Raw genomic sequence first — 60,948 nt, forward strand, 5'->3', positions numbered from 1 at the left:
GTGAAACCACATCGAGCTGCTACTGTGGGCAGCATGAGTGGAGATTCAGTAACAGATGAGAGACATCAGGATGACAAAAGCAGCTAAAGCTGGCAACAGATTGGACATGGGGTTGAGGGCAGAGGACGATGTCAAAGATGACTGGGGTGGGATTGGTGGCACAAAGTCAGCGATGCTCCAAATCAGTCTCACAATGAACAAGGCAAAAGTGAGAAAGCAGATTGAGTGAATCCACAAATGCAAACCAATAGGGCATTTAGATGCTCATATGCTTCTGGAAGTGATGACTTGGAGGGAGGATACATGACTAGCTTTGGCCAACCAGCCTCAAATTACAGCAGACCCCACCTCTGCAGTTTCACCACTGTTATGAATTACTGTTGGAACCCTCACCAGATGTTCCTGGGGCAACCCTGTCAAGCAGGTGTGCACACGGCTGTCAGTTGAAAGATGAGAAAGCAGGAACAATGAGTAGCCTTTTACTGAAAAATTATAGCTTTGTTATAGGAACTACTATAAAGGACACATGGACAAAATCAAGGGGGAGGGTGGAAGCAGGGGAGGGAGGTAGGTTCAGCTGGGGAGGGGTGGAGAAAAAATGCAGACAACTGTAATTGAACAACAATAAAATAATTAAAAGAAAAAAGAAAAATTATAGCTTTGTTTTCATCAACTTAACTGATTGTGTTTGAGTTAAATTCCAGGCATTCAGGTCACTGAATTTCATGAAAACACATGAAACTAGTAAGTCATATCGTTTTTGAATAACAAATACATATGAAGTTAATATACAAAAATTACTTTTTAAATAGTTTTTATTTACCTTTTGTACCTATTTTGTAACTAGTATATATGTGCATGTGGTAAAAAAGAAATTCTAAAGGTATGAAAGGTTCCAATGGAAAGCAAATTCACCTATCCATTAGCCACCCCCATTTACCCTCTCTGGAGCTCACTACCAGTTTCCTGTGTGTTTTACTAAAGAACATATTGTCTTAAAAATGTAATCTACACTGATGTAGCTTGTTTGTATTCTTTTTACTAACATAAATGATATGATGCTACATGCACAGTTCTGCACCTCTGTTTTCCACTTGGACATTGCTCCAGATCAGTCGAGACATAGTTTTATGCTTTTCACCACTTGCATTACAAAAAAAAAAAAAAAAAAGCTTTTCTCAATTTTCTGCCATATGGATCATTTTACAGGTTGTAAAATAAAGTCCAAGAGATGAGATTTCATGAAAAGAAGATATGTGAGTTTTGACTTTTTACAGTTATTGCTAAATTGCTCTCTGGTTAACATTCCCATTAGCAATTTATGAAAGGGTTCAATTTCCCTCACCCTCACCAATGCATTCTGTTATCAACCATTTCCTTCTTTGCCAATGTGGTAGGTAAAAATGGTCTCTTCTTAGGAGTGAGGCTGATAATTTTCTCATACACTGAATAACAACTTGGGTTTCCTTATCTATAAATTGTATATCCTGATTGTTGATCTTTTGCTTAGTGAATTATAAACATTTTATATACTGATTATGAGTCAAGCTCTGTTCTAAGTATGTTACATAAATAAACTCTTTTGGTCCTCATAATACCACCATTAGGTAAGTCCTAGTATCCCCATTTTCTTAAAGGAGGAAAGAGAGGCTCTGAAAGGTTTAGTAATTTGCCAAATGTCACTCAACCACCAAGTGTCAGAGTTTTACTTGATCGCAGGCAGTCTGGCTCCAGAACCCAAGTGTTAGCTAACCATTATGCATACAGCTTCTCAGCACTGTACGCCTCCTCTTTATCTCATGTCCTCCGTGAACTATGTAGACCTAGGTGAGAGAGCACTAATGAATATTTAACCCAGTAGGGAGACTAAAAGAGGAAGAACAGGGCTACTTAGAAGAAAAGTAGTGCTCCCCTTTCTGCTCTGTCCAAAAGGAAGGTGAGAGATTGGTTATTTGATTTAGAGGAGATCAACCTGTTCCCAGTTCACAACCAGTGAGGCTGCAGGCCCAAGGTGATGGCCTGTGTCTTACAGACCCTGGGGAAAGCTGGTAACAGGAGCTTCATTTATTCAGATATTTTAACAGGGGTCTGGAGGCAACTGGAACCTCTGTCTTTTTTTTTTTTTTTTTTTTACATTTTATTTATTTATTGTTTTAGAAAGAGGGGAAGGGAGTGAGAAGGAGAGGGAAAGAAACATCAATGTGTGGTTGCCTCTCAAGCACCCCTTACTGGGGACCTGGCCTGCAACCCAGGCATGTACCCCGACTGGGAATCAAACCAGCGACCCCTTGGTTTGCAGGCCAGCACTCAGTCCACTGAGCCACACCAGCCAGGGGTGTCTTTTGTAGACCGTTTTCCTATAAGGTGCTCTCACTCTGGTCTTTCCTACTCCCCTATTCTCCCTAACAGACTGTCGCCTAGGCAGATTCATTAAAAAAAAAAAAAACAGAATTAAGAGCTTTTATTTCACTAGTATGTAGAATTTGAAGAAATCATTTGAATCCCAAGCAAGAGCAGCCTTTCACTTGCCCATCAAGATTTAGAAATCAAGGAAGTCCCTAAACAAGAGGTGACTCTGAGGGTCATTTGAATGCAGGCTGCCCTCCTAGACCTCTGCAGGATGCCAGCCTTTACCAACCTCCTACCCCAACACTTAAGGCCTCAAGTTCAAACCTCCAAAGAGGCAACTGTGAGCCAGCCCACTCTTCCCCTACCACCAGCAGGGGTGCCTCCTTAGTGGCTGAAGATAACTGCAGTGAAAAAAATAGACAAGAATCCCTGCTGCTGTGTACCTATGAGGGTCTAGCAATTTGATGGTTTGAGATACACCATCACTGCACCTCACCTATATTAGCTAACACTTCTGCTCAGGCACTTCCTTTGGGCATCTGGTCACCAGAGACATCTGGTTCTGAGAAGACCCCAAATCTTTAGAAAAGCACACACCTATTGTTTAGGAAGGACCCCTTCAAAGCCTGGCAAGAGAAATAGATGTTAAATTCACTCATGGTGTGGACTTCAACTGGCAAGCCGAGACCCCACTGGCCCTACAAGAAGAGGCAGAAGCATTTCTAACATGTCTTTGAGGATGCCTCTCTCCTCTCCATACATGCCGCCCTGTTACTCTCTTCCCAAAGGACGTGCAGCTGGTCCCCAGGATCTGAGGCTCGGAGGGCTGCCACCAGTCCTTAGAGGATGCCAGGACTCTGTCTGCAGCACGAACCAGGTCCAGGAAGTCCGAGGTGCTGCCTGGACTTGCTGTCTCTGAGTAGAGTGTTGCTTTTGTAATAAAAATGTTTTAAGGAAGAACAGACTACATGGTTTTCCTCTGCAACAGAGGTAGTATATAAGAAATCGACATGATTCCAGAGGCCCGAGAATTGTTTTCAGAAAAAGAGACTCCAAGGTTGGTTCTAGTTTTCATTTTGATTTTGGACTTCTAGCCTCCAGAACTGTGAAAAAATGAATTTCTGTTGTTCAAGCCAACAAATCTGTATTATTTTGTTATGGTGGCCCAAGCAATCCAAGAGCCAAGCTTAATCCATTTCATATATATTCTCAACATGAAAAATAACTAGCCCTTGGGTAAAAGCACCTGCGGCACCTTTTTGCACAAATAGTTCATCCTAGATTCACCTGGTAAGTGAGGTGGCCATTCGTATTTGCTAATTGGCTTTAAGCAAAGGAAAGATAAACTTCTGAGATCATCACAGATGAGGTACTTTTATAACATGGAGGGAGGCACCCGAAGTTGGGCTCTTCCCCTCCCACAGACAGATCTCTCCCTTGATGATTCCCTCTCAGAGACGGCTCACAAGATGGTTGGGGGGGCCCTTGTGCAACAGTGTGAATGTACTTAATGCCCCTGAACCATACACCGTAAAAATGATTGAAATGGTTAATTTTATGTTATATATATTTTACCACAATTTTAAAAAAAGAGAGACAAAGATGGTTCCCAGGTTTTTTGAGAAAAACATTCCTGAGTAGAAAAATTGGCAATGTACTTTTTAAACATTTACACATACATCTTAAGGGACAGGGAAAACATTTGTTTTCTAAAGAAAATGCTCTAACAAATGGGAAGGGGAGAGAAGTCTCTTCTCTGACTCTCAACAGGGTGGACTAAGACTTTTATCTTTATTTTATTTTTTATTTCAGCATATTAAAACTATAAACAAAAAAATAGTTCACCATTTTCTCCCACCTTCTAGATCAAACCTATTCTGGCAGTCATAAATCTATTCTCTGTACCTATGAGCTTAGTTGTATTTTATTTTATTATATTTTTAGATTCCACACATAAGAGAGATCATATGGCATGTATCTCTCTCTGTCTGATTTATTTCACTTAGTACAATGCCCTTGAGGTCTGCCTATGTTGTTGCAAATGGCAATATTTCATTCTTCTTATGGCTGAGTAATATTCCCCTGTGTACAGGGAGTGGCAAAAGTAGATTTACAGTTGCCCTCATGGAAAACAATGTAATAATTAATAAATAATAATACAAGAATAAACTCTATGTTTCATGTACTCACAACTGTAAACCTACTTTCCCCCCACCTTGTATATACCAGAATTTCTTTATCCATTTCCATCGATAAATATGTCCTTAGGGTTTTTTCATGTCTTGGCTCCTGTAAACAATGCTGCGATGAACATGGGAGTGCAAATGCTTCTTTGTGATCCTTTTTGCTGGGTTTTTTTTTTAAAGCAGATACCCAGAGATGGAATTGCTGGGCCATATGCTAGTTCTATTTAAAAATTTTTGAGAATGCTCCATACTGTTTTCTATAGTGGCTGCACCAATTTACATTTCTACCAACAGTGCACAAGGTTCCCTTTTCTCCACAACACTTGTTATTTTTAGTTTTTTTGATAATACCCATTTAACAAGCATGAGGAGATTTCTCACTGTGGTTTTCATTTGTATTTCCATAATAATTAATTATCTGGAACATCATTTTGTATACCTCTTGGCCAAATTTATGTCATCTTTAGGGAAAAAATGGGCTATTCAGATCTTCTGCCAGTTTTTAATTTAATTATTATTATTATTGTTATTGAGTTGTAAGATGTCTTTATATATTTTTGATATTGTCCCCTTATCGGATATATGATTTGCAAATATTTTCTCTCATTAAATTCCCTTTTCATTTTTTGATGGTTTCCTTTGCATTGCAGAAGCTTTTAAGCTTAATGTAGAAACCATTTTTATTGTTGTTTTTGTTGCTTTTGCTTTTGTTGTCAGATTCAAAAAATTATAGTGAAAGAGATTATCAGTTACGTCTTCTTCTAGGAGATTTATGATTTCAGGTCAATTTTGGTTTTGGTGTAAAATAGTGGCCCCGTTTTATTCTATTGCATGTGGCTGCTCAATTTTCCCAACATAATGTATTGAAGAGACTATCCTTTCTTTTATGTGTATCCTTGGCACCTGTCATAAATTACTTGATTATATATATGTGGGTTTAATTCTGGAGAGCCACTTATTTTTAATTTGTATTTGCCCTTATAACCTAAATCTTATTTTCTAATTTCATTGTTAAGGACACTGAGGCCCAAGGAGAGGAAAACACTTGTCACACAGCTGGTGAACGGCAAAGCTTGGATTTGAATATAGGTCTCTGACATCCAGTCCAATGTTCACTGCCAAGATCCCTCTGGAGACAACAAACTCCTTACACTGAATAAGTTAAAGCACCAAATATGAGGTTCAAACCCCAAGATCCGAATAAGCAGGATCTTGTCATGCAGTTCGCTGCCAGGATGCTGGATACATTAAGGAAGCGAAGTCCTTTGGCAGCGTCTGTGTAGCCAGAGTCAACATGACTCATCTCAGTTTGAGTCAAACACAAACTACCAAGGAGCCTCTCCAGGGTCCTCACTATCTGGTGTAAGGAGAGGGCCAGTGAGGAGGCAGGGAGTACTCAGCCATGCAAGTTCCTCTGCTGAAAGAAGTTCCTCTGCCTCCCTTTCCAATCTGTCTTGGCAGGGGCAGATGGTGTAAGCTCTGTACTCCCCATCTGCTTCTGGACCCAGGACAAGCCCTGTGAAGGCAGTACAGAGGAAGCCAAACTTGAAGATTAGAGGAGAAAATCCTGGTGTTTGTTCCCTTGTCCCCGTGTTGGGCCATCTTCAAGAGCCTGTATTCTATTGCTCTAGGTCTAGCAATAACAGTGGCCATGTGTCTATAGTGCTGAAAAATTTTCCAAAGAACTGTAAAAACATTTTTTTATTCTCTAAGTGAAAAAGGAAGGGTATTATATTACACACCACTTTCTCCTTCCACTAACACACACATACACACACAAACGTAACACTTCGCACTCCAGTCAAAATACACACATCTGTTCCTTAAAGCCCTTGCCTTATTTCTTTTTAATTTAAAAAACCCTCAGGACATTCAGGTCAATCAAGATGGCCACATAGTTCACACCTGAACCCCTCTCTCCCCACAGGTGCACTGAATATACTGCTACACGTGGAGTAATTCCCTCTGAAAGAAATCCAGGTACTAGCTGGGCAAATCGTACACCTTGAGCACATGAGAAACACCAACATTAAAACAGATAGGAAAGGCTGGGACTCTCACCATAGACTTCACCCCCAGCACAGTGCCATTCATTCAGGAGGAAACTCCCAACACCCAGCTTCTCCCTGAGGTGCTAAGGATTTGGACCTCACATTTGGTGCTCTAACTTAAAAGGCTGCCACCTGAGAGATGGGCCCCAAAGCACCTTCTGAAAGCCAATAGGGTTCATGTTCACAAGTCCCACAGAACTATAGCAAACAAAGCAGTTCTTAATGGGTGTACAAGCACTTGCTGCCTCTGTGTACCCCAGGTCTCAGTGCAGACAGAGCAGAAAATATGAGCCCACCTCCTAGTCCTTCAATGTCAAAATGTTTCTTGACATTGGCCTTGGCAATGATTTCTTCAATATAACACCAAATGTAAAGTTACAAACACAAACATAAACAAGGGGAACTACAACAAACTAAAAAGCCTCTGCACAGCAAAGGAAACAATCAACAAAAGTGAAAAGACAACCTATGGAATGAGCGAAAATATATGCAAATCATAGTACTAATAAAGGGTTAATATTGAAACTACATAAGACACTCCTACAACTCAGCAGAAAAACAGTCCAATTTAAAAATTAACAAAACAACTAAATACATATTTTTATAAAAGAGAAAATATATAAAGATCATAATATTAAGAGGTCAATTAAAACACAAGCCATAGAGATATGAAGCTTTCAACCTTTCTCAACAAGAGCCCCTTGACAAAGTTGAATCCCACAGAAAATATTTTGAATTATTTAAAATTTTTTCTTTAAGGATTGTACATAACTAGTATTATTTCTGGATGCAATGAAAAAAAGATAATTCATTACACACAATAGGTCTTTAAACAGTGGAGCATAACGCTTTCTTGAAATGAATGAGAAAGACTTGAATAGAAAGCTTGAAAAAGAGGGACTTCCAGCAAGATGGAGGTGTATGTAGATACACTGCCTCCTCGCACAACCAAAAAGAAGGACAACAACAAATTTAAAAACAAAAAACAAGAACTGACAGAAAATCGAACTGTCTGGAAGTCCGACAACCAAGGAGTTAAAGAAGGAACATTCATCCAGACGGGTAGGAGGGGTGGAGATGGGCAGGCAAGTGGAGAGGACACAGGAAGTCCAAGGTGGCGGATGGTAGACGGGGTGGTCCCACATTTGTGAGTGGATAAACCAGGAGGAACATCTGAGGAGTGAGACAGACTGCACAACCAGGGTTCCAGACAGGGAAATAAAGCCTCAAAACCTCTAGCTGAAAAAAACTGTGGGGATTCCGGAGGCAGCAGGAGAAACTTCCAGCCTCACAGGAGAGCTTGACAGAGAGACGCATGGGGTCCTATAACGTACACAAATGCACCCACCTGGGAATCAGCACCAGAGGGGCCCAATTTGCGTGTGGGTAGTGGAGGAAGTGACTGAAGGCTGGCCCACAGCTGAGCAAGTGGTATTGTTCCCTCTTGGACCCCTCCCCCACATACAGCACTACAACGCAGCAACGTGGGTTGCCCTGCCCTGGCGAATAACTAAGGCTCCACCCCTTACTACATAAGAGGCACATGGAGACAAAAAAAATATGATGAATGAAAGAACAGATAAAAGCTCCAGAAAAAATACAACTAAGTGATGAAGATGTAGCCAACCTATCAGATCCAGAGTTCAAATAACTGGTAATCAGGATGCTCACAGAAATGGTCGAGTATGGTTGCAAAATAGAGGAAAAAGTGAAGGCTATGAAAAGTGAAATAAAGGAAAATGTACAGGGAACCAACAGTGATGGGAAGGAACCAGGACTCATATCAATGATTTGGAGAAGGAAGAAATAAACATTCAACCAGAACAGAATGAAGAAATAAGAAGTCAGAAAAATGAGGAGAGGCTTAGGAACCTCCAGGACAACTTTAAATATTCCAACATCTAAATCATAGGGGTGCCAGAAGGAGAAGAGGAAGAGCAAGGCATTGAAAATTTATCTGCAAAAATAATGAAGGAAAACTTCCCCAGTCTGGCAAAGGAAATAGACTTCCAGGAAGTCCAGGAAGCTCAGAGAGTCCAAAAAAATTTGGGCCCAAGGAAGCACACACCAAGGCACATCCTTATTACATCACCCAAGATTAAAGATAAGGAGAGAATTTTAAAAGCAGCAAAAGAAAAGGAGATAGTTACCTACAAAGGAGTTCCCATAAGATTATCAGCTGATTTCTCAAAACAAACCTTACAGGCAGCAAGGGGCTGGAAAGAAGTATTAAAAGTCATGAAAAGCAAGAACCTACACGCAAGGTTACTCTATCAGGCAAAGCTATCATTTAGAATGGAAAGGTAAATAAAGTTCTTCCTAGATAAGGTCAAGTTAAAGGAGTTCATCATCACCAAGCCCTTATTATATAAAATGTTAAAGGGACTTACGTATGAAAAAGAAGATGATCAAAAATATGAACAGTAAAATGACAACAAACTACTATCAACAACCGGACCTTAAAAAAAAAAAAAAGCAAACAACTAAAACAGGAACAGAATCACAGAAATTGAGATTACATGGAGGATTATCAGTGAGGAGAGGGAGGGAGGAGAATGGGGGAAAAGTTATAGGGAATAAGAATAAACGGCAGGTAGAAAATAGACAGGGGAAGGTTAAGAATAGTATCAGAAATGTAGAAGCCGAAGAATTTGTATGTACAATCCCTGGGCATGAACTAAGGGGGGAGGGGAAATGTGGGTAGGAGCGGGTGTGCAGGGCAGAGGGGAATAAAGGGGTAAAATGGGACAATTGTAATAGTATATTCAATAAAATATATTTAAAAATAAAGAAAGCCAAAAAGAGAAAGGTCAAAAAGGAAACCTGAGCTTCTGGCTTGGGACATGAGTAGCTGGAAGTTCTATCTACTGAAAAAAAAAAAACATTGTTCCCTTCCCTGACCAGGTAGTTCAGTCAATTACAGCTTCTTCCTGATATGCTGAGGTTGCAGGTGTACTCCCCAGTCAGGGCACATACAATAATCAAGCAATGAATGCATAAGTAAGTGGAACAACAAATCTCTCTCTGTGTGTCCCTCTCCCTCTCTCTCCCCTTCTCCCTCCCTACTTCCCACCCTCTCACTCTCCCCCTCACTTTCTTCTCTCTCTCTCTCTCTTCCATCACCTCCCCCCTGTCTGAAAACAATAATTTTTTTGGAAAAAATAAAAGACTTTAATAGCCTGAGGAAGAGAAAAGAGTCAAGAAGGAAACCTGAGTTTGGATGAGCTGGAACTTCTATTCACTCAAAATACACAATACCTCACCCACATCCTATGGGTGTATCAAGTTCTGCCACATCTAGACTATTTCTTGTCCTTTCTGCTCCATCTGCTTGGATATCCCACAGCAGAATCATTCCTCATGTCCCAAAACCAAGTTCTCATTTTCCAGGCCCCTACATCCCCTTTCTACCCTCAGTTCATTGGACTTACCCCGGAGATGATGGAAAGTCAGTGTCTTGTAATCATCAGGTTCAAGGGCAGCATCTACACAGACGTATCTCTGCAGTCTCGCACAGTGCCGACCACAGGACACGGGCTCCACACACACTGAGTGATCATTAGGAAAGCATTTATGATGATGCTGACTAAACCATTTGGGACTGTTTTGAAGCAAGAAAATGACCTAAGATTTGTATTTTAAAGGATTGCTGTGACTGCAGTGTGCAAAATCTCCTACAGCAGGTTTTCTCAACCACAGCACTCGATATCTGAACTGCTTAATTCTTTGTCGTGGGGGTTGTCCTGAGCTTTGTAGGATGTTTTGCAGCATCCTTGGCCCCTAGCCAGTAAGTTCCAGTTGCACTCCCCTCCCCAACTATAACATCCAAAAATGTCACTCCGGGTATTGGCAATGTTCTCTGGAAAGCAAACTTGCCCCTGAATGAGAACCACAGTCCTGGAGGGAAAAGAAGATAGTGATCGGTCAGCCCATTCACTTAATGTCAGAGAAGGAAAAAAGGAAGTACATTGACTGGAAATGTCTACTATGCGCTGGGACATTACATATGGTATCAATTTTCAAGAGGGATATGGGATAAAGGGCCCCACTCCCACACCAGTTGCTCCTGAAATCCCTTCAGGGTTACCTGAGGTCAAGCTCCCTAATGATTAAACCCTGGAACAGACACTGTCACTTGCCCTGGCCCCATGTGAGTGCAGCGAAGTCTAATTCTCACGCCATGTCAAACAGGAGTGTTTGACTCTGCTCCATGGAAATTAATTTAAGTTATCCTAGGGAGGCCTCGATATCACTTTCCAGTCAGCTCCAGGAGGGTGGGTATACGGCAGAGGTCCTTTGACATAAGCTGGTCAGACCCCAGCAGTTGGGTGTCCTTCCTGTGTGCAGGCCCTGGGCCATCCTTGCAGAGGGAGACTCTGCCTGGGGACTATGAGACAGATGGGCTGAATAAACCCTGAATGCTGGAGCTGGTTGGCTTTCCTGGTGAGGTCCAGCTAAAAAGGCCCTGGCAGGCTCCTCCACACTTACTCAGCAGCCTGGGGACTTGGTTTGCTCTTCTCTGCTCCCACCAACACCTGCTGGTTGCTGCTGGTATTAATAACATCAACAGCAGGAGGCTTCACACCAGAATCCAGGCTGTCTGGATAATTACCTAGTGGCCAAGGACCAGTCAGTAAATTACTCTGTGACCTGGGAATTCAGCAGGTTGCCGCCATCACTCAGGCCTGCTCACTTTATTGCTCCCCCCTCCTGCTGCACTGACATTTATTTATCTCATTTACATTCGGAGCATTGATTTCATGCCTTTGTGTTTTCTGTCTTAGAGGTGAGAAGTAGCCCCTTTAGGGGGACTGCTTCTCAGGTCACTGGGATGGCTGCACTGAGGTGTGGAGGGGGAATATGGGAGATTTTGTTCTGTGCAATCACTTAGCGTGCGCCCAGCACATCAGCACCTGCTCCCTGTGACACTCCCCAGTGTGTTTCCATCTTCCTGTCTGAGCTGTGACACTCTAGTACACTGACTCTCCATGGAACCTTGCATATTGGAGAAAGGGAGGTCAGAGAAAAAGATCTCATCACTCCCACCTCACACACTGCCCTGGAGCTACACCAAAAGGGAATAGCACATGCAAGGGAATTTTCCCACTGCAGCGGTACCTGTCCTTGGGGCATTGCTGTAACTCTTCTTTTTATCTAGAGCACTTTTTTGCCCTTCCCTTCTCCACACTCTTACTCATCTTTCAGATCTTAACTGTCACTTCCCTCCACGCCCCGCAAAGCATTTGCTCACCCATGCAGAACATAGTTGGATTACTCATGTCCCTTCTGAGCTGCCATAGCACCCTATTCCTTATTACATGACTAATTCCAGTTAGTTGCAGTTACCTCTTTTCTTCCCTGTCCTGACTTTCAGATTGTGAACTGAGTGAGAACAAGAACAGGCCCTCATTTAAAGAAGCCAATGAAAATTAGTAAGTAGACATATGAAGTTATCCCCTAACTCCACCGTCCAGGCAAATCTGATTCCCAGGATCAGCTTAGCTAACTCAGTTACATATCTACACCCCTCTCCCTAAAGAGCTGTCACAAAGGTTCCCAGTGAGAAACTTACAGCTTCAGCTAAGGACTTTATTTTAATTCCCTGGAATTATTCAATATATCTCTGCCTCTTTTTCATTCACCAATTACCATAAGTGCACCTAAAAATAATCCTGTAACTCTCATTTAATGTTCACTTAACCACCATAATTCATGTAAAAATAAGATAAATATTCTTGGCTCAGATGATAAAACTAATTTATAACCTTGATTAAGACATTTATATCCATTCAGCCTTGATTTGCTCTTGCATTGAATGAGTTCATTATCTCTTAAGTACTTTCCATCCTGAAAGTTTTCTAACTCTAAAATTTGAAGTATATTTCGTGATTCTGCGAAATGAAGGTCGCAATAGTTCCCACTTGCTATAAACCCCTTTTTGACAGAAAATTATTTAAAGTAAATAATTTGCCTACTTTTTTCACCAAGGTGATGGTGAGAGATAATCTGGCCCCTTCTTACTCCTCCAACTGCCCCACTGCACCACTAAACACAAACTGCTCCCAGTTCCTCTCTGCACACTTTCTAGCCAATGTGCCTTTACCTGTGTTGTTGCATCTGCCTGTAACACCCTTCTCTGTACCCCTGGCAAACTTCTAATTCTTTCTTGAAACCCAGCTATGGTCAATTCCTCTGGGAAGTCTTCCTTGAGTTGAGATGCAGCACAGCACGATGACAAAGGGTTCAGACTCTAATGTCAGACAGATCTGGGACTCTAATTTGGCCCACCACTTACCAGCTGTGGTTCTGGGGAAAGGTGTCCTAATTGATTAGACCAAGCCTCAGCCTCCTCGCCTGTTAAAAGGGAGTGATAGCTCCTACCTCATAGGATTCTAACGAGTGAATGAGGTAATGTATGTAGAGAATATGATCCAGCTCCTGGCAAATAATAAGCACCGCACAAGGTTTAGCCATTAGTGTTTGTGTACCCAAGTTAGGACTAATCACTTCTCATACATGTTTATCAAGCTGAATTTTGCATGCAGTCTCCCTGACAAGATTGTGCCTCCTTAAAGATCAAAGACTTATTCATGCCTCTATCCCCAGAACTGGGCATGATGCTCTGCACAGAGTAAACAGCTAATAAATGTTTTGTTGAGTGAAACTGAATCACACATTTAGAAAACAACACTATTTTTTAAAAAACAATAATGAAAAGTAGTACTTTAAGGAAAGTAAGATAAATTAAAAAGTGTACAACATGTTATCAGATGTCCTAGACTGGCTGTGACAGTTTCACATTCATGTTCACATTTTCACTTTGGTTCTCGCAGTAAATGTATGTGCAGATGTTATTATCTGAAGTTCGCAAATGAGGGAACAGACTCAGAGGGACTTCATTTTGACCCAAAGTCACAGAACAAGTTGCAGAACCCAAATCAGTATCACTTCTCTCCCCTTTTAATGCCTCACATCCTCCCTTACTCCACATAAAAGGAATAACTAAGCAATTCTTACAACTCAGGTGTAAGATTTTAAGCTTCCACAAGTGATCCCTCACCCAGCACCCAATGAAACCACGCACTAGAATGGGGCCCTTCTCCAAGAAGCCATTCCCACTGGTGACCGCAGCCCCGGCTTCTCCACATGCTGTGGAGAAAGCACCCATGTGCTGTATGTTCTGCCCTCAGCATTCAGGGGAGACATCCGTTTCTGCAAGTGCTTGGGGCTCCTCCAGGTTTCCCTGTGCTTTTGTGCTGCTGAGAAGATGAAGCAAGGGTATCAAAAGCTGCAAACAGTCCCTATCTCTGGAGACAGGCATTTACTTGAAGGAAGAATGAACCAATGGCTCCCCAGAGCATTGTTCAGCCACATTAGAGAAAGGATTAAGCAGATACATTCAGCTATTCTAACAGATTTGCTGTAAGCCTTGAATATGCCTCTCGCACTCACTCAGATAATCACATTAGTTTTGTCATTAAAAGATCCCCTTTATGGAAAGTACCTAAACCGCTTAAACCACCCAGAGAGGTTGCATACATTATCAAACAGCATGACAAACAAAAGACTTTTCTGATCCACATCCCAGTTTTCCTCACTCCTTAAAAAGTTTAGGGAATTGAGGTAGAAACAGTTTGCAAATGGGCAGTGACAGCACAGCAATTCTCTCTCCTTTTCCTCAGCACCTGGAAATGGGAAGGCTGAAAAACTCCTTGAGCATCAGGGCCAGCAGAAAACAAAAGACAGAGATGACAGCAGGGCAAGGAGTGGGTAGAAAGTGGGCTTGCCTCTCTGCCACAGGAATTGCCTTTGGATCGAAGCAAGGGTAGAAAAGCTCAGGATCCGGGGTCAGACAACTGCCACTAGCTAGATCCATGGCTATGGCTGGAGCTGGAGGAGAGGTACTTTGTTTCTCTTGGCCTCATGGTCCTCCTTTATAATACGGAGGTATTATTATTATTATTATGTGTCTTGCATTGCTCCCAGGGTTGTTGAGGGGTTCAAGTGAGAAAAGGCAGACAGCAGAGTTCTGAGGTCTATTAAGTATGGTATAAGCATTAGAGAGGAGGTTTCCTTTGCCTCGTTTTATGACCCCTAAATGATAGCAGCTACATCTGTTTTTTTACAGTAACATGATTGGTGCCTAAACCTTGGTTCATAATAGATGAATTAATAATTTCTGGTCTTGTATGAATAGATGGTTCATAATTTTTGTTTTTATGAATAGTGCTTTTATTGCCTTTCTCACTAAGACCCATCCACCCTGCAAACTCTCATCCTTCAAGTTTCAGTTCAAACGCCACTTCTCCTTTAAAGCCTTCCTCAGACCTTCAGGAGGAATTCATCACTTCTACTTTCATGCTAATTATAGCATCCTGAATGGCACGCAGATTCTTAGCCCAATGTATTTAATCTGACATTCAGAATGTTTCTACTCATTAAAAATTACTTTCTGATTAAGAACTGAGCTTATTATTATTATTATTACAATGTACCTGCATAGAGTTACCATTCAATAAATATTTGAATGAATGATAAATGAACAATCCACAGAATTAGAAATATTTGGCCCAGGGAAGAGAAATTTCAAGAGTCAATTGAGAATCCACCTCCAAAACAAAGTTTATTCCATTTAGAGAAGAGAGTGTCTGTACTACACTGTTTAGACTGTACATTCTAAACACTGCACTATTGTGTTTTTTAGAGTATAAGACTATTGGATGATTTGAATTAATGATCAATTTTTCATCTCCTTTGCAAGCTAAAACTTGAAAAAAAGGCCTTAACCTATGATAGAGATTTAGGTTAGACACCAACAGTTTTGCTGTTTTGGCCACATAATATATTGTTGTGGGAGTTTGTCCTTTGTATTATGGGATGCTTAGTAGCATCTCTGTTGTGTACTCATTAGATGCCAGCAGCAACTCCCTGCTACCCAGAGTTGTGACAAATAATAACATCTCCCGACATTGCCAAATGTCCCCTACCGGGCAAAAGTGCTGCCAGCTGAAAACCACTGGCTTAGACTTAAAAGAGTAAACTCCTGACATCAGAAAAGGAGCCAAGGGATGATGGAAATCTTCCCATGAGTTTCTTAAATACAAAGTGGGTGTCTACTTTACTAGTTTACATTGTACCATCCATTCTGAGGCAGGTAGACTGCCCCAATGAACTGACATCAAGGTAACATATGAAATGTCTTCTGTCAACTCTAAGGGCAATTTCTGAAACAAGAATAATTCAATGACTTTTGGTGATGCGAGAAGGAAGCCATTTGTCAAATCACCTGGCTACTTCACTATAGCCACTTATTTAAGAGTTCTTCTGGTATACCTTCAGTGCCAGAGCACTCTGCAGGTCACCTGGGCAGAAAGTTTCAATGGAGTTTGATTTCATGGAGCTATTGGTTGCTGGTTTTCTGTAAATCTTTCTTTGGCTATTTACCTCAGATTTCCAGAATTATGAAGCAAAACAAAATAAATGGTTAAAAGCACTCCCCCAAAGCCACAGAGGAATTTTGGTAAGAGATGCAAACATCTTTGTAGTCAAATCACCTGACCCCATCTCTGCTCTGCAGCCACATAGCAGAACCAGGTGAGCTACAGTTGGTGCAATAGTTCACTCATGAGCCAAGTAGGATGACAGCGATTTCAGGTGTCTGAGCTTATTTTTTTCAAACTACTTCATTTATGTTAAAAACATCATTCTTTCCCTCTCTGTTCAACTATCTACTACAGCAAGTAAACTATCTCTCTGTCACAACTTCGGCTGAGAGTCTTCCTCCACACAGTCAAATTGATTTCTAGATTAAGACAGATCAGCAAATATATGGGAACTCATACAACTAAACATCAAAAAACAATGGAATTTAAAATCAGTCAGAGGACCTGAATAGACGTTCTTCCAGAGTGATGTTTTTTAACACAAATCTGTTCATGTCACTCCCCTGATTAAGGACGATCAATAAATTCTCATTCCTTACAATGACTCCTTACCATGGTCTACATGCATGAGTTTTTTCCTGTCACATCGCCAAATTTATCTTATGTCACTTTCTCTCTGGTCATCTGCTGTCCCATTACGGTGGCCTTCCTTCAGTTCCTTGAACATGCTACCCCCAGGGGTTTTGCACATGCTGTTTTTTCCCTTCCTCTTCCTAGTATAGCTCCCACTCATCATTTGATAACAGCTAAAATGTCACATCTAGAAAAAGGAGTCTTATTCCCACAGACTAACTCAGATTGTCTAACAAATGCCCTAAGAGCCCCCACTCTTCATAGCACCTAAAATTATACCAACTCATGTATAATTTGACATTCTGTATCTTTTTCCTAGAAGAATGTAAACCTTATTAAGACAGATACTGTGTTTGCTCTTAGGCATCGTACTTTCCAGGCTCCAGAACAATGACATATGCTTGTAGCTCTGAAAGAGGAGGAAAATTAGCCCTGGCTGGGTAGCTCAGTTGATTAGAGTGTTGTCCCAATATACCAAGGTTGCGGGTTCTAACTCTGATTGGGGCAACCAGTGAATGCATAAATAAGTGGAACAATAAAGTAATGTTTCTCTCTCTCTCTCTCTGTCTCTCTCTCTCTCTCTCTTTTCCTTTCTCTAGCTAAAGAAAAGTAGAAAAGTTGAATTCTCGATTACCATTTTGGAGAGTTACAATTCGTATTTACAGATTTAAAAAAATGCAACTATTTAACTTTGTTTAATCCATTATTTTCCAAAGTTGCTCAACTATAGAACTTTCTATTACATAAGTCTTTGGCATTTTGTCAGACACTTGTGATCCCAGAAATGCTGTGTGATAAATACATACTGAATTGCCTGAACTGCCCCACCTTTCACCCCAAGTAGTGAATCTCTGACACCATGTTTTTATGATAGTGTCTCCCCAGTAACCACCTGAAAGTTGTGGGCTTCTGAGGTGCAGCCTCTGAGATGTGAGGACACCATATTGGGAAGTAATCATGGGCCCTGAGCAAGCAAAGAGGAAACTGTCTGCAGACAGAATGAAGCAGCAATGGGAAGAGCAATGCTAGGCAGGGCTTCCAGACTCAAATGGGGTCAGGCAGGACACCAGGAGCGAGGTGAACTAAAAGGACATGCCCTGTCTGAAGAAATTGAAAATCAGAATTCCTTCATCTAGTGGTTTTCAAAGTGTGATTCCCCAGTATCACCTGAGAAATTGTTAGAGACGCAACTTCCCAAGATCCACCCTAAGATTTCTTTATTACAAACTCTGGGGTGGGGCTCAGCAATCAATGTTTTACAAGCCCTTAGGTAACTGTGATGCACATGCACACATCAGACTGCCAAACAAGCTATAAACATCTCAGAAACAAATCTCCCCCACAGGCTGACGACTGGTGACCTCTGTTCAGAGCGAGAGAGAGAGAAATAGCAGTCTTGACTTTGAATGACTTTCCAGACCCTGGTTCCATTGACTCATGACCCCTTGTTCCCCAAGTCCTGGGACTCACCCTGCAGTTTCATTAAGTTCCTTCTTTTGCTTAAGCTGGTTCAGTGAGGTTTATTTTCTTGAATCAAACAAAGATTAAGCTACACCAATAAAGAGAAAACAACAAACAAACCTGAATTAATGGCCCAGTTCTGTCAAAAATGAGCTGTGAGTGAGGCCTTACACAAGTTCCTTCTCTCTATTCCTATCAGTGCCATCCACCTACAAATGATGGGGTCGGCCTGGGTCTCCAGGGTGTCTTCACTCTCTAATATGCTAGACTAGACGCTGGCTCCTCTGGAAAATCTCTCGACTCTACAGAACCCTTAAGAAAGATCCTCAATTTTCCTTAGTTTTACCCATTGCCTCTAAGTAGTTAAAGTAAAAAAAACAGAAGATAAAAACCACCTCAATTCTCTTTGTCCCTCCTGGTCTTTCAAAAGCATCATCTATTAGAGAGATATTTTAAATAAGGTTTATTTGATGTTCTAATTATTTTTCATTTTAAAACTAAATTTTAGCATATTATGATTAGGCTAAATTTACTTAAGGTTGCTATCTATCATAAAATGTACATAAAGGAAAGCATAAGGCCAAATTACATTTGCAGAAAAATCATCCCTTTTGGCAGTTAGTCTCTTCACAAAATGAAATTCATCCAAATAATTCATATAAAATGAAGTGGAAAATTATTTTAATGCTTTTAAACATGTAAAATGTTTAAGGTAAATATCCCCAAATCAATATCCTAAATAGTAACAATATCCTCTATTAAGCCCATAAACCCAATTATATAACTTCTTAGTTGACGATGAATAAAAACTAGAAACTAGTATTGTTTTGACGCGAAAATTCCCACTTCAGCAGACTTTTCTCTGATGTTGACATGAAAATAGTGACCAAATGCTTTGATGGACAACTCATTACAATGAGAAATGAGAACCGGAGGCTTCTGAAACCAGACAAAGATTTTTCTGTGCCTCCCAGATGCCAGGGAAAATACAGGAAATATTTCAGTCTCTTACCCAAGAATTCACTTTATGTATGCATTTTTTAAAAAGTGCTCTCATAATGATTAAGGTCAAGGTACCGTTTTTAAAAAGCAGAAAGACAAGGTGAAAAAAATTTTTTGAGAGAAAATAAAAAAAAAAAAAACAAGGAGGAAGAAATCTTTCAACAGAATAGCATCTCTCTCTGTGCCCCTGAAAGGTTTGGATCCAACCCTGTTTGTTATCCTAGAAAAGCTCTTCTGAAGAAAGGTTTCAGTGTAAGAACTGCTTGAAAGAAGCCAACCCTTTGGAAAGAGCAACGGCTCAGTCATTTATTAATGTCAAATATGCTGCCCGCATGAATCAGCTTGCCTTTTGGAAGCCACACAGAAAAGGTCTCGTGCACCTGCCTCTTAATGTCCTGACACTTCTGGCTTTAATGGCAGCGGCATCAACCACCAGGAAATAAAATTTAAAAAAAAAAAAGTTGAACATAACTATAGTCTACTTTTTGAATAGTTGATTCATCAATTTTTAATGGCTTCTTAAGAAAGTATCATCAGTGATCACAGCATATAAAAGCCTGCTCTGATGTAAAAGGAAAAGCAAAACAGAGTCATTTTCCCAAACTGACAAAATGTAACCAAATTACCACAAAACTGACCTTAGAAACAAAGAAAAATGGAGCAAAAAAAGGCCAGATTCTAACTGGCAGTACCACAGTGGCAAATATCCCAGAACTAAGAAAAGCTGCCAAGTAGAAGAGAGAAAATTAAAGGGCTTTCCAAAACCAGCCAAGCCCAGTGCGCACAGGGATCCCAACAGTTGGAGTGAGCTGTAGGAGCAGCACACAGAGACAAGGTCCCGCCTTACTCTTTATTTACAGCACAGTTCCAACTCGTTAGATCAAGGACAAATGAAATGACTCCTTTTTCCTGGGTTGGCATCACACATCCTTTCTATCAGCTGCAATCACATCATCTTTCTGCTTTTCCTTTTGGGAGGACAAGGGTGGGAAGTGACAAATGGGCCAAAGAGACTTCAGTCTGAAAACCAAGAGAAATCCCTGCTTGCAGACAAACAAAGGAATGGACTCCCCCTCTGTGAAAGGCAGGAACCGTGCTGCAGTTATGAGGGCCCTGATGGGGAGGGAAAGCTGCCACAAAGAGATTCTTCCTGGAAGTGGTCAAAGGCGGCAAGGACCTGGGGTGTGGGATGGCTGCTGTCACCACCGTCACCCTCTTCTGTCTCAGCCTTTGCCCCAGCAAATCCAATGATGAACAAGGGAAAGTAATTTTGTGTAGAAAACCAAAGCGAATGGGAATGTGGGTGGAATGAACATAAAAGAAGAAACTGAAAATGATCAAAAATTGCTCAGCGTGTCTTTCTCAGACTGGCATAGAAATCTCTGATCCACTGCTTCATGTATTTAACTTCCAAAGAGCGGGCTAATAGCAGAGACTTGGGATCAAAGGCATTGTTGGCTCGAAGATCTAGGTGATGGGTGCCTTCCGGGATAGTGATGGCAACCAAGGTGTCTGTGATGTTCTTGGTTACTCCACCTCCTGACCAGGGGTCTAAGTCACCATTGCTAAGCGGGGGAAAGAAAAAAAATAGGATTGTTAGATTTTTGTATTTTTTATCCAGATAAGACAAGAGAGACCTATTTTATGCATAACATCTAAAATTACAAGCTTGTAACCTAGAGATTTGATCTGGGGACCTAATCTGTCACATAGGGAGGTTATTCACACCAGTACATTTTTCTGCAAACAAATACTAGAAACAGGACCAAAGAGTGAAGATGGTACCCCATGAATCAGTCCAGATTGTATCAAAAGTTGGAATTTAGAAACCTAAATTTCAATCCCAGCTTCATCAAAAGCCAGATGACCTTCCTCCTCTGAAAACCAGAGATAACAAGGCCGACGTCTCAGAGCCGTTACCTGGGTTACATCAGCGGTACATGTTGTATTCAATAAGCACAAGTGTCAGGCACGTAGCAGTCCCTCAGTAATGCCAGTGTCCTCCTTCCTAGGACCAGCTATCAAAGTAATAAAGAAAAGCCCTCATATTTTAAAATGCTAATTATCTCTTAGCTATTAAAAAAAACCTCTTCATTTTTTCACACAATACTTCCCTTGAAAATAGGGATATAGAACTAAAAAAAATTCCTCTGAATCGGAATCAGAAAATTTGGTCATTACTCAAAGATCCCCATTTTACAGGGGCTTTAAAGTTAAGGAAATGCTGTTAGGTTATTAGTCTTGGCTGGTACACACAACACTTTTCAGAATGATGTCGACAGGATCAGTCACTGAAGGAGGCTACTTAGCTTAGCTGAGTAAAAATCTATCACAACCACAGAAGACAGCATCCCTAAAAACATTCAGCAGCTTAGTTGAGATATAATTCACTGCAAAATTTCATTTAAAATGTACAATTCAATAGTTTTTAGTATATTCAGTGCTTTGCAACCATTACCACAATTTTAGAACATTTCATCATCCCAAAAAGATACCCATTCTCATTGGCATCCAATAATCCCCATTCGCCTCCCCAGAATTTTCTTACTCTCAGCCCTAGGCAACCACCAATCTACTTTTCATCTCCACAGACTAGCCTATTCTGGACATTATAAATGGAATTATACAATAGGTGATCCTTTGTGATTTGCTTTTTTCATTTCAGAATAATGTTTTCAGTTTTTATCCGTGTTGTCCTATGTTATCAGTATATTATTCCTTTTTATTGACAAATAATATTCCCTTGTATAAATATGTCACATTTTATTGTTTCCACTTTTTTCTATTCTGTACATCACTCCTATGAACATTCATACAAGTTTTGGCATGGATGAATGTTTTCATTTCTCTTGGGTATATACCTAAAAATGGAATTTCTCATATATATGGTGACTTAACCTTGTGAAGAAGTGCCAAACTACTTTCCAGAGTGACTGCACCATTTTACGTTTTGCACTAGCAACACATGATGGTTCCAATTTTTCTATATCCTCACCAACACTTACCTGTCTTTTGTTAATACTTTAAATTTAAATATAATTGGTATACAATATTATGTTAGTTATACTATTTTCAGGAGTACAATATGGCAACCCAACAATGTTATACCTTTTGATGTGATGACCCCACAGATTCTAGTAATCAGCTACCACCGTGCAAACATATCACAAGAGTATTCACTATATTCCCTTTCACTTTTTCACCCACCCACCCATGCCATGTGGGTATTAAATGATTCTTATTGTGGCTTTCATTTGCTTTTCCCAAATGACTTATGGTATTGAGCACTTTTTCATGTGCTACTGGACTGTATATCTTCTTTGAAAAAAATCTAGTCAGATCTGTGCCCATTTATAAACTATTTATTTTTCATTATGAACACCGTTATTAATTTTTTAAATATATTTTATTGCTTATGCTATTACAGTTGTCCCATTTACCCCTTTATTCCCCTCCATCCTGCACCAGCAGTACCCCCCACCTTAGTTCATGTCCAAGGATCGTACATGTAAGTTCTTTGGCTTCTCCATTTCCCATACTATTCTTAACCTCCCCCTATCTATTTTGTACCTACCATTTATGCTTCTTATTCCCTGTACCTTTTCCCCCATTCTCCCCTCTCTCCCTCTCCACTGATAACCCTCCATGTGATCTCCATTTCTCTGGTTCTGTTCCTGTTCTAGTTGTTTGCTTAGTTTGTTCTGGTTTTTTAGGTTCCATCGTTGGTAGTTGTGAGTTTGTTGTCACTTTACTGTTCATATTTTTGATCATCTTTTTCATATGTAAATCCCTTTAACAGTTCATATAATAAGGGCTTGGTGATGATGAATTCCTTTAACTTGACCTTATCTGGGAAGCACTTTATCTGCCCTTCCATTCTAAATGATAGCTTTGCTGGATAGAGTAATCTAGGTTGTAGGTCCTTGCTTTTCATGACTTTGAATACTTCTTTCCAGCCCCTTCTTGCCTGCAAGGTTTCTTTCGAGAAATCAGCTGATGGTCTTATGGGAACTCTTTTGTAGGTAACTATCTCCTTTGCTCTTGCTGCTTTTAAGATTCTTTCCTTATCTTTAATCTTGGGTAATGTAATTATGATGTGCCTTGATGTGTGCTTCCTTGGGTCCAACATTTTTGGGACTCTCTGAGCTTCCTGGACTTCTATGTCTATTTCCTTTGCCAGATTGGGGAAAGTTTCCTACATTATTTTTTCAAATAAATTTTCAACGTTTTGCTCCTCCTCTTCTTCTGGCACCCCTATGATTCAGATGTTGGAATGTTTAAAGTTGTCCTAAAGAGGTTCCTAAGCCTCTCATTTTTTTGAATTCTTATTTCTTCATTCTGTGTTGGTCAAATGTTTATTTCTTTCTTCTAGTCCAAACCATTGATTTGAGTCCCGGTTTCCTTTCCTTCACTATAGGTTCCCTGTATATTTTTTTTTATTTCATTTTGCATACCCTTCACTTTTTTCTCTATTTTGAGACAATACTCAACCATTTCTGTGAGTATCCTGATTACCAGTGTTTTGAACTGTGCATCTGATAAGTTGGCTATCTCTTCATCACTTAGTTGTATTTTTTCTAGAGCTTTGATCTGTTCTTTCAGTTGAGCCACATTTTTTTGTCTTGGCATACTTTTTACATTGTAAGGGGTGGAGCCTCAGGTGTTCACCAGGATGGGGCAACCCGTGTCATTTTGTTGTGGTGCTGTTGTGGGAGATGGGTCAGAGAGGGAACAATGCCTCTACCTTGGCCCTCATCCAGCTTTCAATCACTTCCCCCACTACCCACAATCAAATTGGGCCCTTCTGGTGCTGATTCCTGCGTGAGTGGGTTTGTGTACATTCTAGGACCCTGTGGGTCTCTAATGAACCCCACCTGTGAGGCTAGGAGTGTCTCTCACCACCATAACTGCCATAGGTTTTTATAGCCAGAGGTTTTGAGGCTTTATTTCCCCATTCTGGAACCCTGGGTTGCTCCCCAGTTGTTACTCCTGGTTTATCTGTGTGCAACTGTGGCACTGCCCACTCTGCCGGCTGCTACCTTGCCCATGCCAGTCCTCCAACCACAAACTTGCAGTACATCTTCTCTGCCCCAGCTGCCCATGTCCCCCACTCCTACCACTCTGTATGAATGTTTCTCCTTTAACTTCTTGGTTGTTGGACTTCTATACAGTTCACTTTTCTGGCAATTCTGGTTGGTTTTTGTTTTTAAATTTGTTGTTGTCCTTCTTTTGGTTGTACGAGGAGGCAAAATGTACCTACCTATGCCTCCATCTTGATCGTGACTCCCACATGATTATGGAGGCTGAGAAGTCCAAATCCATGAGAACCAATGGTATATTTCCAGGCCTCGTCAAAGACTGAAGACAGGAGAAGACTCATAGCCCAGCTCAAACACAGTAAGGCCAAAACTGGTTATCAATTAAGTCATTTGATCCATTTTGAGCTAATTTTTAGGTATGGTATGAAATGGGAATCCAGCTTCATTCTATTACATGTGAATATCTAGTTGTCCCAGCATCATTTCTTGAAAAACCTATTTAGATGTCTAAAAGTCAATTGACCATACATATATAAAGATTGACTTCTAGACTGTCAATTCTCTTTCATTGATCTATTTTCTACCTTTAAGGCAGTATCACACTGTGTTGATCATGGCAGCTTTATAACAAGTTTAAAACTAGACATACGAGTTCTTCAAACCTGTTCTTCCTTTTCAAGACTATTTTGGCTATTCTGGGTCCCTTGCATTTTTATATATTTTTTAATACGAACTTTCAATTTCTGTTAAAAAAAGCAGCTCCAATTTTGACTGGGATTACACTATATCTGTAGATTAGTTTGTGGCATATTGACATCTTAACAATATTAGTTCTTCCACAAGTACATGAAATATTTTCCATTTATTTAGATCTTTAATTTCTTACAGCAGTGTTTCATAATTTTCAGTGTATACGTGTCACACTACTTCTGTTAAGTGCATTCCTAAGTATTTCATTCTTGATGTTATTGTAGATGAAATTGTTTCCTTGTATTAACTCCACACATGCATAGACTGGTTCAAAGTTTACAGAGCCTTTCACATTTGACAATTATAACAATACTACAAGGTAGGTTTAATTACAACTGTTTTATAGAGGAGAAAACTAACACCCAAATCATTCACCTAGCAATGGCAAATCTGATAGACAAACTCAAGTCTTACAACTTCAGTTCAATGCTCAATTTTATACTACCTTACATTCCATGGGAACATGATTGCCATCGGAAATCTACAATACATATACCCTCTTGACCTGTGTGGTGCAGAGTAAAAAAAAAAATGAGCTTTGGCAAGGGACATAAAGGAAAGAATAAACAAATGGGACCTCATCAAAATAAAAAGCTTCTGCAAGGCTAAAGAAAATAGCACCAAATTACAAAGAGAACCAACAGTATGGGAAAACATATTTGCCAGTGATACTTCAGACAAGGGCCTGATCTCCAAAATATATAAAGAACTCACACGACTGCACTCCAGGAAGACAAACAACCCAATTAAAAAAATGGGCAAAGGACTTGAACAGACAATTCTCCAAGGAAGACATACAGAGGGCCCAGAGACATATGAAAAGATGCTCAACATCACTAGCCATCAGAGAGATGCAAATTAAAACCACAATGAGGTACCATCTCACACCAGTCAGAGTGGCCAGCATAAACAAATCCACAAACAAATGTTGGAGAGGATGTGGAGAAAAGGGAACCCTAGTGCACTGTTGGTGGGAATGCAGACTGGTGAGGCCACTGTGGAAAACAGTATGGAATTTCCTCAGAAAACTAAAACTGGAACTGCCCTTTGACCCAGCAATTCCGCTGCTGGGATTATACCTTAAGAACCCTGAAACACCAATCCAAAAGAACCTGTGCACCCCAATGTTCATAGCAGCACAATTTACAATAGCCAAGTACTGGAAGCAACCTAAGTGCCCATCAGCAAACGAGTGGATCCAAAAACTATGGTATATTTACACAATGGAATTCTACGCAGCAGAGAGAAAGAAGGAGCTTATACCCTTTGCAACAGCATGGATGAAACTGGAGAGCATTATGCTAAGTGAAATAAGCCAGGCGGTGAGGGACAAATACCATATGATCTCACCTTTAACTGGAACATAATCAACAAAAGAAAAAAGCAAACAAAATACAACCAGAGACATTGAGGGGGGGAACAGTCTAGCAGTGGCCAGGGGGGAGTGGGGTGGGGACAGTGGGAAGAGGGGATTGCAAGAACTATTATAAAGGACACATGGACAAAATCGGGGGGGGATGGTGGGGGTGGGGGAGGGAGGTGGGTTCAGCTGGGGTGGGGGGGAGGTAAGGGGAGAAAAGGCATACAACTGTAATTGAATAACAATAAAAAGTAAATTTTTTAAAAAAATGAGCTTTGGGATCAGACACACCTGGGTTCCAGGCCTACATCAGCCTCCTAATCTCATGGAAGCTTAGATTTCTCAAGGTAAAATAGGGACTAAAATACCTGGATTTAAGAACCTGGCCTGTGGCATGATAGGTATGAGATCACTTTCCCCTTATATGGCATCATTTGGAAAGTCTTCATCTACATATCACTTGAAACAACAGGACATTTTATGTTATGTTCTGACATTTGTTTAATGCACATTCCATTTTGCTGATATTGTTACAAAGCCTGACATAACAAATCTTCAATATTCTATTATCAGATATATGAAATTATTCCCATAGTTTGCATAATCATCAAGAAACCCTTATGTATAAGTACAATCCATACATAGGTGAGAATACAATAGACCTTAGCCAATCCCTAGCCAAGACCTTACCCCTAAACTTCAGAACCAAAATTCAACCATCTACTTCACATTTTTACATGGGAGTCTAATTAGACTTCTCAAATACCAGGTCCAGAACAGAGCTGTTGGTACTGCCCAAATCCCAACATGGCCTTCCCTCTATTTTCTCAATCTCTGTTAATGGCAACCCTGTCCTATTAGTTATTTAGGCCAAAATGTTTGGTGTCACTCTTTAACCTTCTGTTTCTTTATCACCCAATCTGTCAACAAATTTTGTCAGCTATATACTCAAGTATACCCAGAATTTAGACATTTTGCACCATACCCACTATCCCCACTCTGATCCAACTCACCATTATCTCTAGACTGAATAGCATTTTACTGACCTTCCTCCTCTACTCTTACCTCCCTACTGTCACTAGAAGAGCAATTTGATCCTATCAAAACCTGAATCACATTAAGTCATACCTCTGCTCAAAACACTCCAAATTTCCCCATCTCATTCAAATTAAAAACCAAAGGCCTCACTAGGACCTGCAAGTCTCTACATGATCTGGGCTCTCTACTAACTCTGATTTCAACTAACACTACTTTCTTCCTCATCAACTACTCCAGCCACACCGGCTTCCTTGCTGTACTTGCAGAAGAATATGCTTGGTCATTTACTTTCAAGGACTTGGCCCTTGCTTACTCCCCTGGGTGGAGTATTTTTATCCCATCAAGCTCATATCTGTCTAAGTCCTCCCTACAGATCATTTTCCAAAAGTCACCCCTTGGTGATGTCTTCCTTGGTCACTTTCTTCTAAAATTTCAACCCTGCCATTTCCCTATATACTTTAACATTTTATAGCCCTCTTCCCTAGTTATTTTTTTCTCCTTAGCACTTATGTCCTGATGTATTTACAGGTGCTATCTTGTTTATTATGTCTCTATCAAACTAGCACTCCCCAAGGGGAGGGACTTTTGTCTGCTTTGTTATGGTACCCTTAAAACCTGGCACATGGTGTAAGCCATACAAATATTTACTAAAAAATAAGAAAAGAATGTAAATCTCTAGTTGTCTTTGTCCTGATACCATATGCCCTACACAAAAGAGGTGTAAATACATATGTACAAGGTCAGGAACATGTAAATCACTTCAGTATTTTTTCTCAAGATTTTACTTATTTATTTTTAGAGAGAGGGGAAGGGAACAAGAAAAAGAGGGAGAGAAACATCAGTGCAAGAGATGTTGATCAGTTGCCTCTTGCATGTCCCCAAATGGGGACCTGTTCCGCAACCTAGGCATGTGCCCTGACTGGGAATCAAAACAACAACCATTTGGTTTTCAGGCTGGTACTCAATCCACTGAACAACACCAGCCAGGGCCATGTAAGTATTTTTGATATGAAAAAGTGGAATTCAAATAAATGATTAATATAAATATATAGAGACTGACCTTCAGTGGTGTGTAGTAGTGGCAAGAAAAATTAACTAAGTAGCAAATCTATGTTTTATAGCCTTACTAGCCACATAATTTTTGGTATGTAACCTGACCTCTCTGACCCTCAATTCCCACATGTCTAATGCCCCCAAATTTTAAGGGCAATGCCCTTCCATAAAGAGATATCATGGGTTTCAGTTAAATTATATATGTGAAAGGTATAAACTGTAAATGTGCAGTTTTATTATAATTATTAGCATATTTTGTAAGCCTGAGAGGTGTTAATGTAACCAAGAAGCATGGGGTCCAGCTGCATATCACCATACATATGCATAACACAAAGTTTTGTGGGAAAGGAAATAGATTTTTATTAACAGGGTTCCCAATTTGAAGGGGATGGGAACATTTCTGTTCTGAGCCGACCTCACCCACAAAGTACAGAAAACCAGCCGCCCCTAGGGAGCTTAAAGTCCAAATCCATAACCAGAGGTTCCCCATTATTGCTTACTTATGGCCCAACGTTGTTTTTCCCATGAGTCTCCATCTCTCCAGCTCCAGGCCCTCTCTTTCCCACTTGCCAGAGTTGCCATCACCTCACAGCAGCTCGCTCTCTCTCAGGGTCTTGGGTGTGCTGCCATTACACTCCAAACAGTCATGCAGGGAAAGCTCCATTTGTGGGGAACTTCCTATCTCATGCCTCCACATGCTGCTCTCCATCTCTGTGCTCTAAGGGTGAGAGAGTGGAAGCAGTTCAGGACCCTGTTTGCCATGCTGCACGGGGTTGTAGCATCCCAAGGGCTGGTACCCAGTGAGGCACGCATCCCAGCGAGGGACCCTGTTTCCCAGAGCTCACTTTCAACCTTGTGAGGCCTAAGCTTCAAGCAGTCCTGGTGCCAGCCATACCCCCCATTCAGGGAAAAGCAAAAGGAGCCCCCAAATCCAAAATGCCAAGTGGCCGAGAGGCCAAGAGCCAAGAGAGCGAGCTTCTGCCCACCTTCTGTTTAAAAGTCCTGTCCCAAAATCCCATGCATTCCAGAGGCCAGTGGGAGTGTCCAGCTTTTCAACCAATGAGTGGTAATGTCGGTGATGTTTGTCTTTGCCCCTCTTCCAGCCACCATGTTGCATAAGGATGCAGTCTCCCAGCAACACTTCTAGTGATTCTGCCTGAGGCAGTAGTCATCTTCTGCAGCTCCTCCCTGTTGGGAAGGCATGGGCTGCTTGGTTTCTGGGGCTGGGCATGCTGGCTCGTTTACAGTTACCTTTTTTTATAGTTTGCCTGGGGCAACCTCTTTTCTGTAGTGGCCCCTCCCTCTGCAGGGAGGGCAAGCAGCTTCTAACCTTCAATTCCAACTTGGGGTTTTCTCCCTGTCCCTTGCTTTCTCCTGGAGATATGGCCTGACCACTCTGTTACATTAATACTTCTGAGAGGTAAATGAATCATGAAAAAAAATGTAAAATCATTTCTCACAGAAACTGAATCAGAAAACTAATGCAATCATTTTTTTCTACACAAATGTACAAGTTAAATGAAAACAACATGCATTTAGGTACATTAAATATATGTATGCTTGAAATGCAAGCTTAAATTTCCACAATGAATTCTCACCACAGTTTTGTTTTTAAAAAAATCCAATTGCAACATAATAACATCATTGACTAAAAAGTCAATCCAAAAATTTACTTTGTTTGTTTTTATTAAAAACAAAAAGGAGCCCTGTCCAGGTAGCTCAGTTTTTTAGTGTTGCCCCAACACACCGATGTTGTGGTTTTGATCCCTGATCTGGGCACATACAAGAATCGAGCAATGAATGCTTGGTCAATCAATAAGAGAAAGAGCAACCAAAAAAAATCAAGGTTTCTCTCTCTTTCTCTCTCTCTAAAATCAATAAATGATTTTTTAAAAGAGGGAAAATTCACATGCAAAATAGGATCCTTAAATTTTAACTATCAGATATATTTCTAAAGTAAACTACACAAGGGGTTGGATTCTCTTAAATGAACAGATAGCCTTTATCACTATTCCCATTTGACAGGACCAGCCCAGATAGGAAATTCTCCTTTATTTATAAAATAAAAAAGCCATCCTAACAGCCACACAGCAAGTAAACTGCATTTGATTTAAAAGGTCATCTGAATCAGCCTAGTGACTTAGCAACAATGTTTGGAGTTGCTGAGAGACCTAAGATGCACATGGACTTGAATTTCTTGGTCTTAGACAAGTGAAACGTAAGCAAGTCACTGGAGAATTTTTTTTTAAAGTAATAATGACTTTCATGAGAGAATCTAGGTGCCTGGATAAAATTTCCACCAGTGAACTTCACTTAATTGCTGGCAACAATTTTTCTAAAAAATGATATTAAACTAATCAGCTTCTTAGGAATTGCCTTTCAGACTTATAGTAACTGAGAATGACCACTGAGTTAAGATAATACCTTATCATTTGGGGTTGGGGAAAAATTAATCCTTCCAACAAAACCACTATGAAAGTTTTTAAAATGCTGAAGTGGAACTACTAATAGCTACTGATTTTTCAATCCTAATTCATTCAACAAATGTTTATTGAGTGCCTACTCTGTGCCAGGCACTGACTGGCTATAGGGCATTCAGCAGTCAACAGACAGAATCTCTTTCCTCATAGTGCTCCCTTCCACAATAGTCTAACCACGCCCTGAAATGACTGTAGGGTGGTCTTTATTTCTAACTTACAAAACTAGGCAATCTGCCTGAGGCCACGCAGCTTACTCAGTGAGGAAGTAGAACAGCACCCTGGTCTCTCTGACTTCAAAGCCCAAGCTCTTAAGTGGCAAATCTCCAATTACGGACTGAACTTTCCGATCAGAAGAGCAGTCATGCATTTGTGGGAGGCAAGTACAGAGAGAAGCCTGAACATAAAGATATTTTCACATGGCTCCTTGGACATGTTCTCACTCATCAACCGGAAATGTTTTCTAGCTGGTAGCGACTAAGAATACAGAACAGAGACACCTGGGGCTGCTCCTTACTTTGGAAATGTGCTTTCTTCAGAAAAGCAGAATTGTGAATTTTTAAGTAACTTAAAAAAATTGACATTGAATTTTTCACTGAGCAACATTTTTTAAAAGTTTCTTTTTAAAAATTAGACTTGCCACTGCAGAAAGATAAACTAGCATCTTCACATAGTCCTGCCTGCCTTTAACCTTTCATGTGCCTCTGAAGCCTTCCTGAGCTTTGTATTTCATTCCTCATTTTTACCAACACATTTATTGTGCACTAATTCTGTGCCAGTCACTATAGCAGGTGCCAAAGGTACGGAGATGATTAAGACCGTCACCGCCATTAAGAAGCCCACAGTCTCATGGGGGTAGATAGAAACACAGACAGATAATTTCCACACAGAGTGCTGTGATAGTCACAGGCCCTAGGAGCTAAGGGAGTGAGGAAACCTAACCTCTCTGAGGGAGTCAGGGAGGGTTTCTTGGAGGACTCCTGTGTCTTAAGAAAAGGAGAAAAAGAGGAAGGAACAGGACATTCAGGGACAAATAAACAAGTACTTCAGGGACAACTAGTTCATGGGATTAACACTTTTAAGCATTACAGCAAGTTTATGGAGTGAGTAGTATAATTATTCTCACTTTTTTCAGGAGAGAAGATTGAGAATCAAAGAGAGCTTAAGTAATTTTATTTAAAGAAGCTCATTCTACCTTGTCACAGCTCTGTTAGAAAGTCCTTTCTCATACTGAACTAAAAACTTTTAACACTGAGCTATAATTTCCACCTACGGGGTTCAGTTCTATTCCCCAAACTTTTCTCACAAAATCGGCACTGCTCTCAGTGATGATGAAGAGGAGGAGGATTGTTATATTGATGACTTCATGAAAATAATATGAGGACAAATGGATAATTAAAATACATATCTTTGATGGTTGTATCCAATAAAACAAGTATAATGTATTTGACAAAATGCATATATTAAAATCTTCACACAAGGATTTAAAGACTCCACTTTAATCAAAAAACTATGGTACATTTACACAATGGAATAGTACACAGCAGAGAAAAATAAATGGTACATTTACACAATGGAATAGTACACAGCAGAGAAAAAGAAATGGTACATTTACACAATGGAATAGTACACAGCAGAGAGAAAGTAGGAGCTCCTACCCTTTGCAACAGCATGGATGGAACTGGAGAGCATTATGCTAAGTGATATAAGCCAGGCAATGAGGGACAAATACCATATGATCTCACCTTTAACTGGAACATAATCAACAAAAGAAAAAAGCAAACAAAATATAACCAGAGTCATTGAAGTTAAGAACAATCTAACAATAGCCAGAGGGGAGGGGGGAGGGAACAGTGGGGATAAGGGTTTTCAGGAACTACTATAAAAGACACATAGACAAAACCAAGGGGGAGGATGGAAGCAGGGGAGGGAGGTGGGTTTGGCTGGGGTGGGAGGGAGTGGTGGGGAGAAAATGCAGACAACTGTAGTTGAACAACAATAAAGTAATTTTTAAAAAAGAGAAATACCCAAGAACACATGGAAATCAAGAATCAAACACCGAATTTTTTAACTACTTATTTCCAACAGTTGATCAGCATTGTTTCCTGTATGTGGACACCAACAGTGGATTCAGCTCTTTCAAAACGCAGCACAAAACTACAGAGTAGACACATGGAATGCAGAGAAGAGCATTATGTTCAAGCACAGCATGGGAGATGAGGCAGGGAGACAATGCAAGCTGGGTAGGGGAACAGAGGGTGCTGACTTACAGCAACAAGTGGCCTCAAACTCTGGAAAAGAACAGTAGTGAGTGAGTGTGACTCACATGTTGGCATCAGATCCCCTCTCAGCACTAGAACACTGGGCCTCTGTCAGGCAAAGAAAAGAGGAGATCCCATGAATAGCATCTGAAAATAGCAGTTACTGTCGCTCCTTAAACAACACAAGTGTGGCTGGGGACCAGCACTGGTTGACAATGCTTGATGAACAGTTGAAAAATCCTACAATTGGTTATTGGTATCATTGTAATAATGTTTTGTTATTACAAATAAGCCCAAGATATGTATACTTGGGGCTAAATATTTGCATATATCTTTGTTTCTTGAGATAAATTCTTAGAGGAAGTACCAGTATAAAGGAAATAGCATTTTTAAAGGTTTTGCCACATTCTTATCAAATTGTCCTACAGAAAGGAAGTACCCACTTATAATTTTATCAATATACTAGATAAAAAGCCAGAAAAATATCACTTAAATTTTTTTTGCAAAATATTTGAAAAGTTACCAAAGGTATTTTATTATTTTAGGTGGTGCCAAAGTTCCTTTCCAACTCAGAGATTATAAATCCAAGCATAATCCTCTAGTATAAAAAACACAATCTCTACATATCACTATGCATTTTCTTAACAATTTTGGTAGCAAAGAGTGAAGTTTTCCAAAAACTACTGAAGTTATAATGGCAAAACCTTAGCATTGTCCCATATTTATTTAAAGACTGTAGTAATTCAGAAGGAGATGTTCACATACTTTCATGAAAGATCAGTAGGATGCACTAAAACGCTTCTGTAAATGTTAAGTTGAACCCTATGAAATTGCCATGCTTATGAGTCAAATGGTCAAATGTTGGCATATTTGGTTTAAGGTCATATAATACTTCAACCTAAGCCTGATAATTTGCAGACGTTACCCACTTTTGAGGGCAAGCGCTCAGTCTGTTGATTGTTTACTTGGGGGCCATGATCTAATTAGACAAGAAAAGACAACCACTTCCACCCAAAATACTCAACACAAAGATGGCCCCTGTACTATATTTTCTATTTATTTTGTGAGCACTAGCAAACAGCATCTTCTAATTCATTTCTACATGAGGCATTGCTTAAGGCCATAAATTCACTTATTTGGGGTCAGCTGGGACTCAGGCTGCTAGTACAACTATTAAATGACCCTTGGGGTCAGGTACTTTCCCTACAGTGGTGCAGGGAGAAACATATAAGGACAGTCCCCAAATTCATGGATGAATAAACAGTTTAGAGAGGTCTGGCTACAGACACATCACTTAAACACTGTGACTATAGGTTCTGAACCCAGAATTAGGCCACAGAGTCCTGGTATAACAATCTGTCCCCCTCATATCATGTAATAGAAATAATAGCTATTATTATTATATGACATAAATTCAGTGCCTAATTATATGTCATCCTATTAAGCCCTCATTAATGACACTAATAAGCATTACAATTACTATTATCCTCATTTCTCGATGAGGAAACTAAAACACATAGTGGTTGAGAGACTTCAAAGCCACACAGCCAGGAAGCAGCAGAGGTGGGATTCAAAGAGACTCCCTCTGAAGCTTCCATTTGTAATCACTGGGCTACACATACTCAACTTTGCATTTTTAGTGTATGAGACAGATAACAACACAAACATTACCTAAGTATACCTGTAATCTCATGCTTATTTATTTATTTATGTTGATTACGGGTGACATTTGATATCATATTATACGAGTTTCAGGTGTACAGCACAGTGGTTAGATATTTATATCATTTATAAAGTGATCCCCCAATAAGTCTAGTGCCCACCTGGCACCCTCCATAGCTGCTACAATATTATTGATTATATTCCCTATGCTGTACTTCACATCCCACGGGTATTTTCACACTTAATTTTTATACAAATTCCTTTTATTCTTAGATTGTCTTTATATTTTTCCAAGATTTTTTAGGTGAAAACTTGGAAGGGATTCTGTGGCACTATAAAATCATAAAACTTTTTTATTATGCTATAGTAAGAAGAAAACTGTAAAACAGTAATAAAAGGCTTAAGAATCACATGAAATAGACTTAATTCACTTTATACTTCCTGGAACAAAGGTAAATAATCAGGAAAAAATAATAAAGAGCATTAGAAGTCCATTTTAATAAGTGTGATTTTTAAGGGTGTAGAAATCATGGAAATAACAGAACATTCTAACCTTAGCACTAAACTCACCAGCTCTGCACCCAAATATTTAAGTTCTGCCCTTTGACCCCATGAACGCCACCAGAGAAAGTGAAAGCAACAATTTCCTGAAAAGCTTTGTGTCTCCCACCTATAAGGATAAGCATTTGAATAAAAGAAAGAAAAGGGGGGCAACAAAAATGTTTAAAAGAGGTAGGAAAGAAGATAGTTTAAATAAAAAGACCAATCTCTCAGAGAGTATGGTCCATCCACATTAGAGAAAGGATTAAGCAGATACATTCAGCTTTTCTAACAGATTTTCATTCTCTGAGGCTTCAATACCCCTCTCACACTCACTCAGATAATCACATTAGTTTTGTCATTAAAAGCTCCCTTTTCATAGAATGCACCTAAACCGCTTAAAACCACCCAGAGAGGTCGCATACATTACCAAACCAAGACAAACGGAAGAGATTTTCCACTTTATATCTTATTATTTCACAACATCTATCTGCATGCTCAGAAGGCTAAGCTAAAAGATTGGGTGAGTTACCAGCTAAAGAAAAATGATTCCAAAATAAATAAATTCTGCAATATCCTTTAAAACTGCTCTTTAAGCTGAGAAGAGACCCAGTAGTTTTATGCTAACTGAGCAGTCCACTGACAGAGGCATTTCCTATTTTTCTTTTCTGTTCTTTCATGTGTTCTATCAGCCAAGTCCATGACTACTTCTGCATGAATGTTGCAGCTGCTGTTAACAGTAAACAAAGCAAATGGAGTCTCAGGGTGCAAAACCCAATGACAAATTAAAGAGAATGATAACTGAGTTGATACAGAAAATGGCATTCAGTCACTGCCCCTGGATCCTTCAGAACATAACAAGGTCCAGACAGAACTGGAAATAAACTGCTTTTTACCAGAACCCAGCTGTTGTTTATTATCTCACCATCCTAAGCCGGACTGGGATGTAAAACTCAAACTCATAGACACAGACAACAGTATGGCAGTTACCAGAGGGAAGGGTGAAGAGTGTTAGTAAAGGGTAAAGGGGCCAGGTATATGGTGATGGAACATGATTTGACTTTAGGTGGTGGGCACACAAAATATACAGATCATGTATCATAGAAATGTACACTTGAAACCTATATAATTGTATTAATCAGTGTTACCCCAATACATTTAATTAAAAATAAAATAATATAAAAGGGAAGCTTTAAAAGAAACAAAAGAAAAGGACAGCTGTTTGTCAGCCCTTTAAAAAAGGAGGAAGTGTATCAGAGGGAGGAGGAGTCCTGGTTAAATGGAACTATCCAAGTGAAAGAGAGGTCCCCAACTGGGTAGTGTTCCAGGGATTAGTGGGCTGGGAGAACAGAGAGGGGGTCAAGAAAGGAGAAAGAGAATGAACAGTGAAAGAAAGTGATCTGAAGCTACAAGTTTGGGAGTGAGACATGTAGTGGAAAATTCTGAAATCATTTAGGATGAAACTGAAAACTGATGTAGTTAATCAAAGTTTCTCAAATAAGAGGAGAGAGAAAGCTATTTTTTGTGGGGTAGCAAAAAGAAACAGAATCAAAATATGTCATAAGCAATCAACACTTCCTTAAAATGTCAAAAGGAAGGATAAAGTCAGTAAGAAATAATTGAAGAAAATGACAAGAACTCGTCTGGATTAAAAAAAGGTAAAAGTTGACTTTGGGACAGACATAAAGTTATCTTGCCTTAAATGAACTTTTATAATTCATATATACAGAAGGTAACAGGTAGATTGTACTAAATCAAAAACAGATGACAAAATATTTGACATATACTGCATTTTGAGTGAATATTTAAGAGAGACAAAAATGGAATATTTATTTACATTTAAGACTCAAGAGAAAACTATATTAAAAGGAACATTAAAGAAATGGGGAGAAAACCAACGTTAGACTATTCACTGTTCCAAATCATAAACCAATTAACACTAAAAAGCTGTATTTTTCTAGCCTTTTTTCTAAATCAGAGTTGGCAAACTACAGCCTCTAGGCCAATCTAGCCCACTGCCCATTTTATATATATTAAGTATTATTGAAATACAATCATCCTCATTCATTTATATATTGTTTATGGCTACTTTCTACTACTTCCTTATGATACCTGCAGACTTCAATATCTGTGACACAAGCCATATGGCCCACAAAGCCTAAAATATTTATTATTTAGTCCTTTATAGATAAAGTTTGCCAAACCCTGTTTTAAAAAACAAGAGAATTCCCCATGTTTTTACCATCTGACAATTCATTTGTTTTCGGGTGGGCAAAGATGCAGATGTAATTCTCACTTTGTACACAGAGGACAGAATTAAATCTGATAGCTGTCAGACTGTGGCCAGCAATCCACCGAAACCTTTAGACAAGTCTTGTCCTACCCCAGTGCAATGTGGTAGATAGTAGGCTCAGAACAACAGTGGGCCTGAGTTCCAATCCCACATCCACACCTCTTTGCTGATCTTAAATTTCTTCCCCCTAAAACTGGGATTATACCTCCATTCTCACAGTACTTTTGTGGGGATTAAATGAGATAGTGCCTATGAAAGTGCTTTATAGACCTCCGGTCAAGATAGGCAGACACAGCTCACCACTTCCACAACCACATCAAAATTACAAGTAAAATGTAGAACAACATCACTCAGAACCATCAGAATCGAGTTGAATGGAAGTCTGACAATTATGGAATTAAAGAAACCACATTCATTCAGACTGGCAGGAGAGGCACAGTGCAGCACAGGCTAGTCCCACACCCACATGTGGTGGATAAAAATTTGGGAGGGACATCTGGGGAGTGAGGAGTCCCAGACCTATACCAAGACCCAGCCCAGGATTCCAGTGCCAGGAAGGTAAGTCCCCTCAACTTTTGGCTGCAAAAACCAGTGCGGATTGAGTTGGTGGAAGAAAATGCTAGAGCCTTAAACTGTTCTGTTGAGAGAACCCACACATGGATTCACCTACTCAAAGTCACTCCCTCCAAGCTCCAGCATTGGGGTAGCAGCTTGAAAGGCACCAGTGACATACAAGGAGAAACAGAAGTGTCTGGCATCAAGGAAAGCAAAGGCCACTGTCCTTTTGCTAAACTCTCTCCCCACAGAGCTGATAAACTGGTGCCATATCTGAGACTCCATTAACCCGGATAACACTGTTTGACCTGCCTTGGAGATCCCTAGAGACCCTGGCCTATCGTTTTATGGGGCCTACCCAAGACACTTTTCTATATGAATGGTTGGTCTTGGCTCATGCTTCACAACTTCCTAAATCCTATCAAAGAAGCAACAGCTGGCCTCAGTGAACCCCAGGCCCAGCACTAGTGGACCAGATTAGATCCACATCATGGCTTCACCTGGGAATCTCCAACCCCAACACAAGTAGCAGGCACCTCAGGTTGCTTTATAGCTCAGGCATGGTACCCCAGGCAAAACACAGGAGGGGGCTGAACTTGGCCTGTACCACCCAGGAATCCCCAGGCTTAGCACACCCAATGGACAGCTACAGACATCGGAGCACCACCACCCCGCCCCTACACAGCTGATCCTCCATGGAGGGCAGAGGTTGGTGGTCAGTGGTCACAGCCAGTCCTTGCAGCTGACTAGCCTGCAATGGGTAAATCCCTCCCATTGATCTGCCAATAGCAACCAAGGCTCAACTACAAGAGGAGGGTGTATGCAGACCACACAAAGGGCACACCTCAAGTGCACAGCTTGGGTGATAGAGGAGGCTGTGCCACTGGACCCTAAAGGACACCTACTACATTAGGCCACACAACCAAGACATGGAGTTCAAGCAGCTCTACCTAATACATAGAAATAAACACAGGGAGCCTGCCAAAATGAGGAGACAAAGAAACATGGCCCAAATGAAAGAACAGATCAAAATTCCAGAAAAGAGCTAAACAAAATGGAGATAAACAATCTTTCAGATGTAGAGTTCAAAGCACTGGTTATAAGGATGCTCAAGGAACTTAATGAGGACCTCAGCAGCATAAAAAAGATCCAGTCAGAAATGAAGTCTACACTAATTGAAATAAAGAACAATTTACAGAGAAAAAAACAGTAGAGTAGATGAAGCTGAGAATCAAATCAATGATTTGGAACATAAGGAAGCAAAAACAACCATACAGAACAACAAGAAAAAAGAATACAAAAAAATGAGGCTAGTATAAACAGCCTCCAGGACAACTTCAAGGGGTCCGACATTCACTTCATAGAAAATAGTGAAAGAAAACTTCCCTAATTTGGTGAAGGAAATAAACATGCAAGTCTAGGAAGCATTGAGAGTCCCAAATAATATGGATGCAAAGAGATCCACTCCAAGAAACATCATAATTAAAAAGCCAAAGATTAAAGATAAGAGACAATCTTAAAAGTAGCAAGAGAAAAGAAGTTAGGTACTAGATGGTTGCCAGATGGGAATGGGGTGGATGACAATGGGTGAGAATTGAGAGGATTAAGAAGTACAAATAAGTAGTTACAGTATATCCATGGGGATGTAAAGTATAGTATAGGAAATGTAATAGCCAAAGAACTTACATGCATGACCCATGGACATGAGCGATGGTCAGGGGATTGCCTTACGGAGTAGGTGATTTGGGTTGGAAGGGGGCAAAGGGGTAAAAATGAGGACAACTGTAATACCAGAATCAATGAAAAAAATAAAGTGCTTTGTAAATAGTAAAATAATGTGAAAGGATAATGCATTATTAGCACATAGACATATATGGAGACAAATGTGTTCAGATTTAGTTTTTCTCATTATTTTGATTCAGGTTTTCTTACCATGAGAAAGATCTGCTCTTTTAAATAACTTTGTATTATCAACATTCAATTTAATTCAAGACATATTGACCTCTGGCATGCTACATGCAAGACACCCAGTGGTCATTATACATTTTAGATGAAGAAAAATATCTCTAATCGCAAACAACGTTGTTCCATTTGGGATAAAAAAATTTAAGCAATGTGTGCAGTCAAGAGTTCAAAGAAACAGTTATAGTAAAAGTGCTGTTAAGATCTGGTTCTTGCATTACCGATTCTATTTACATTTCCAGCACTCGTTCCAGCTGTAGAGTCAGTTATATTCCCTAAATTTAACAACTATCGGAGAACCAAGATGGCGGCGTAGGTAGACACACTGCGCCTCCTCGCACAACCAGAACTGACAGAAAATCGAACGGCAAGGGGGACCTACACCAAGGAAATACAAAATAAACATTCTTCCAGACCGGTAGGAGGGGCGGAGACGGGCACTGGGGTGGAGAGGACTCACGTTGCTGTGGCGGGACTGAGACTGGCGGAGTGTAGGACAAATGGCGCAGGCAGTCCGAGCACTAGCAGACCCTGCGGCCCCACATTTGCACAGATAAACCCAGAGGGCCGGACTCAGAGTGACGGAGAGCGGGGCAGGCAGAGCAGCGGGTAGCACCCCGGGGCCCCACATTCGCACACAGATAAACCGGGCAAACGGCGGGGAGCGAAGCAGACCGCGCAACCCAGGGCTCCAGCTCCGGGAAATAAAGCCTCAAACCTCTGATTGAAAGCGCCCATGGGGGTTGGGGCGGCAGCAGGAGAGACTCCCAGCCTCACGGGAGAGGTCATCGGAGAGACCCACGGGGGCCTAGAGTGTGCACAAGCCCACCCACTGGGGAACCAGCACCAGAGGGGCCCAGTTTGATTGTGGGTATCGGAGTGAAAGACTGAAATCCGGAGGAGAGTGAGGCGGGCGCCATTGCTCCCTCTCAGTCCCTCCCCCACGTACAGCGGTCAGAGCACAGTGACCAGCCTTACCCCGCCCCGGTGAACACCTAAGGCCCTGCCCCTTAAAATAACAGATGCGCCAAGACAAAAAAAAAAAAAATGGCCCAAATGACAGAACACTTCAAAGCTCCAGAAAAAATACAACTAAGCGAGGAAGAGATAGCCAACCTATCGGATGCACAGTTCAAAGCACTGGTTATCAAGATGCTCACAGAATTGGTTGAATCTGTTCGAAAAGTAGATGAAAAAATGAAGCCTATGCTAAGAGAAACAAAGGAAAATGTACAGGGAACTAATAGTGACGCGAAGGAAACTGGGACTCAAATCAATGGTGTGGACCAGAAGGAAGAAAGAAACATCCAACCAGAAAAGAATGAAGAAACAAGAACTTGGAAAAATGAGGAGAGGCTTAGGAACCTCCAGGACATCTTGAAACGTTCCAACATCCGAATTATAGGGGTGCCAGAAGGAGAAGAGGCAGAACAAAAAATTGAAAACTTATTTGAACAAATAATGAAGGAGAACTTCCCTAATCTGGCAAAGGAAACAGACTTCCAGGAAGTCCAGGAAGTTCAGAGAGTCCCAAAGAAGCTGGACCCACGGAGCAACACACCAAGGCACATCATAATTCCATTACCCAAGATTAAACGCAAGGACCTACATCCAAGATTACTGTATCCAGCAAAGCTATCATTTAGAATGGAAGGGAAGATAAAGTGCTTCTCAGATAAGGTCAAGTTAAAGAAGTTCATCATCACCAAGCCCTTATTGCATGAAATGTTAAAGGGAGTTACCTAAGAAAAAGAAGATCAAAAATAGGAACAGTAAAAATGACAGCAAACTCAGTTATTAATGGCCACACCTAAAACAAAAACAAGAGCAAACTAGGCAAACAACTAGAACAGGAACAGAACCATAGAGATGGAGATCACATGGAGGGGTGTCAATAGGGGAGTGGGAGGGGGAGAGGGGGGGAAAGGTACAGAAAATAAGTAGCATAGATGATAGGTGGAAAATAGACAGGGGGAGGGTAAAAATAGTGTAGGAAATGTAGAAGCCAAAGAACTTATAAGTATGACCCATGGACATGAACTATAGGGGGGAATGTGGGAGGGAGGGGGTGGGCAGGATGGAGTGGAGGGGGGGGGAAATGGGACAACAGTAATAGCATAATCAATAAATATATTAAAAAAAAAAACTATCAAGTTGTCCAGCCTTTGTTTTTAAAACTAAGAGGAATGTTCTTTACAATGGAATCTTTTAAGAAGACCACATACAATAACAGATTTTGGTATAAAATAACCCTAAAATTTATGGTGTAATGTGTCTTTACACTTTCCAGAGTGTATTCACACCCAATATTCTATCTGATCCTACTGCAACCTTAAGGAGAATGTAAGGCTCAGTATCCCATTCTGCAGAGGAAGACATGAAGGCTCAGGAACAAGAGAGCCTTGCAAGATCGCACCACTGCTGAATAGTAAAAGGAGCCAGAGTCCGTGCTCTTTCCATCCCACGCTGCTGTAGGTGGATGACCCTTTATGACAGACGTAGTACGTACAGTACAGAAGCAGTTGCCTGAATCACAGTGCTGTGATAGCAGCTGCCACTCACTAAACACTGACCGTGTACTACAGAGATCTATCTACCAGTCTCACATACATCACAAAGATTAAATAAATCGAATATGCAAAATACATAGCACAGACTTGATACATAGTAATTAGTCCACTTACGGCAACTATTGGTCTTATTTCTAATTTATACAGCTCTGTTATCTATGCATTTTATCTCCATTATTCCAATGAAGAAACTGAGGTTCAGAAAATTTGGGTAACATGTCCAAGGTTGGGTAATCAGGAAGCGACAGAAGCCAGGATTGCTGCCCTGATCTGACTAACTGCAGAGCCCCTTTGTTACTGGGATTTTGTCTGATGCTGAATGCACGCACATGCACACACACACACACACAAAGTAAAGTGTGTTATTAAGTGATAAAAGGACATCTTCCTGTTACCTTGATTGGACAAGGAGGCAAAGGCTGTAAAAAGTCAGACTGGTAAGGGTAGTCCACCATTGCCAGATTTACCCAGGTTTCAGGGATCCAGTCTTTCAGATGCTGAACATCCTGAGAATTTGTTAATGGGGTACATAAGTGAAGGGCTTCAGAAAGCCAATGCAAGCCAGTACCTGAGAATAAAATCACAATGTCAAAATCTAAAAACCACTGCACAACATAAGGTTTTATAGATTCTTCACCTGATATTTCTGAAAATTCCATCTTTCATACCAACAATTGGCAACCATTTTTCATTTCATAGCACACATAAACTAAATACTATAGTTCTGTGGCACCCTCCAAAACTTTTTTTCCTATCTGAAAAAGACAGGTATAATTTTGATTTATCCACACTGGATGACTATTGTTGTGTTCTGCTGTTGTCAATTTTTGATTTGACAAGCAAAGCGGGAAGAGGTCTGTGCCCCTGACTAGCCAGTAATTGTATGTTTTAAAAATTCTCGCTGCCCACCAGTGTGCAGTTAATGGCACACCAGTTAAAACTTGCTGTTCTATACTCTTTCTCCAAGAATACTTTTTCAACATTCCATAAGATATTTTTAGAGCAAACTGGATAATCCTATGATAGATAAGCTGCCTATCCTCATGGAGCTTACCAGAATTTGTATTTTGGATTATTCCCTGTTTGAAAGATACTATTGAATTAAGTAAACAAACAAGTAGAATACCGTAGAGCAATGAGAAGACACCAACTATAACTAAATAAAACAAATGAGTGAGTCTTACAAACACAGCATTAAACAAAACTAGCAGACACACAAAATCACATAGTATGCAATTCCGATGACTAAAAAAATGAAGGGCAAGCAAAATTAATCTGTGGTTTTAGAAGTCAGAATAGTGATTGGCCTGGGAAAGGCTGAGGTAGTGACTGAAAGGGCCACAAGCACATTTCTGAGGGGATTTCTTGATCTAGATGATGATTACACTGTACATTTGCTTTGTGAAAATGTATTAAGCTGTGTATTTTGATGTATGCACTCATGAAAGTGTGTTATATTTAAATATGTACTTTATACTTAGATAAAATGTTTAAAGAAAAAGTGGGAAATGTTGAATTTAACAAGCGAAAGGTTGAAAAATGATTCCATTCTCTTAATTAAAGCTTACCCATTCTTGTGAGTCAATTAATGGGAACCCAGGAACTGTGGATGCTCTCTGAACAATTGGGGCCATTTTTCCTAAAATCTGTAGTTAAACGATTTCCGTAAATACATCACAAGGTACTGCCCCTCAAACTGCCAGTTAGGGGCAGAGGCTGCAAGAGCTCTAAATGGTAAAAAAACAAGGAAAGAGGAAAAATGGTAACTCATCGAAGCCAAATTTTAAAATTGACACTGATATTAAACAAAAATTATGAGAAAATAATAACAGCTGTTAATGAGATAGAAACTCAAAATCTCAGTATAATAGAATGGAACATGTTTTACCCAAAATAAATCTTTAGGTTTGCCATGACAACCATTTAGAAGTTCTCATGTCCAACACAAATGCATTTACCCAACCACCATGTGAGGATGTTTCATCCTGAACCAGGCTGCAAGCATGCCTCCGTAAGAGCCTCCCACGGCAATGACAGGTTGATTTTTGGCTCCTGGGATTGTCCTTTTCAAGTGTCTGATTAACTCTCCAAAATCAGCCAGAGCTTGTTCTGAAGTCAGAAAATTCAAGTGCCTGGAATCCTAAAGAAAAGTAACAAAGAACATGGGTATGAGTGTGCACATAATAGCAGCTTAGGCATAGTGTAGATCCGGAAAAAAGCCAGAGTCAGATAAGCTTTTCTCCAAATAGACTTTTAGGCAATTGAGTTAAAATGCCTGGTCAAAGCCTCAGCAGTGCTGATTTAAAGCGATTTTATGTTTGTGGAGAGAGCATGATATATTTTGCATTCAAATATAATTTCTATTAAATGTTTTACCAAATACCTTGCTGAGTTTGTAGAAACAATAGAAATACATGTGAATGTATTTAACAGCAAATGTGATGGAATAAAATACTAAGCTGAACAGACAAGTGCTATAACTTTTATGTCAAATCTTCAAACATTTAAAGTGGCTACCACATAGGCAACAGTACACTAAATCATGTGGAAAACTGAAGTAAGAATCATTAGTAGAAATGAAATTCACTCTTACTTATCAGAAAAAATTTATGTCTGATATACCAACTTCTAAAACAAATGAGTGTGCCTATTGTAAACTATAAAATTCAAGTAAAAAGAAACTATGGAGCAACTATTTTCAGGTATTATAAAACAGCACCCCGGGACACAGACAGCTCAGAGAAGGACACTCATAAAGCAAGTTCCGTGGTCAACTAGCTCTGCCCAGGGGCAATTTTTCCCACTGCAGTGCAGGGAGGTGAAGCTCAAACAGAGTCTAAGTGCCCATCAGCAAATGAGTGGATCAAAAAGCTATGGAACATTTACACAATGGAATTCTACACAGCAAAGAGAAAGAAGGAGCTCCTACCCTTTGCAACAGCATGGATGGTACTGGAGAGCATTTTGCTAAGTGAAATAAGCCAGGCGGTGAGGGACAAATACCATATGATCTCACCTTTAACTGGAACATAATCAACAGAAGAAAAAAGCAAACAAAACATAACCAGACATTGAAGTTAAGAAGAATCTAACAATAGCCAGAGGGGAAGGGGGAAGGGACAGTGGGGAGAAGGGTTTTCAGGAACTACTATAAAGGACACATGGACAAAACCAAGGAGGAGGATGGAAGCAAGGGAGGGAGGTGGGTTTGGCTGCAGTTGGGTAGAGGGGTGGGGAGAAAATGCAGACAATTTTAATTGAACAACAATAAAATAATTTTAAAAAAACACTATTGCTAAGCTAGGGAGACTAATGAGGTATCTCCCTTTAAAAGGTGAAACCTAATTCCTCTATTTTTGAACTTGGGCTGTACTTATTGCTTCTAACAAATAGAATGTGACAGAAATGTTTTGTGATTTCCAATCTTAAGGTCATAAAAAGCACAGTAGTTCGCCTTGCTCTTCCCATTGTCATCTTTGAGAGAAGCTAGTCACCATGTCACGAGGCCACTCAGGTAGGCCTTTGTAGAAACCCAGGGGGAGACAAGCTGAAGCCTCTCGCTAACATCCAGTACCAGCCCGTCACTCATGTGGACCCTCCATGAGAGGAGAGGGACCTCCCGCCCCAGGCAAGCCTTCCGATGACTGCAGCACCACCTGACATCTTAATTTCATGAGACCCCCTGAAATAAAACCACCTAACTGAGTCACTGGGTTTTTTTTTTTTGGTTTTGGTATATATTTTATGAGGTACAGCATTTTATGTTATAGCACTACAATCAAATATTTTTTTACCTCTTTAAGAATAACGGCTGTATACTGAAAACACAAACACTTGTTGTGTATACATGTACCAAAAAACATTGCCATCCCATCTACTTGATCTCTTTCAAATATTTTATATATATACATGCATATATTTGTATATTTTACCTTTAATTCCTGTGAGATAATAAATGTTTGTTGTTGTTTTGAGCCACCCAGGTATGGGGAAATGGGTACACAGCAATTGATAACTGCTACGGCTGCATTCCTCTAGTAGGCCACCCTACTTGGCCCTCATGCTTTGGCCTCACCACTCTGTTTGACTCCTTCCGTCATCTGGCACATCGGATCACGCATTCCCACTGTTCCTGTGTGTGTCAGCTACTCCTCCACCTTCTGACTTCTGCCCTCCCCTCTCCTCACCTGCCACTATTCCTCACTTTGTCTTCATGGCACTTGTACACTTGAGCGAACATTTTTTCCCAGTCGTCGCACAACATTCGTAATATCCCAGGCAACTGACAAACTCTGTGAGCACACAAAGGTAAAACATATATCACAGAGAGAACTTAGCTCCATTTTGCTAAAAAGTATGAACCATAGGGACCTAAGAGAGGAGGTTATGTTTCTATCTGCCACAGGCTGACTACTTCCCAAGGGTTTCAGGACCTGTCACCTCCCTCCAGTCAGATAATTATGCAAAATAATAAGCTAAACAATAGTTTCCCATGCAGCCCAACAAATATCAACAAACTGTCTGCTTATCATTTATGACAAAGGAGTTTTTTATTGATTTATAATACAGGATAATAAAACTTCTCAGAACAAAAATAAAAACCTCTTTTCAAAACAGGCAGTTGAGAAAAATAATTGACCTCAAAATCACTAACTCAGAGTTCCTCAAAAGCATGGTGTGTGTACACTGGTGGTATGTATGATGATCTTAGGTATTACACAAACATTTTTAATGTAATAGTTGTTTTAATATAACTTTAGAAAATATAACTAGTACATAAAGCCCTTGTTAAAGTAGTGCTAAGGTTGAAAAGTGAACTGCTTAAGGGAAAACAGTAAGTAAATAGCAGTACAGAGGACAAAATCATATCGCCAGAATCACGAGGATATCACCAGAATGACTCAGCTGAGGAAGAGGTGTCCTGGTTTATTAGGTGTAGAGTCTATGGCCAAGGCCAAAGCTCCTTGTGAGAACAGGAAAGGCCAAAAGGGAATCCAAGTGGGCAGTTGGCCTCATTGAATCATAGAGATTGTCCTTAATTTACTAAAAACACCTTATTAAACAAACATTTGAGCTCTCATATATTTCTCAGTGGTAGATGCAATAATTTAAGTGTATAATTTACTGGCATTTTAGAAACAATGCAAAGTTCCCCCCGCAGTCTCTGCAGCCATAGATTGAGACTTGCCTGGGAAAGTTAACCTCATCACACTGACTTAAAGATGGATCAACATTAGAAATAATAAGAATATGGTTTTTAAAATCTCAGTCTGTTCAAATTATATGTAAAAGTGAGAAATAAAATACAAGTTATAGAAATCTTAGGCAGTTCAAGTTAAAGCTATTATTTCCTTTTTATATTGCAACTGTAATTAGAAATTGTTCTAAAATTTAAACAAACTTTTAACTTAAAAGTAAAAAGCATACTTACCTGGATGTGCTGGCACCAAAGGGTAGCGACTTTCCACAGTATCTGTGTTCAGCAAACACCATAACTCTCAGTCCCTCAGCCACATCCCACACGAACCCCTAGGAAGAATGTACAAAATCAGAGGATAAAATCAGGACATGAGAAAAGTCATTAAACTTTTTTATGACTTATATTTAAACATGTTACATCAGACCAAAAAGAGGTTGCTGAACACTGCCTAATTTATATTTATTCTACAGAAAATTGACATAATTGATGTTTCACTGTTACTCAATCTCACACTGTATTAAAGTGAAACAGTTAAAAATAAGCCCAAGTTGCTCAACCACGACTCATTCCAACTCTCCTTATTCTGACACTCTAGCCATAGAATCAACATAATTTCTAAAACTGTCTTAAAATTGTACTGTTTGTCAAATACCCTAATAAGAGCTGAGGATATGTAAGTTTTTTGTCTACTCTTAGACATTTACAACCTAAGAGAGAAAACAGTACACATAAGCACACCCAATTCACTTGGGTTTCATATTAATCTTATCTACTTGAAAAGAAACAGTAACTAGCAGTAGCTACTAAACTGACTGCTTGCAACGTGTCAGGCACTGTTGTAAACATTTTATATGTAGTATCAACTCACTTAATTTCACAACAATCTAAGAGCTACGCATTTTGATTATTCCTGTTGTACAGACAAGGTCACCGAGGCACAAGAGTTCAAATATCCTGCCACGGTCACATGGCAAGGCAGTGGCAGCACCAAAATTCACACGTGGGCTGTCTGGCTCCAGAGCACAATCACCCAGTGTTGTAAGACATTCTTATTTCCACACACACTGCTGGTCATTAATCAGCCACTGCAATTTTTCACTCATATCAGTGGTGTCCTCAGAATGTTCTCAACACAGCGTTCTAGGCAGCCAACATCCATCAATTAGATTTAGATTTAGCATACATTAAAACTATTTGTCATCCCTACTGTAGATTTTCACTTTTTAATGTGCTGCTGCTCCCTAACAAAGATTAACACATTCTAAAAGTTTTTGTTTTGATCAATAATGACAATTAAAAGAGCTGTATGCATGTAAAGATGGAGAATTTAACCTGATATCTGTGATATCTCAATAACCTCACTTGTCCTCTTAACACCCTGCTCATTCCCTGCCATTTATCTCTAGGCCCTGAAAGAGCCAGCTCAAGGGCATCATCCTCTGCCTGCCACACCCTGGCAGTGTGCATCGCTCCCTCCTCTCAACACCACTGTGCTAGGTACAGATCTCTATTACTGAGCTGCAGTATTTGCTTACACGTGTGTCTTACCCTTATCAGACTATGAGATTATTAAAGGTAAGGACCATCCATCATAGCACCCAGAACTCCGTGGAGTTGACAGCAGATGTTGAGAGGAAGCAATTTACTTGAACTGATTCACATTGTAATAAGTGATTATTTGCCTTGACTTCAGGGGTATCTTTATTTTTCAAAAGAACTCCATGTAATATAATAACGTTTAATAACATTATGTACCAGTATTGTGCTGGGCACCTGATTCTTTAAGTACCTAATAACTATATAAGCTAAACATTCTGATGATACCCATATAACAGATGAGAAAACTGAGGCACTGAATAAGAAACTTGCCCAGAGTCATACAGCGTAATGGCAAAACCAAAATTCAAACCTTATCAGTCAGCTGAAGTCTTCACTCTTGACTACTGTGATATCCTACCTCTCAATACATGAATGTCAGAATATGTGAATACACAACTGGAACACTTTAGTAAGTATGAAAAGGTGTGTAGGGCTGGGAAAGAACCAAGATCTGCCCTTCCAGGATCTGGCTCTATCTAGCCACTTCCCTGGAATGTTCTGCCCACACTGTCTATTCCCTCCACCAGTCCTGAGGTCAGACTCCCCGACAAGCCTTCAGTTCACTGCAGTGCCAGTGAGACCAGCGGGGGCTGGGAGAGGCAGGAACAACTCCCGGCCTACGACACAGGCGAACAGGAGCTGGGGACATCCCTGGACTGGAGAAGCTGCCCTGCGGCCTTGGCATAAAAGGGAAGCCACACAGAAAGACAAAGGCAGACAAGGCAGACTCAGTTGCTTCACAGAATACTAGGGCAGGCATCTGACAGAAAATAAGTTCTGATTTCATTCATCTCTGATCTAAGAGAATAGACATCCTAGCCTCTCGTTTCTCAGGGAATTGTTTTATTTTCAAGTAACATACTTACACCCTTAACATTCCTAAGGAAATAATCAGAAATGTGGCAGGCAATAACACAGTATAACTGGGTTCATATCTTTGATTTCGATTTAATTCATTTCAACATTTACTGAGACATCCTGAGTACCAGGTACAATGTCAGACATTCGCAGTAGAGAAAATAGGACTCAGTCCCCACTTTAAGGTAATTCACATCTAGGTTTTTGGTAGAACGGTCACATTTTCTAATCGTAGGTCTGGCACATATCATGTGTCCTTCTAAATTAAGTTTTGTTAATGAATTTAAGCATTATTATAAAATATAATAGACAATATGATAAAGCAAGCTAACAGCTATGCCATTTTTCACTCTCATAAATATTAAGAGAAATGGTAAAACAGAAAATCTAAATTAAAACATAGCTACAACTTTACCTTCCTCTATTCCTATTTGAAAATTAAACTTGTATATATTTTTTTCATTTACGTTGGCTTTAATCAGGTTTTACTCATTCATTCATTTAACAAATATTTATTGAGTACCTACCATATGCCTAGCAGTCCTGGATTCTGAAAATATAATACTCAACAAAGATATAAAAATTTGTGCCTTTGTAAAATAACTACATGCCATAATATTTCTGTTTCCATTTCCCTCATATCCTTGTTCACTCTAGAAAAAGTTGGAATTTTTAAGAAAAATCTTTTAAAATTCAATTGTCCAAATATAGTATTTCATTCTGTTCATGTATAATTCTTTAAGGCTGAACATGCAGGCTTATTGGATATCTGTATTTATTCTTTTGTGAACTGTTTATTCATGTTATTTTGCTGTTTTTTATTGAATTTATTTTCTTGTTGTTTTTTTAGAACTTCACAGTTAAGACACTTCACAGTTAAGAACTTCACAATTAAGTACAATAATATTTGGCCATAAACACTGCAAAATATCTTTCCAGTTTATAATGATAAAAGATAAACAAAGCATAGGAACTTTACAAATCTGTACACACCGTATTGTTGCAAAACCAGATAATGTCCCCTTCATTACCAGTGTAGAACAGTATGGATCCACTGTCTTTCTTCCAGTGTTGATCAGCTATTAGGTAACGCTGTTTAAAAGTTTTATCAGTCTTAAATCCAAAATGATCAACCTGTGACAAAAACAAAACAGACACAATACATATTACAAAGGAAAGTAATTAAATGAGATCAACAAAAAATTAAATATATTCTTCCATTAAAATCAAACTATGCTACAAAAATTACTAAAAATTAAACTTTAACTGATTTTATTAGTAGTAGCAATATCAATACTGTTATTTTCTTTATATTATAACATAAAGTAATGTTATTGGTGGCTGAGATTTTCAGTATAAGAGTAAAGATACAACTATAAAATCAATTTGCTACTTTAAAACAAAATAATGTTAAAATTCAATGGGAAATACTGATGTCAACCTATTAATTTTGTAAAATTTTTATTGAATTTATTGGAGTGAGACTGGTTAATAATCATGAAGTCTTCAAGTGCACAGTTCTATAATACACCATCTGCATATTGTGTGTTTACCACCCAAAGTCAAGTCTGCTTTGATCTCCATTTATCTCCCTTTTAACTTCTTCTACCTCCCCTACCCCTCTTTTCCTCTAGTAATCACCACATATTATCTGTGTCTATGAGTTTTTGTTTTGTTTGTTTGGGTTTTTTTGCTTAATCCCTCACCTTTTCCACCTAGGCCCTCAAAACTGTCAGTCGGTTTTCTGTATCTATGAGTCTGGTTCTATTTTGTGAACCAATTTTTAAAACACAGCTACCCTTTAACTCAATTTTCATTATTTAAACTATCAATATCAAAATTCAAAAACCAAACAGAACACTGACAAGGTCTATAAATACTGTCACTCCACAGTAACACTTGACATTTAAAGGGCCAGCAATCTGGTGTCTGACCATTGCCCACTAAAAGGAATTAGGGCTCATTTGTAATGTGTCTGACTGACATTTGGGACAAGGAAGCTACGAGATAAAGCTATGCATCTTGCTGTTTAAGGAAGCAAGGAAGTGCTCGAAAATTAATGGAGTTATGTCTAACAGACATAGGAACCAACTATGAGAGATTATCACAGCGTAAAGTTTTAATAAATTCAATAGAAAACAAATTGAATACAAATAAGAATACTTGTAATTGATTAAAATATTCAATTCATGAAAATCCATTAGTCTATAAGGATATCAACAAAGAGAAATCAAGAAAAATATTCATTTGCACCTTATAAGGTGTCTATTAAATCAACTCCTTTGAAATTGGGAATAAAAAGGGGAAAGAACTCAACATTTAACCTGCCTTTTCAGCAGAATTGTATTTCATGGTACTAAACGGTCCCAGCTGGTGAAAAAGAGTCCTATTTAATCAAATGTCAGCTATTGCAGAGGGAAGACAGAATTAGAAAAATGATAGTTTTGTAAACCCTAATGAAGTTACAGATTCAGGCAAAAATTATAAAACAGCATTAAAAGCATTAGGAGAAGGGATGACGGGGAAATGAACATTCATATTAGTGCCAAAGTCATATCACAGAAAGTACTCTCTGTTCACAAAGGGAACCTGTGCCTTCACAACATAAGGATCAGATTGCCATCACCTTAGTCTACTGACCAACGTGAGTCAGCGTCACTGACAGTGAGGTAGGCGGGGTTATGTGTCTCTTCACATGGTACAGCACAAAGCACAAATCACCTATGATGAATTCCTGACAAAAATGTTCAACTGCATCTTACTTCAGCCTTTAGATTGAGTTTCCAGTTTCCAGGAAATACATGGGGTAGAAGAACAAGCTGACGACACTCTACAGAGGCAATCAGAAAAATCCAAAAGTGGGCTATTTTGCAAGGCAGTGGCAAGGCAATGTCATTAAAAGAGAACTGTTTAATTCAAAAATATATATGCACCCCTGTGTTCAGTGCAGCATTATTTACAATCGTCAAATATGGAAGCAACCCCGGTGCTCATCAACAGACAAGTGGATAAAAAAAGTGATGTTACATACACACAGTGATATATTACTCAGCCATAAAAAACGAAATCTCACCATTTGGGACAGCATGAGTGGATCCAGAGAGTATTATACTAAGTGAGATACGTCGGAGAGAAAGACAATAATACTACATGATTTCAGTTACATGTGAAATTTAAAGAACAACATAAAGCAATAAACGAAATAGACACAGAGCTACACAGAACAGACTGATGGCTGCTAGAGGATCAGGGGGTTGGCGTGTCTGCTGGAAAGAGCAGAGGGGTTGACACATTCTAACTGGGATGTGGGTACAGTGTGGGTGGTGTGGTCAGTACTACTGTAATAACTGAATCGTTCCAGGTGGGCACTTGAAATGTCAGGGGATCCCTGTGTAAAGTGTATTACTGTCTGGCCACTATGTTATACATTTGAAACTAATACAAAACGGTGTTGAATTTAAACTGCAACTGAAAAGTAAAATTTTAAAAATAAAAGTAAAATTTTAAAAGAGAGAGAATGTATAATCCATCCAAGGAAACAGACCTTCCAGAAAACGTTGAAAGATACAGCTCTGTGAAATACAGCCTTATTTCACCAAATGGCTTGCTTTGTTGCCATTTAAATTGCTCATCTGTAATTGCTAGAGATAAACTGCCATCAAATTACAGTGTCTTCTATTAGTTTTGCCCACTGGGGATTGTTTGATCGTGGTGAAATTATCCAAGAGGTAAATTTGCTTGCTTTACTGCCTCAGTGGAAACTGGCGTTAGACCACTGGCGGGGGTGGAATGATGGCAAGTATTGTTCCCTGGTGACGGAGCTTTTCTCTCCTCTACTTGGGACTGAGCAACTAACTAAGCTCCTGCTTCTGTGACTAACAACTCAACAGGAAAGGAGGAACTTACTCTGCCCACTTCCTCAAAGCCTCATCCTCAGGCTCACTGGCTTCAATGGGGAGTCATACCTTAGTAGTTCAGTTGTCGCTAATTCATATCTGATGACCATTTAGGTAGAGCTAGGCTGCTGCATCTAAACCTTCTCAACAAGATTATAAGGAAAGTGTTTACTTAAAAGAACACATGGTTTTTAAGCACTTTTTAAAAAGAGACTGTCTTGATTAAGTAAATTTTGAGGAACATCATAACCAGATGCAATGCATGATTCCAGGTTGCATCTGGTTTGAACAAAGAGATATCAGTCACAATTTAGGGACAATTAGGTTCATTTGAATATGGACTAGCTATTAGATGACAGTAATAACTTGTTAATTTTGTTAGAAGTGATCATATTATTTTAGCTACATAAGAAAAATTTATTTTTACAGCTGTACATAGAAAAATTTAGAGATAGAATGTCATGTTGTATATAATTTATTTGAAAAAACCTCAGCAAAAAAGTAAATAAAATGAATTTACTTATTTATTTTTAGAGAGAGGGGAAGGGAAGGAGAAAGAGAGGGAGAGAAATATCAATGTGTGGTTGCCTCTCGCATGCTCCCCACTGGGGATCTGGCCTGCAACCCAGACATGTGTCATGACTGGGAATCAAACCAGCAACCCTTTGGTTCATAGCCTGAGCTCATCCACTGAGCTGCACCAGCCAGGGCAATAAAATGAATTTAAAAAATTAATCTATACTGAGAGAACAAAAACATTGGATACTGAGACTTTCCAAGAAAGATAATAAAACATATGGCAAAAATGATAAAAATCACAACGTTAAGCTTAAATTGAACTTTGAATATATATATTTTGCAATTTCTCTTCTGCTTAATAAACTCATACTTAAAATATAATTATCAAGTCCTGTAACTCGATAAGGGTTCTGTACAACTACCTACACTTACAGTTACCCCACAGCAGAGCTCCACTGAGCCTCTCGGGTCAAAGGGGCTGAATTCCCCAGTGCTTTGGGGACGGGAGTGAGAACGCAGTGTCTGCTCTAGAGCAGACAGGAGCCGATCCAAGTGCTGCTCAGGCCTCCCCGGGGCAGGAGTTGGCTCTGACCTAACCCAGACCCTGCCAGACTTCCTAGGCCATTCTGAATCAGACGGGACTCCCAGGACCCAGCTACGTCTACACATACCCACCACATTCATAGCATGGGGCCCCAAAGGGCAAGTTTCTCAAAATGCACCTAACTGCATACTGCTCAATGTCCATGATACTTGCAGTACATGGTCCTATTCTGATGTAAAAATTGCCTACCTTCAGGAATATAAGAAGCTTGTATAGGATAGGTATGTATAACATGTGCTAAAATCCCCTCCATTATATACGTTAATTCACTAAATCATTCATTAAACAAGCATGTATTGAATGAGCCAAGTACTTGTTCTGGGCCAAGTAGTAAGTTAAGCAACAGGATTAAGAGTTGGCTGAGCCACAGTTCCCACGTTTTACTTAAACTAATTAAACTAACCCACTCAGCCTAAAAATAAAAGAGAGCAAGAGAGGCAGACACAGTGCTTCCACCTGCCTCCAGGCAACAAGTACAGTGGCTCCCTAGTTGAGTTCCCTGGAGCAAGAGCATCACCTGGAATCTGATAAAACACGAACCCTCTGGCTGAATCCCAGACCTACTGAAGCAGAAACTGTGGAAGTAGAATCCCGGAATCTGTAGTTTACCAAGCCATCCAGGTCTCTGATGTACGGCTAAAGTTTTGAGAACCACTGAGTGAGCACAAGCCTCAAAATAAGATATGAATTTGGCATTCCTTACCTCGATCTAAATTTTAGAATTCTTTTCACACTGTAAGCATCTCACCATGATGAATGAGTCTCTGGTGTTTAAAGATGTGAAGTACCACCCAAAGATAAGCCACCTATATCATTTAAAGTTCAATAAGATAAACCATGATCTTATCAACCAGGGAAGAAAGACTGGCTGTGCTGGATTGGAAGAAAGGAAGTACATAGCTCTCGAACAAGATGCCTTCCTGTGGGATTTTCAAAGATAATTTTGCCATAGTGGTTTTCACCTTACCCACTGACTTTAGAACCTAGCCTTCTTGTAAAATGACATATGGCTGTATCCTTAAAAGTAGCCCACACAGTTCAATAATCCAGGTTACAGATTTAAAAACATGGGTATTTGTTTGTACATATCATGTTAAATGTAAACGGCAAAAATATCTTGCCAGAGGAAAAGCTTCCATCTGGAAAAACAAGGGTCACAAGAACTTCAGAACCAGAGAAGGTCACACTTCCTTCTGTGTCCACTCTCAGGCATTCCTGCTCCTAGCAATCACCCAACTGTTTAGATTGGGGGGACGGTAGGGACCCTGACAGGGTAGAAAGAAATCGGGTTTGAGAGTTCACAGCCCTGAGCTTGAATCTCCACTGCGAGGACTCAGGCAAGTCACAAAACCTCCAAGCCCTGATGACTTCATGTATAAAAGAGGATAATTGCACATAATTCAAAGGATTGCTGTGATGCTTGGAGAAAATCAGGTGTAGTTCCTGTTATATAATTGCTGCTCAATAAATGTAAATTCTCCTCCCGGTGCCCTTAGCACACCTGTGCTAAGCATGCAGTTCTTACAGGCAGTGAGATGAAGCGATGATGAAGCTCTTTATGGAACTAAGAGGAAATACCCAGAGAAGGTCAAAATCACCTATTTTTGAGTGCTTCAGCCATGTATTAAATACTAGAAACAGGCAGTGAAATTTCCTTTGAAAAACATTAAATTACAGAATTTTCTTGGTGCCTTTCCATCACCAAGGATATAAACCTCCAGCTACAAAAATGTAGTGGCCCATACCTAATGTCTGAGCACACTAGGGACATGGTGCCCTCTGCTGTTAACAACTGGTACCTACATGCCACTTCAGCTCTGTGCTCTGCAATAAAGTTTTTATAAATCACAATATGAAAGGGGATAAGGGCCTTACAGACGATTTGATCCGTAATGCTCAGCTTAATCGACTGGACTCAAAGGTCAAGTGAGTCAGAAGCAGAGCTGGAACTTCTAATTATTTTTGTAATTTGGTTTACAGACCTCACTAAAGTCAATAATAGTTCTGTAAAAGCAGCCCAGGCATGACCTCAGAAAGGAAACACACGACTAGTCACACACAGTAGTCCTTTCTAGAATGTGGTCCAAGAAATTTTTTTAAGTATATTGTATTGATTATGCTATTATAGTTGTCCTGATTTTTCCCCCTTTGCCCCTCTCCACCCAGCACCACTCCCTCAGGCAATCCCCCCATTGTTCATTTCCACAGGTTATGTGTGTAAGTTCTTTGGCTACTGTACTTTACATCCCCATGGCTATTCTGTAACTACCTATTTGTACTTCTTAATCCCCTCACCCATTCTCCCACACACTTCCCATCTCTTTGTCTTTAACCTTTAGCATTTTACTTATGGGTCTTACTTATGGATCTGTGTAAGTTGATTTCCCCTGAAAGAGTGAACACCTTCATGTTGGAAAGACATAAGTTATCAAAGAAGAAACCAAAACCTGGAAGGAAGGTGAGGGTTAGGTAAGCCCTGGTCTAGAGGTGGAGAGGGGTAGATGTCTACAAGTGGAGTCCTACTAAGTTGTCCCTCACACAGTAGTAGCCCAGAGCCGGGACAAGATGGGAGAGCAACACATATCTTAGGGGTCAGATCTTGGGTGACTCCCATTTATTTCCACCTCATTATGTCAGGCCATTAAAGAGTCCTGCTTAAATGTTCCATCTTTGTTCATCTCCACTATGAAGATATCAGGAAGAAATGGAGACCCAATTTGACTTACAGAATTAAAAGTAAACAGTATTCCTTGAGGATAGTGTGTGGTGACAAGTGAAATAATCCCAAATCCCTCTAAGAGGAAAGTGAATATGAAAAACAGAATTGCCTTTCCCTCCCCGCCTTCCCCTCCCCTCCAGGGATGCTCTCCTCATTGTCAACCTTAGCAGGGGTAGTTTCCACTTTAACGAGGAAAGTGAGAGTTTCCTCAGATAGACTCTTGAGATGAAATCATCGTTCTATGTAATAAGACACTGACCTTCTTCACACACTTCACACACACACCCCTTCTGTCCATATTAACCAGGAGAGAGAATGGTGTTCCCCCATATACTTTTTCTGTAATCTGCCTGAACCTTAAAAAGGAGGCTCTTATTTAAAGAGAAACAATTAAGTGGGGAAAAAAGAATACAAGAGACATGGGAGAGTCTGTCTTAGAAAAAGTGTGGCCAAGTCTAGCCTATGTTAATAAGTGGATAGTTAGAAGAGCAAGAACACAATAGCTACCACAGTGCTCCCGTACAAGACACATACAAGGTCTGTACAGAAAGCATCCAGCCAGGTGCTATGAAAAATAGAAACATTTACTAAAGAAGATACAAGATACAAGAAACACTGTACATAGGACAATGACTCCTCAGTCCCATTCAAAGTTGGCACCTTGGGACCTACACAGTTCTCCCAATCGCCATCAGCTGCCCCATTGGGGTTTCCTAAATCTTGACAATCTGAAATCTCTTCCCTTTCATAGGCGATTTTAGTTTTGGGAAAGGCCATAAGTTGCAGGGTGCCAAATCTGGGCTAAGGGGAAGCTGAGTCACCTGAGTGATTTGATATTTCACCCCAAAACTGCATGAGACATGACACATGAGCAGGCAAGTTGTCATGATGAAACTGTCAATCACCAGTTGCCCATAGCTGCGGCCTCCTGCATCATCTGAATGGTTTCCATGGAAGAATGTTCAAGCTTAATGCAAAATTTGATGCAGATTTATTGCTCTACTCACTCAGACATTTTGAATGTGACAGCCACACAGTACACATGCTCACTCAATGGCCTCTACTGCCCCCTACTGACTAGTACAGTGAAGTTGCTATTGTTCACACTTGCGCATTCCAGTCCACTCTCCTTGGCTGCCAGGTTATATCGATGTCACATAAACTGTTCTCATTATATTAACAGTGGTTGGACTTTTTCTGGACAGACCTTGTACTTTCTAAATAAATACAGTTCAAATCTTCTAACTCAGTGGTTCCCCAAATTACTTACATTAAAATTTTCAGCCCCAGATGGTGTGGCTCAGTGGATTGGGCACCTGCCTGCAAACCAAAGGGTCACCAGTTCAAGTCCCAGTCAGGGCACAAGCCTGGGCTGCAGGCCAGGTTCCCAGTGGGGGGCATGTGAGAGGCAACCACACATTGATGTTTCTCTCCTTCTCTTTCTCCCTCCCTCCCCCTCTCTTTAAAAATAAATAAAATCTTTTAAAAAGAAAAATTTCATAGACGTGCTCTATTTTAGTAGCCAGTACTTGAGAAAAAAAGGAGAAGTTATTATAAATTCAATACTGATATAAATTAATATTATATGACAGAATCAAATTACATTTAAAAAATGTACTTGGTAGGAAAATGGATTCAAACACCCTGTCCAATAACTAACCCTCTTTGCTTTGACCAGGTCTGTGGGGCCCAAAAAGGGAGTTACATTCTAATTTACCAAAATCCTATGAAACCAAAATACTGTCTGCTCTACTACTACAGTTGAAGTGGAGATATCCTGCCCCTGAGAACACCGAAACGTTCCAGTAAATCAAGAAATAACATTTTGTCAAATGAGAGTTAAGTTTCGTCAGATAAAAATTCTGGCACCATCCTCTGGCTAGGCAACTCTGGGAAGCACCACATGATCCATAACTTCCAATGGTTTGGGGAATTTTGTCCCACTAGAATTACCTGGCCGCGCTTAAGCTCTCAAATTAGAAATAACCTGCTGCCATTATTGTGAAATACATAAATTGTATGTCATAAATGTTTCACCATCAGAGGGCGCTGTAGCATAAGAAGTAAAGTGGGAGACACCATTAAGGTTTCAACAGATTCACAAAATTTTAGGGCAGGAAGGGAACATATAAGTTCTTTGCTTCTAGAACTTATATGTTGGTGGAGGAGGAGGAGGAGGGGGACAACAATGACAACAAGAAGGAGGAGAAGAAGGAGAAGAAATAATGAAAGAAAAAAACAAAGGAAAACAGTCTAACAATAAAATGGCACTACGTACATATCTATCAATAATCACCTTAACTGTAAATGGCTTAAATGCTCCAACCAGAAATAATATGGCAGCTGAATGGATAAGAAAATAAGATCCATATATAGGCTACTTCCAAGAGACCTACCTCTGATTGAAAGATACACACAGACTAAAACTAAAGGGCTGGAAAAGGATATTTCAAGCATGGAAAGGGGAAAAAAGCTGAGAGTAGCAGTACTTATATCCAACAAAATAAACTTTAAAATCAAACCTGTCGTAAGAGATAAAGAAGGACACTACATAATGATAAAGGCAACAATCCAACAAGAGGATATAACCGTAGTAAACATTTACACACCCAACACGGAGCACCTAAATATGTAAAACAAATCTTGATGGACATAAAAAGAGAGATTGACAGAAAAACGGTCATAATCATAGATTTTAACACCTTTTGACTTCAATGGATAGAAATTCCAGAAAGAACATCAACAAGGAGACACCAGCATTAAATGACACACTGGATCAAGTGGCCTTAATTGATAACTTCAGAGCATTTCACAGAATACACATACTTTTCACAGAATATAGGGCATTTTCTAGGATAGACCACATGTTAGGACACAAAACTGGTCTTAATAAATTTACAAAGATTGAAATCATCCCAAGCATCTTCT

The 60,948-nt window shown here is 39.9% G+C and overlaps 1 pseudogene; it reads right to left on the reverse strand.

Moving 5' to 3' along the window:
* Positions 1–21,014: 21,014 nt before the first annotated feature.
* LOC123477900 (lysosomal Pro-X carboxypeptidase-like) lies at positions 21,015–58,797 on the reverse strand (annotated as a pseudogene).
* Positions 58,798–60,948: the final 2,151 nt, after the last annotated feature.

The sequence above is a fragment of the Desmodus rotundus genome, chromosome 5 (genome assembly GCF_022682495.2).
Source record: "Desmodus rotundus isolate HL8 chromosome 5, HLdesRot8A.1, whole genome shotgun sequence".
In the NCBI taxonomy this organism is placed as follows: domain Eukaryota; kingdom Metazoa; phylum Chordata; class Mammalia; order Chiroptera; family Phyllostomidae; genus Desmodus; species Desmodus rotundus.